A 70018-nucleotide genomic window follows, 5' to 3' on the forward strand; every position below is an offset into this window, starting at 1 on the left:
TTAGTCAAAAGCAAAGAGTAAGAAAATGAAAAGATTTCCAGAGAAAGTGGCAGGAGATAGGCAAAAGTCAAATCTTCATATAATGGGAAACCTCCAGAAGAAAACCAAAGCTATAAAACAAGATAATACTCAAAATTAAAGTTTCGAACATGTTTCCTGAAGCAAAAATACTTGAAACTGCGCCTCATGGGCACACCGTCCTCCCAGGACAGTCCACAGTTGAGATACACGCCACGGGAGCCGTCGAACTTTCAGGAAGCAAAATATCCCTGGACGTTGGTTACATAGTCCAAGCCACTTATAAAGGGAAACGTGTCAGGGACTTCCTGGCGGTGCAGTGGTGAGGAATCCACCTTCCAGTGCACGGGATGTGGGTTCAGTTCCCGGGTGGGGAGCTAAGATTCCCACATGCCGCACAGCAACTGATTCACAACGAAGAGCCCAAGCAGAGCAAAGGAAACCCAGTGAGGCCAAAAAAGAGAAAGAAGAAAGTATCACATTGCAGTTAGACTTCCCAGCAGCCGTACCGTAGGCCAGAACGCAATGGAGCAGAATATTTGCTATGCAAGGAAGGAAAACAGGAGCCAAGCCAACCTGTAAGTGTCAAGACCATAGATAGATTACTGTAAACAGTCAAGAGTTCAGGAGGTTTGTATTCTCATGAGCTCTTACTAAGGATCAACCCAGGAGCAAGCTGCAAACAACACTGACTGAAAGGACTTGAGGGGGTCGGACAGCAAGCCTGGCGCCAAGACTAAGTGACAATAATAAGGGGCATCCCCGGGAAGGCAATGTGCCCTGACGTTATGGGTATAACACAGTACTCACAGACTGGGGAGGGAAAGAGTGGGAAAGGTACATAAAAAGCAGGACCAGCTTGCTAATTGCCTGATAGGAAGTGAACACGTCGGACTTCAAATTACACACTGCGGGAGACTCAGGGGAGCAAGAAGAATTCACCGGCTCATTTTAATATTGCTCCTCCAAGGAAAGTGACATAAAATAGGCAAACTATAGAGAACAGTATGGAAGGTCCTTAAAAAACTAAAAACAGAGTTGTCATATGATCCAGAAATCCCACTCCTGGGAATATATCTGGATAAAACTATCATTTAAAAAGATACACGCACCCTTCATTTAAAAGTGAACATTTAATTTCCAAATATATGGAATTTTTTTAAGTATCTTTGATATTAGCTTTAATTTTTCACTTTGATATTAATTTCTCATTTAAACGCTTTCTTCTCTGCAATCACTCTCTGTTTGTTTGTTTTTTTCCAGTCTTCCGGCTTTATTGCAGTTTTCATTGCCTAAGCTAAAGATGTCTCTAGGTAAATGTCACATTGCACTTGAAAATTTGTGGGTTATTTACAAATATCTTTTGATACTGCTATCTAACATAACACCACAATGATAAGAGAACAGACTGTATGATTTCAATACCTTCAGACCATGAAATTTTTGTACCTAGAGTTATGTCCCTGGGTATGTTCCAGTGTCTCCTAGTTTATAGTCTATGGGAACTCGAATAGAATTTGTACTCTACTATTGTGTGAAAACTGTGTAAATCTTAATTATATTGAATTGGTTCACAGTGCTTTTCAGGTCTACTGTATCCTTCTACTTCTCTGTATCCTCATTCTATTAAGTTTTGAGAGTTTGATATTGAAACTCCAACTAAAAATCTTAATTCATCTACTTAATAATAATTGCAATATATATAGTGGAACTATATGTAACTTTGATCTATATTTTCCAAGTCTCCTGTAAATTTGTTTCATTTTCATAATTCAAAAAATAAAAAACACCCAGGGATTGAACCCAGGTCTCCCACATTGCTGGTGGACTCTACCAGCTGAGCCACAACTGCTACTGCTAAGTCACTTCAGTCGTGTCCGACTCTGTGCAACCCCATAGACGGCAGCCCACCAGGCTCCCCCATCCATGAGTTTCTCCAGGCAAGAACACTGGAGTGGGTTACCATTTCCTTCTCCAATGCATGAAAGTGAAAAGTGAAAGGGAAGTCGCTCAGTCGTGTCCGACTCTTCTCGACCCTATGTACTGCAGCCTACCAGGCTCCTCCATCCATGGGATTTTCCAGGCAAGAGTACTGGAGTGGGGTGCCATTGCCTTCTCCAGCTGAGCCACTAGGGAAGCCAAAAAATATATATACACACCCTCCAATGTTCGTAACAGCACTGTTCACAGTAATGAATATATGGAAGCAACCTAAGGGCCCATCCAGTGATGAATGGATAAAGAAGGCATGGTGTATACATACAACAGATTACTCAGCCATAAAGAAAATAAAAGAATGAAATAATGCCATTTACAGCAGCATGAATGAACCAAGAGATTGCCATACTAAGTGAAGTAAGTCAGACAGAGAAATAGCATATACTATCACTTACATGCATCATAAACAGGTGGCTCAGTGGCAAAGAATCTGCCTGCCATTGTAGGAGATGCAAGTTTGATTCCTGGGTTGGGAAGATCCCCTGAAGGAAGAAATGGCAACCCACTCCAGTATTCTTGCCTGGAGAATCCCATGGACAGAGGAGCCTGGTGAGCTACATACCCAGCAAGGTAGAGTTCAGGCCAAAGAGTGCTGAGTGAAACAAAGCAGGACGCTGTATAATCCTGAAGTCTGCAGGGCGCAAGGAAGTTTTATTTATTTATTTATTCTTTTTTTGGAAGTTTTAACAGTAATACTGTGTATGCCTGCAGTGACTGAGCAACAAGTTTCACAAAGCAGAAACTATAAGAGATGATAAGAGAAATACATAGAAACGCGTTTTTTAAAAACCAAGACTATTTAGTACACCTATCTCAAACTGAGACAGATCAACTAAATAGAAGAGAGAGAGAGAAATAAGACTGCACGCAGAAAACTTGGGAGAGAAAAAAATCACTGAGGCGGATCTTATAGATAAATTGAGAGACAAAGTGGGTGCTGTGACGTGCCACCCATTGTCCCTCAGAAAAGAGAGGTTTCATCCCCACCCCCCACCTACTGCAAGTGCCACGAGGAGATGGCCCTCAGCTGTCAGCACTCATGCGGGTTCATCTCAGCAGAAGAAAACTGCCTGGTCCAAGGTCACACCTCCTCCCAGAGCAGCCCACATCCTACGACAGACGAACGTGGAGGATGAGCAGCCCTGCCAGTCATCCCCACTCAGAGCATCTCTGAAGGGCCTTCCCCGCTCCACGGCCCACTGCGGGCTCAGCCTATTCCGATGTCGAGACGACTCTACTTGTCCTTCTGCCCAATCTTGCTCCCTCCCCAAGTGATCGTCCAAAGACTGTTCTTTAAAAAATGCCTTGTGGGCTAGTCAGTCTCAGAGTCTGCCCTCAGGGAATTCAACTTGTGACAGGAAGGTACAATTTAAAAATACACTGAGGTACAATTTGTTAAGCTATCAAATTGGGCACAAGGCCAAACATGTGACTCCATGCTCTGTTGGCAATATAAGGGAAAGAAGCACTCCTACATTGCTGGTGGGAAATTTAGTATTATCTTACAAAATTACATATGCACTGACCTTTGGACCCAGCAAATCTGGGAATTTATCCCAAAGATATATTACATTAGCAGATATATGAAAAAATACGTGCCCAAAGATTTATTGGAGCACAACTTTATCATAATAGCATAGGACTAGAAGACAACGGCAATCAGTAAGAGACTGGTTAGGTAAACTAAGTATTATCATATCTGCATGATGGAGTCCCACATAGCCATGAAAAGGAGTGAGGGATATTTCTACATACAAACACGGATGCTTTCCAGATGACAAGCGAAAAAGCAAGGAAGAGAAAAACACGCCAAGAATGTTTTCATTCATTTTATTTAAAAAAAGGAACCAGATAGATACATACAGATGAACAGACATTTGCTTATTAAAAAAAATATGGAAGTATGCACAAAAATACCTTAATGGTAGCAAAAGAGGAAAAGGGAGACAGGATAGAGGGGATGAGGAGAGAAGCTAGACGTCTTTGAATGTACCTTGCTTTGTAAATTCAACCTCAGAATTAAATTTAAAAAGCAAGCCCTAAAAATGAAAGGGGGAATTATACAAATGAACCATAATTATGTAACATAACCACCAGTTGGTAATATAAACACCCAAGAAGGAATTATTCCCACTGACTTAAACACAGTAATTTGACTATATATCCCTAGTGGGTTACAGTCTAAGGACAAAAAGAACCTCAAAAATATCGCTGTTTCCTGTAATCATATTGTTATCGGTAGTATAGGTTCATATTGTTACCCAGAGACTGTTGTGTGTGTGCTGGTTGTGGCATAAAGCAAACGAGTAATTACACTGGTACCATTTAGAGTCAGGATTTTCAGTGTGAGAAAAAGATAAAGATGTAAGGTCAATGCAGTTCAATTAAAACTCTGCAGCTCTGAATTTGAATTAGTAACATCAGTATGAACACACTATACATTTTGTCTCTTAAAAGCAATACATGTTTCCTAGCTATGGCCACTGAAAGACCTAGAAAAAAACAACCGGGTTAGTAGCAATGAGCATCTCTGTTTGTAAATACGTTTTCCATTAAATAGAACCAGGATTCGTTAGAGAAATGGCTATTCCCAAGACCAGGACAGGAGTATACTAAGTAATTGGTTTGGAACATCTTGTCAAATTGTAAAACAAGGAAACAATCAAGACTACTAGGGTTATGTCAAAATAACCCAGGAACCAACCTGAAGAAGTTCCCACCGGCCAAAGATGGAAACATGTAAACATCAATAAGAATAATAGCTACAAAAGACTGAAGCTATTTTTGTGTCCATGAGTTTATAACGCCCCTAAAGGAAACCATTCATCCCTTTGGGGGCATGCCAAGGAGCCATATTTTGAAAAGACAGCAAAGAAAGAGAAAGAATCAAGTGTTGATAGAGCCTTTAATCTGTGAACTGTAGCTCTGGGTAACCAAAGAGTTGCTGAGTGTGTCTCTAATAAAAGAAGTCCAGCTAATAAACGGAAAGGGAAGGTAAAATGAGAACATCACTGTTTTGCAACCTGTGATGAATGAATGGATGTAAGCATTGGTCATAAAACGCTCTAACATCACAAAATGAGAGGCAAACAGCTATTTATGTGCCTGCTGTTGGAATAACACACCACTAGTAGGGAAGAATCCTGTCAAAAACTTAAATGAGTCTGATAAAGGCTATAACTTAATTACCAACTTACAATAAGAAAATATAAATGATGGGAAAAAGTGTTGAGTGGCCAATCTGATTTGCTAAGGACTTCCAGATTTGAGCACAGGGCAAACTGGTTCGATGGGTCACCCTATGTTATTGGATCTCAAGGGCTAAATCAGCAAAATCAGCAAAATCCAGTTGTAGAAATTTCCAAAATATGAACAACCTAGATCCTTCAATCAAAACCAAAAAAGTGACGGAAAAATATGGAACATGATCCTGTAGATTAAAAGGGACTTAAGAACCCCATCAATTGCAATGTGCAGGCCTTATTTGGCTTCTGATTCAAATAATTTTCTTGCAAATGTGTATAAAAACTGAAGAAGTTCAACTACTAGCCAGACATTTATTATATCAAGAAATTTTTTATATTTTCAGTGTGGTAACGTGGTTATGATTGTTTCTCTTTAAGAGGCCTCATCTTTCAGAAAGGGTCTGAGCGACAGTAGAGAGGGGGAAAGTTGCTGGTTATCCAGGCAGATATTAGCCCAGACAAGGTCCACAGCCCAGTCTCCTTAGATGGGGACACCTCCAGGAGGAGTGGGTGAGAGGGGCCCAATCCTTCCCTGATCCCAGAGAAAGACCTCCAAGCACAGGCCGTCCATCAAGTGTCTAGTGTGTTCCCTTCATGCCCAAAGAGCAGCTGGGTTTTACGAGAGTGTGTTTCAGGGGTTGGCAGGGTCACGGGCTGGGCAGCCAGAGGGGTGGGGAGGCCAGGAGCCCCGTGTCCCAGACCTGCGCTTATTCCCTGTCTGAACTTGACAGGCTGTGTGTTCACCCAGGACCTCAGCTGATTGTTTCTGTCATGAATGGATGGAACCAATGCTCTCCAAAGAGTCCTCTGGCTCTGACCTGCTGGCCCCACGCAGCTCAACATTTTCAATCAGCCACTCAGCCTATGCCACTCAGCGACAAGTGACAGCCGCAAAAATGCGCAACGTGGGAACATCTACTTCTCCTTCCTATCCTCAGGGGCAAGGGATGCGGGACGAGAGACACCCAGGTCTGCCATGGCCTGCGGGGTCTCCTCTGCCAGGACACTTTCTCAGGCGGCCTCCCACTTCATTTCAGCTCCAATCTCAGCTCCACCGTCAAGGCATTTATAGTTGTGTTAGGAAGGCAAGACTAACACGCGTTTCTACTTTATTTTGCCAAGGGTGAAAAATGCTACCTTCTCCAGCACAGCAGCCAACACGGATCCCCAGAATCACCTGGCTTATATCAGGTCTGTTTCATAATTGTTAACCCTTCACATGGGCTTTTAAATTCTGCTTTAAATAGACTCACAGACATAGAAAACAAACTTGTGGTTACCAACAGGGAAAGTGGGGCAGAGGGGAGATAAAGTAAGAGTTTGGGATTAACAGATACACACTACTACATACAAAATACAATAAAGACTTACTGTAGAGCATAAGGAACTATAGTCAATATTTTATAATAATATAGAAAAGAATCTGAAAATGTGTATATATATATAGATAGATAGATATTGATATAAGTATACTTTGGCCACCTGATGCAAAGAGCCAACTCATTGCAAAAGACTCTGATGCTGGGAAAGGTTGAAGGCCAAAGGAGAAGAGGGCTACAGAGGATGAGATAGTTAGATCGCATTACCGACTCTGTAGACATGAATTTGAGCAAACTCCCAGAGATAGTGAAGGACAGGGAAGCCTGGCGTGCTGCAGTCCATGGGGACACAACTTAGAAACTGAACACTTTGCTATATACCTGAAACTAACATAGCATTGTAAGTCAACTAAACTTCAAATATTTTGAATTTACTCCCCCCCAAAAAAAGATTTACCAAAAAAATAGGACAAGAACAAGTCCATTGTTGATAGTTCATCCCTGGTACTCTTTTTTCCTCCTCTGGGCTTCCCTGGTGGCTCAGAAGGTAAAGAATCTGTAATGCAGGAGACCCAGGTTTGATCCCTGGGTCGGGAAGATCCCCTGGAGGAAAGCATGGCAACCCACTCCAGTATTCTTGCCTGGAGAATTCCATGGACAGAGGAGCCTAGAGGGCTACAGTCCAGGGGGTCACAAAGAGTCAGACACAACTGAGAGCCTAACACTTCTTCCTTCCTGATGGAGAAGCAGGTAGTTCTCTGGGCCATATAGGGTGTACCAGTTGCTCTAACTGGATTTCCTGCTCTGGTTAGTCCGTTCTGCTGGAACTGAATATTTGTGTCCCCAAAATTCATATATGGAAACCTAATCCCCAAGGTGATGGTATTAGGATGTGGGGGCTGTGGGAGGTGATTAGATCATGAGGGTGGGGCCTTTGTGAGTGGAGTTAGTGCCCTTGTGAAAGAGGCTCCAAGACCTCCTTCACATCTTCAGACGTGGGAGGACAGCCACCTATGAGCCAGGAGGCAGAACTCGACAGAAAGATCTGCCAAGGCCTTGATGTTGGACTTGTCTATCTCCACAGCTGTGAGAAGTAAATTTCTGTTGCTCACAGGCCACCCCGTCTGTGATGTTTTTCTTACAGCAGCCGGAACAGCTGAGACTCCTCTAGCCCCTGGCAGTCCTCGGGGGCTGTTGTTCCCACATCTCTTCCCCAGGTGCTCTCACAGAGCCTCCAGGGCTGCAATTCCAGTGACCCCACACACACACACACACACACCCATGCATGTGCCGTCATGCATCAGAGTGTGACTTTCAGGTGAACTGTCATCCTACTGGCCCCATCTGAGGAGCTGGCAGACAAATGGGACCCTGCCAGGCTCAGATTCCAGCTGTAGAGCCCTCCCCTATGTGGGACACTTTGTGTCTGGAAGATTCAGGAAATGATTGAGCATTGCTGTAACTACAGAAGCCCCCTTTCACGGTCTCCTTTAGAGTAAAGACAATGCACCATCTGCCCAGAACACTTCCACCCCGGCTGTCTTCACAGCAAAAAGTGAAAGTTCAGTCCTTTCAAGAGCCATCTGGAGCCACCATCTGGGCATGGGGGTGGCAGGTGAGGCCAGAATCTCAGGTAACCAGGTAGCACGTGAGTGGCTCTGAAAGCAGGTTGCTTCTAACTCGAGTTTACCTCGCTCCCAAGCTGTAATTCACACAGACCCCTGGTCCCACGGGAGAAAGGGACCTTGTGGGGAGAGAGGGTGGGGAGGACTTGGAACCAGAGACCCGACAGTCACGGGAGTCTCTGCTGCTGAAGAAGGGGTGAACACGCCCCACGAGTTACCAGCTGCACATGATCAGCACAGAGCCTGAGGAAGAATAAGGCGCAGATGCACCTGCCCACAAGTCAGGGGCCATCCTGAATCCAGGGAGGAAATCAGGAACTGAGAATGTGAACGGGCCACACTGTGGACAGGCTGAACGAGGGGACTAGTGGGGGGGCAACAGCCCTTTCTTGCTAGACAGCCAGCATCCCTATCTCCATCCGTGAAGACTCCACGGGGACTCCCGTCATGCGTCAGGGCTGAAAGGATGTGCCTGTGTTTGGGCAAAATGTCAGAGAGTGGGACTTCCCTGGTGGTGCAGTGGATAAGAATCTACCTGCTTATGCAGGGGACACGGGTTCAATCCCTGGTCCAGGAAAATTCCACATGCCGCAGGGCAACTAAATCCATGCACCACAACTACTGAGTCCATGCTCTAGAGCCTGTGCTCTGCAGCAAGAGAAGCCACTGCAATGAGGAGTTTGTGCACCGCAGCTAGGGAGCAGTCCCCACTCACCGAATCTAGAGAAAGCCCACAAGGAGCGCAAAAAATCCAGCACAGCCAAAAATAAAATAAATAATTTTCTAAAAATTAGGGGAGTGGGGAGTGGCTAAGACTCTGCACTCCCAATTCAGGGAGCACTCCTAACGCAAGAGGCCTGGGTTCAAACCCTGGTCATGCTGATCCCACATGCCACCCAGGGGAGCCAAAATAAATGATTTTTTGTTTTTAAAGTCGGCGAGTGGACAGGTCGTCATGGAGGAGAGTGTCTCCACCCCCATCAAAGAGGTGTCCCCCTCAACCCCAGCTCCACTTGAGCAGCGTACAGCTCTTACAACTAAGAGTCATCACGGCCCCTGCAGGCTGGCGGGTCACAGGAAGGTCACGGACAAGTCTCCACGGAGCGGCCAACCATGAGGCGCATCTTGGAGAGTGAGAAGGACTTAAGAAGGAATGAAAGAAGCTGTGTCGGGCACTCTCAAAGGGGAGCTCCATTATGTTCTTGTGCTTCTCCCACCAGTTTCCAAACTGAAATACGAGATCACTGAAGGGCCAGGTCTCATACAACCGCTGTTGTGATCACCACGGCGCCCAGCTTGCAGCAGGCTGGGGGTCAGGAAGCTGTGTTGCCCTTAACTCTCTAGCTTTTGGCCACTTTGGGCCTCATTCTCCTGCTCTGAAAATTAAGGGGGGTGCACTCTGTCTTCTAAGGAACTTTCTTGACTTTCTGCCAGTCTAGGGGATGCTCAAGAGAAATATTTTACTCGAAAACGATCCTGCTCTTGGTTGAGGTCAAGATAGGGGAACCCAGGGTGGGAAAAACCACTGCAGACAGTCGAGTTTGCTCTGCTTGGAGTCAGGTCAACAGGGCAGGACCCTCAGCAGTGCAACCCAGGCCCGGGATGGGCCTAAGCAGGGTCCGGAGCCAGGGAGACACCACCCGGCCACCCAGCGAGGACAGAGTCGGGGAGAGAAGTGCTGGTCCCATGGGCATCCGTTCCTTCCCCCTCATCCAGCACTTAGTCCGAGGAGCTGCCCCTCCACCGAGGTCAGTCACAGCTCTTCTGCACTTTATTCGTTTCCAAACCACAAATTTGACAGTTACCCAGAATATTCAATGTTGGTTTAAAAAATAAAAAACTAGCAGGAAGCCACGAAGACTCTGGCTTCAGCAAGCAGCCCTCTTCCTCAGGGCCGTGTCCGGTGTGAGGTGGATCTCTGATAAGCAGCGACTCCCACGGTTCCTTCCAGACCTGATCCTCCACCAAATGCCCGAGCTCTCACAAGCCTGGGCCTCCACAAGGAGGAAGCAAATTGGCTCGTGGAGTGAATTTCCTGAGACCTAGGCTGAATGGCCCAGCCCCAAACCAAGCATCAGCCCCAGTGGTCCAAAACAAGTATATCCCCCAAACCAAGAATCAGCTCCAAACCAAGCATTACCTCCGTGCCCTTCAGGATGCCTGCCTGGAGGGACAGTGACGGAAACCCCTGGATGGAGCCGAGCGGTCCTCAGACCTGCCCCTTCTGGCTCCTCGCCTCCCTCTCTGCTGTTTACTTTGCATTTTCCTCACCCCCTCTCTAATCGCCATCTCTGCCCCTGTTGTGTGCTCAGTCGTGTCCAACTCTTTGTGACCCCATGGACTGTAGCCCATCAGGCTCCTCTGTCCATGGGATTTTCCCAGCAAGCATACTGGAGTGGGTGGCCATTTCCTCCTCCAGGGGATCTTCCCAACCCAGGGATCGAACCTATACCTTGCATCTCCTGCACTGGCAGGCAGTTTCTTTTCCACTTTGACACTTGGGAAGCTCAGATCTCTGCCCCGGGTGCCTCATTAGCCATCACTAATTATTATTGCAGGAAAACTGCTTGCCAATCCAAAAAAAAAAAAAGAGGAAGGAAGAAAGGGAGGGAGGGGAAGTCTCTGGTGGTACAGTGGTTAGGACTCTGCACTTTCACTGCCCAGGGCCTGACTTCCACCCCTGGTTGGGGAAGTGAGATTCCACAAGACAGGCAGTGCAGACCAAAAAAAGAAAGGAGGAAGAGACAGGAAAGCCAGCTTTACCGGGCCCCCTCTCCCCACTAGGGCCATGGGCAGCTCATTCCGAGTCCATCAGATGCACATCTGGATCATGTCCCATAGCCTGTAAGGAGAAGGGTGGAGCCCCGGGCAAGGTCAGCTAAGAGCCAACCGGAGACTCTTAAATGGATCTGCCCAAGGCAGTGAGGGGAAGCCTGGGGGCGGCCAGGAAAGTGGGGGAAAGAAGAGGCAGAGAAGGGTCTTCAGGAAGCAGAAACTGACCAAGAGGGTCTTGGAAGGACTTGGAAAGGGGTCAGCCGGTGAGAAAGGCACCAACATGGAAACAGACAAAAATCCAGGAGTAGGATGTCTAAGGTCATCTTTCAGGTTGTTTTCTGGCATGAATGACTTCCCCAGCATTCACAATGACCCCCAAGATCTTCATTAATCATCCACCACAGGCAACACCTCGGGTTAGTTGTACTTCAGAGGACGGGGTCCATCTGGAGCCAGGGTGGTCTGGAAGAGAGGTGGCAGCAGGCACAGAAACTATCCCTTGCTAATGGGACAGGTGTCTGCAGAGACACAGGTCACAGGGGCATTAGCCCAGAACAGAAGCCTCACCCCAGCAGCATCTGCAGAGATCCAGGGAGGCACTGAGCATACCTTCCTCCTCCCAGGTTGGGGCTCCAGCCACTTCTCAGCTTCCTACCAGAAGGGACCCCCCTGGGGCTGGTGGACAGAGGGCAGCTGGGTCAAGACGCTCATCGCTGTTTAACCTCGTTCCCCCATGCTCCTCCCACCGGCCCCAAGAACAACACTTCTTTATGGCCACTCAGAGTCACAGGTAAAACCAAACCTCCCTGCGGAACAGTCACAGGTCCAGGGGCCTAAGGCAGACTGACATGAAATAAATCCCTCTACGCTCACTTTCCCATCTGTTAACAGTTTCCTTTCACCCAGGCCTCTTAAATTAAAAGACACTTGCTCCTTGGAACAGAAGCTATGACCAATCTAGACAGAATATAAAAAAGCAGAGACATTACTTTGCCGACAAAGGTCCATCTAGTCAAAGCTATGGTTTTTCCAGTGGTCATGTATGGATGTGAGAGTTGGACTGTGAAGAAAGCTGAGTGCTGAAGAACTGATGGTTTTGAACTGTGGTGTTGGAAAAGACTCTTGAGAGTCACTTGGACTGCAAGGAGATCCAACCAGCCCATCCTAAAGGAAATCAGTCCTGAAAATTCACTAGAAGGACTGATGCTAAAGCTGAAGCTCCAATACTTTGGCCACCTGATGGGAAAAACTGACTCATTGGAAAAGGCCCTGATGCTGGGAAAGACTGAAGGCAGGAGGAGAAGGGGATGACGGAAGATAAGATGGTTGGATGGAATCACTGACTCGATGGACGTGAGTTTGAGCAAGCTCCTGGAGTTGGTAACGAACAGGGAAGCCTGGTGTGCTGCAGTCTGTGGGGTTGCAAAAAGTTGGACCCGACTGAATGACTGAACTGAACTAACTGAAATGAGGCCTCTAAAGAAGCTTCCCAAGTGGCACTAGTGGTAAAGAACCCTCTGCCAATACAGAAGGCATAAGAGACGCAAGTTCGATTCCTGGGTCAGGACGATCCCCTACAGGAGGGAACGGGAACCCACTCTAGGATTCTTGCTTGTGGAATCCCATGGACAGAGGAGCCTGGCAGGCTACAGTCCATACAGTCACAAAGAGTCAGATATGACTAAAGCATGACACATGCAGGCCTCTTAAGACCATGAGATCAGACTCATTTGACCTTCCGAGTGTCCCTGGCCATCACAGTCCCTCTGGTTTCCCAGCTGTCATCACCTGGCAGCACAGAAAGAGGAAGCCAAGCCGTTACGTGCGGCTGCCCGGCTGCGGGAGCCTCTCCGAGATGTTTCCCTAATGACTGATTTTCTTGCCAGTGAGCATGTCAGCTTTTTGCTGCCAGACCTTATGCGATTGATAATTTTAAAGTAATGGTAGGACAGTTGAGCTAAATTCTTCTGTTTGGGTTTCAAAGTGCTGGCCCTTGTCGACTTCCAGCTCACTTGTAAGGTGTGATTATAAAATAATGAAGCTAATTAGTTAATAAATGCCTTGGAACTCATTTGTGGGTTTTTTTGTTTGAAAGACAAAAATTAGTTTTAAAAAAGCCTTGACTTACACTTTTAGGAAATAAAGTATCAAGAATCACTTTATTTTAAATTCTACCGCAATAAGATGGCCAAATTGAGTCTTTCTTTATAGAGTTTGATAATCATATACCCAGGCAGCTTAAAGAAACCTGTTACTATTCAATCTTTCACTGAATCTTCATTGAGTTTTACACCAACCACTCTTTTATGATATACAATTATCTGAAAACTGCTGCCAAATAGTCACTTTGAAAGGCTTTATGTTTCAAATTTGTTTCCAGGTTTTTGAGAACTTAAGATAGACTAGACTCACTGCTTGTGTGTTTTCCATGACCCTTGTCCTGGTGGGACCACCAGCACTCCTACTCAGAACCCGTGTGAGCAATGGAGGCCACCCTGAGCAGCCAGGATGAATGCCCTTCAGTTCCCACTGGACTGGCCACCACCTGGGGAACTGTGGGTACCACAGACCTGAAGATGGAGCGGAAGAGGCCAAGGGGGACTTACTCTCAGCCTTGACCATCAAAGGACAAATGAGCAGTCACAGAGGGTGGCGGGCAGGAGCCCTCCACACAGAAGCCAGCTGGGAAGTGGAGATGGAGCAAGACACGCTGGCAAAGTGCCTGCCACCTCCTTGGCCCCACGACAGAGGCCTCTGAGGAGACACACAGACCGCCAGTACTCCGCCAGTCCTTTCTCAGACGACAGACAGGAGAAAGATGGAGGTTTAAATCCACTGAGACATCTAGAGAGGGCCTCCTGGAGGAGGTGACGTCTGAGCTAGGACTTGACGTGGAAGGCTTTCTCTCCAGGCCAGGAAGGATGGAGTTTATTTCCAAGGAGAGGGAAAGATGGAAAGATGCAGGGAGAACTCGAGCACAGGGGACAGGATGGAATCTCACATGGCTGGGGCATCGGGCGTGTGGCAGCAGCAGGCAGAAGGGCAGGTGAGTCTGGAAAGGAAGACGAGAACCCTCAGTGCCAAGCTGACGAGGAGGGCTGCGTCCTGCGGACAAAGAAAAGGAAGCCGTCTGTCCCTTCAGGACCTGGGCATGCTCCAGCCATCTGCTCCCGTCGACATGGGCAGGTGGGCTGCGGGAAGGCCTCCTCGCCTGCCCTGTGGCAGAACAGAGCCTGGAAAAGTCAGGGCCTGTGCTTGGAACTACACCCAGGCTGGGGACCCAGCGTTTGAGAGGGTGATGAGCCTGCTGTGATGAGCAGAGGCGGGGCCTCCCCAAAACCCAGGGGAGCGGTGGCCATCGTGGGGTACCCAGCTGTGGCCCCAAGATGTCCATCAGGAGGGATTCCAGCCCTCCAGAGCACCAGACCATCCCTAATGGTAACTCAGACCAAGGACGAGCCCCGACGGCTGAGCGGAGCCAGCGGAGTGGGGCAGAAGATACAAACCACGTGGGCCTCTTGGGATCATCCCTGGGGTATGAGACCCCATGTCTGCTTTTGAGCCGAGGAGGCTCGGGGGTGCCAGTTACCCCAGAGTCCCTTCTTCAGCCCTGGCTGCCCAGGAAGTCACAGGCCCCCAAAGTCAAGCACACGGGCCCTTTGGAGAGTAAGCATTTTACTGCCAAAGTGTGAAAGTGAAAGTCACTCAGTCGTGTCCAAGTCTTTGCGACCTCATGGACTATACAGTCCCTGGAATTCTCCAGGCCAGAATATTGGAGTGGGTAGCCTTTCCCTTCGCCAGGGGATCTTCCCAACCGGGGGATCGAACCCAGGTCTCCCGCATTGCAGGCGGATTCTTTACCAGCTGAGTCACATTACTCCCTAAATCCAGAAATGCTCATTAAGTGAATAAATTATAGAGTGCTTGCTCTGGGGGAGCCACTGTGCATGTTGTTGGGGGACACAGAGGTGACGAGCCCCCGGACTTGGCAGTCTAGGGTACGGAGGGCAGGCTGGGGAAGGCAGAAAAGGCTCCCAGCCCCGGCAGGGGGCACACCCCCATGTGTCCAAGGGTCACCCGAGGACCGGCAGGAAGTCACTAAACAAAGGGCCGGGAGGCAAAAGGGGCAGAAGGCAAAAAAGCCTGCAGGGGGAAGAAAGTTCTAGAAATCTCAGACATGGGCAAAGTTCTGCCGGCGTTCGCGCTCCAGCTCCTCCCTCAGGAGCCCTGGACCCAGCAGCTTCCACCAGGCCCTGGGCCTCGGATTTCAGGCAGGCGGTGAGAATAAGGCTCACCACAAAGGATGGGCCCCCGGTAAGATACATGATTCTTATTTGAGACTGAAACGTGAGCTCCTGGGGTGGGACAGGGGCGGAGTCCCGGTAAAGACAGGGCGGGGCGAATTTGCACCTGGACTCAGCGCAGTGAGTCACGAGGCCGGGACACAGCCGGAGTGCTTCTCTCGGCTCCTGGCTCTTTAGGAGCAGAGTTGGGGGTCGGGGGAGGCAGCCCAGGCCTGGCCACAGTCACCCCTCCAGGTCCCGCCCCACCCCTCTGGTCCTCTTGGTTTGGGAGAACACTGAGCTCTGCACAACAGCCCCCAGCAGTGGGTGGCCAGTCCTGCAGGAGAGGAGGGGACTGCTCCCCGCCACCCTCCGCCACCGGAGTCCTGTGTCCCTGGGAGCCCAGGTGACAGGGGAGGCCAGGGAGCAGGTCTGGAGCAGCGAGCAGTTGCCACAGAGCTGGGCAGCACAAGCCTGAGGACAGGCATGGAGGAGAAGGTGGTGACCTGCAGGCCCAGGGTGAGGGCCCACAGCCCTGGGCAGAGGCCCACTTCAGCTCTGCCAGCCACTGGAGGACTTCCCCAGCCCTGCCTGCACAGCCCAAGGGTCTCTGCAAGGATCTCCGTCCCAGGGCAAAAAGCAGTATTTGCGTTCCTTCCCTCCTTCCCTCCCTCCCTCCCTCCTTCCTTCCTTCCTGCCTTCCTGCCTTCCCTCCTTCCTTCCTGCCTGCCTTCCTTTGGGAAGCACTGGGCATATCCCAGTGCCCGGCACTGTCGGGGCCCTGCAAAGACAAACAAGCCTCCCTGCCCCTCCTTCAACAGAGCTGATATTCATAGCTCATTGCCTTGGGCCAGCAGGGGACAGGATCCACTCCCTCAGCTGTGGGACCTGCCCCTGGGGGCCCAGGGGTGCACACTGGTTCCCACACCTCCCTCTTTCCTCTCTTCCTGAGCCCCCCAGTAACGAGATGCCCCTCAGGCTCACAGGCTACTGGCTTCTGAAGGTTCTTCCTCTCCTATCCAAAGCATTTTCACTGATGATTTCTATTTAAAAAAAAAAAAAAAAAAGATGAAGTTGGACCTTAAAGGAGTGGGCAATGCACAGTGGCAGAAAATAGCCTGCCATACCCCCAGCCAGCCCCCAGAATTGCCCCCTACACGACCTAACACACCTGAGAACCCGGCCAGGGACACAGCAGGACCCCCATGAGATGCAACCAGCCTAGAGTGGAGGTTAGGGTCCAGATGGTAAAGCGTCTGCCTATAATACGGGAGATGAGGGTTTGATCCCTGGGTCAGGAAGATCCCCTAGAGAAGGAAATGGCAACCCACTCCAATACTCTTGCCTGGAAAATGCCATGGACGGAGGAGCCTGGTGGGCTGCAGACCATGGTATCACAAAGAATCGGACACGACTGAGTGACTTCACTCACTTTAGGGTTAGGGTTAGGGTTCTTGGGCAGGGCCTGGTCAAGACTGAAGGCTACCCCACTGCTACCCCACTGCTCTAGGAAGCCTTCAGCCTTGGTCCTACCCAAGAACTTCACGCAGCCCAGCAGAGAGTTCTCAGAACACAGGCATAGCTTGGGTTTATGCACTACTGGGTTGGGTGGAGCCTGGCCTCCTGATTGTCAGGGAGAGTGCTACCTCCTGGCCGGGGGTGGGGAGGACAGAGCAGGCTGAGAATGGATAGTCTCTGTGCTGGGCTCCACGCTGAGCTGCGAAGTCCATTCACAGCGCCCTCGCCAGCCTCTCAGGTCCCGCCAAAGCCCAGATCTGAGCCCACACCCTGCAACTGGCCAGTGTTGGCGCCAGTATTGTGTCTGAAGGTCACCGCCACCCTCCTGTGCAACCTGGAGCTTCACAATGCCATCTGCCTGCAGCATGACCCCCGGCCAGTCACTGACCACCCCGAGATGACTGTCCTCACGTGGACTAGTGACACCTCCCTCTACAGGATGTTAGGGGTTCAATGACGCAGCTGGACAGATGGAGCTGTCGGGAGATGGAGCCACCGTGGCTGTCGTCCCCCGCCCAGCCTCTCAATCTCAGTGGCAGCTCCTGGCAGGGACCTGGAGCTGGTGTCTCAGCCACACTGGAAGCTCCTTCACCCGGAGTGGACCAAGCCCTGGGCACCCATGTGCTATCACTGAGGACAAGCACTTAGAGGTTCTCTGCTGGCCCCGCCCCCACCCTGGGCATAGACGTGTGCATTTGCACACACACACACACACACACACACATTCATCCCTGGAAGCGCATACATCAGGACTCCAGGCCAGGCAGTACCCTCCCTGGCTGCAGGCAGCTGACCAGGGGGCTGGCATGTGCCGAAGAGAAATAACCACCATTCAAACCTGATACAAAGCCCAGAGAGCACACGTGAAGTTCTCCTCTCCTCTGCTCCCCATGCCTACCAGCACGCAGTGCTGATGCACTGGGCTGGCCCCCGGCCTCACCCCGGGCTCCCCCAGCCTTTGCCCCCGTCCTTGGACAAAGTGCTGTGAATCGGGCTGAGCTCCCAGAAGAAAGTGCTCTAAGGACAGGGGTGATGGGAAGAAAGACGGAAGCAGGGACTCGGCCCAGCGCTTTGGCCCTTGCGGGCCAAGCAGAGTGAGCAGAGTGCACCTTTACTTCTCGCCGTCAGCCTCACAGCAGCCTCTGACCATGTCTGTGTCCTGCCCTGGGCTGAGATACTGATGGCACCCACTTGTGCCCAGAACCTGTGATCAAGGGCATCGCCCCGGCTAGAACCCCCACCCCGCACCCACACACATCAGTGCACCAGGGAGGCCTGCGTGTGAGCCATGAACAGATGCGTGCTCGTGTTCATGTGTAGACCCCTGAACACGTGTGCCGGATCCTGTCACACAAAGCCACCCTTTCTGCCTGGTCCCCCTCTGCGTCACCCCTCCCCACACCCCAGAGGTCTAACCCTTCTCCCCATCTCTCCGCCCCATGCCCATCTTCCGTGTCCCAAACCCCAGGGCACACTGAACTCACAGGGGCCCCTCGCTGGTCACATCCTCTGGAAGGGGAGCCTGGGCCCTGAGGCAGGGCCGCTGGGAACGTCTCTCCTACCCCATCTGGGCAAAGGGCACCCTCCAGGTTGTTCAGAGACCAGGGTCTTCTCCCAATAGCCTCCTGACCCCAGGCCTGAGAAATAATGCGTTTTCTTCAAAGCAAGGCTAACCAACCCAGCTCAAAGGGTCGGGGGTTGTAGAATTAAGTGGCCCTGGAGGCCTTGGGCAGCAATGATGCCCATCAGCTCCTCCTGCTGGCTGCAGCTGCCCTGACTCAGCCACTAAATGGCAGCTCCTCTGAGAGGCTGCGTGGTCCCACAAGACCAGCCGCACGCGCACGCACACACGAGCACAGGTGCACACGGCCTCCACCCTTCACTGACCCCAGGACATCTGACCTCTTCCTCCAGGGATGGGAATGAGCCACCCTGAAACTTCCAGCTCCTCTGGTCAAGGATCACTGGTGACCAAGGGGTGCAGGTGGTTGAGGCCCGTCTGCAGGCAGACATCAATGGGGCTCTGATAAGGGGCTGAGAAAACCAGCATGCCCTGAGTCGGTTCACTGTGGGAGCCCAATCGTACAGGATCCGCGTGAGGCTGAGTTAAAAGTTAGGATAAGGGCTTCCCAGGTGGTGCTTGTGGTAAAGAACCCACCTGCCAGTGCAGGAGACATGAGAGACTTGGGGTTAATCCATGGGTCAGGAAGATCCCCTGGAGGAGGAAATGACAACCTCCTCCAGTGCTCTTGCCTGGAGAATTCCATAGACAGAGGAGCCTGGCGGGCTACAGCCTATGAGATCGCAAAGAGTCAGACACGACTGAAGGAACTTGGCATGCATGCGAGGCCAAGTTGGGGATGTGGCCAAATATAACAGCATGGGCTGGGCTCAAGAGTTGTGTGTGGGGGAGAGCATGGTTGTATCAGCCGTCATCGTGGGGTCAGTTTCAGGGGCCAGTGTGCCAATCCGCTAGCCACCAAGGCTCTAAAGTGTGGGACCCCAGGCCCAGCATCTCATTAGGACAACCTCTATATTCATCTCAGTCCAGGTGGCTCTTTGCCATCCTGAATCCAGGACTGCAGGGAAGCAGGGCCCTCCGGAGGCAAGAAGCCCTGAAGGTGATGTGTGTCAGCCCCAAGGGAGCACCCCTCACTGCACCCACCCCACACCCAGATGTCGGAGCTGCCCCCGCAGGCCCGGCGCACACAGACAGACTGGCCCGGATTCCCTCGGACAGGCTCGTGCCCACAACGCTATGGCCACGAACACGGGATAGAGCAGGTAGCTATTACACTTCCCAGCACCACTGGAGTCTCCTCAGGATAATTATTTATTATTCATAGTCATCAGCATCTTCATTAATTATTCATATGATCCTTAATTATTATCCTTAACAATAAGAGCAGTAAATAGCAGAAAAGTCCTTGAGGTGCCTAAGGCCCAGGGCCGGGTGCCTCCGGGCAGTTAGACCAGCTACTGCCCCAGGGCAGTGGGGGGACCACAGACCCCCATCCACTGCCCGGCCCTGTCCCTGCCCCTGTGCCCCCACACACACACAGGGGCCCCTGGGGACCTCAGGAGGAGGTGGGCCCCCAAGGGCTGGGGGAGGGGCCGTGCCTTCCTATTCCTCTCCTGTCGACGGCCAGGGCCTCCCGGGCAGGGCCTCCACGGGGAGGGGCCCAGGCAGTGCGCTGAACCCTGGGTGAGCCATGTGTCCACACTGGGCAGCCCCACTAACTTCCTGGGTCTGAGCCGTGTCTGTGCAGGGGCTGGGAGGTTAGGGCCCCCAGCTGGCCCGGCAGGGAGAGGCGTCGAGCGGGTCCGTCCTGGGGCAGCTCCTCGCACGCCATGAACTGGGAAACCTGCGGAGAAAACAGAGTGTAGCGGGCCCGGAGTCGAGGAGCGGGAGAGGGTCAGAGGAGAGAGAGGGCCCGGGAACTCTGGGGCCAGAGAGGAGGGGGTTTTGAGGAGACAGGAGAAGGGCTGAGGGAGACAGAGCAGGCAGGACTCCAAATGCCAAGGGAGGGGGGCAAGACTGGACGTGGAGATGTATGCTCTGGGTGGACAAAAGCCAGGCCGGGCAGCTGGGGGCCCTGAGGCAGCATCTGTCTGATCCTGCAAGGAGCCCCAGGCCTCAGCCACTTCCCTCCCAGGGAACCTGGCCGCTGAATTCAACGCCAGCGTGGAATAAGGGGCCCTGAGCTGGCACCGAAGCAGACAGAAAAAGAGACAAGGTTCCTGCCTGCAGTCTCGAAAGGACTCCGGGACCTAGAAACAAGAGGCAGGCTGGCGGCCAGGCTTCGGAAGGCCAGGGAGAGTGCCAGGGCAGGCGGGAGGGGCTTTGTGGGTGCTGACGAGTCTGCTGTGAGATCTCTGCGGGGGAGGCTGTGAAGGGAGACTGGCACATTTGCTGACGTGGGCCCTGGTGTCTGCAAACAGGAGCAGGCAGCATATGGGAGGGGAGCAGACGCCGGGGGTGGGGGGCAGGGGGCGGCGGAGCCCAGGCCACCTCAGGCTGCCTGAAGGACCCCCAGCTTGAGACCCAGACACCGCTGTCCTGTCAGGAGGCCAGGAACACACAGGTCCACTCAGGAGCGGACAAAAGATGACAGAGGACCACCTCTAGCAGCGGGGGAGAGAAGCCAACCGGAAGGGCCACCCTGGGGCTTAGCCAAAGCCTCCGGGACAACCCTGCAAAGTGCCGAGCATGAAAGTCATGGGTCGAGTGGAGAGTCAGACCCGGGGGTGTCAGCAACAGCAGGGCCGTGGGACTCTGTCCCAGGGGCGCACTGGCACCCAGCACCCACCACCAGCCCCCCCAGGGCACAACAGTCTCCTCCACATGCAGCCACAGACACAGGCACCCCAAGTAGACCCCGCCCTTCAGGTGACCCCAGGGGAACGCAGGCCACTCGGCCTGCAGCCTGCCTTGGCCCAGCTGTCTGCGTGCTTTGTGCTCCATGCTCACAGCTCCTCCTCCTCCAAGAATATCGCCTGGGAGGAGGGCAGGGATGGGGAGGGGGAGGAGGCTGGGGCCCAAGGCCACAGAAGGGGCAGCAAAGCAGGCCTGGGGTGGAATCGGCGCTGAAAAGGCAAGGCGGGGGTGCTGGGAACTCACCTGAGAAAGCGAGTCCAGGGTGAGGGTGGGGATGGGGCCTGCGGGCAGCAGGGGGGAAGTGGAGGCGGGGCCGGGCCCTGGGGTGGTCACAGCACTGTAGGCTGGCGGGACCAGCGTCATCTGTCTCTGCAGCAGCTGCAGGACGGTGGCCATGTCGGCGCTCAGCCGGGTCTCCAGCCTGGGCGAGAAGGAGGAGGATGCTCTGGGTCTCAGAGAAGTGGAGACACCAGCAACCGTGACTTCAGGACTGCCCTGTGGACAGCCAGCTGGTAACCCCCAGGCCCACTCTCCATCCTAGGTGTGGCAGCCCCAGCTTGGCTCCGAACGGAAGGAGAGAGCCAAGCCGCTGGGACACATGGACAGGTCTAGATGGAGCAAACGACCCCCACCCCCCGGCACACAACAACACTGCCCGAAACCCACAGATCACACTGCTGCACCACCCCATCCAGCAACTCCTAGCCTGTCCCCCTGGACACTCACCTATTGAGCTGCCTCTGGAGAGCGTCCAGCCTGGTCTCCACGTCTCCCCGCGGCCGTCGGCCAGGGCTGGAAAGGGGGATGTTGAGGAGGCTGGGAGCGGGGGCAGGACAGCGAGGCAGCTCCTGGTACTGGCGGCCACGGCTGTCCCCCCAGAAGCTGAAGATGTTGGACACTCCTGAGAAGGCGCCTGCAGCCAGAGAGCAGGGTTGAGGCTGGAAGAGAGGTCCATGCCCCACCCGCCAGGCAGAGGTGGGGTGTGGGGGGCTCACCCTACCTGACAGTGGGTTACAAGTGTCACTGCTCTTCTCGCCATCCTCGGTCAGGGGGTCCCCACCCGGCGGCTCTCCGGGGGGCCTGGGGCTGGAGAAGGGCACCAGGCGGAGGGGGCTGGAGCTGCGGCCTGGGCCCTCATCCTCACTGCTCTCGGGGCTGGAGGGGCCGCTGGACAGGCTCTCCCCCCACGGCCCCCCCTGCCGGCCCCGGCCACTCGGCCCTGCCCCCGCCCGGCTCGGCCCCAAGGCCGACACCTCCCCTGGCTGCTCCGGGTCTGTGGGAGACAGAGAACGGGCCTCAGAGACGGCAGGAGGAGGCACAGAGAGGAGGGGAGGGCCGGAAGGGGAGGAGAGGGGACCGGGGGCAGGACACACTGGGTTGTCCCCAGTCCTGCTTGTGCTCTCTCACCCACGTCCAAGAGGACTAAGAACTCCGGGGGCGGGACCAGATTAGCTGTGACCGCTGGCTGCCCGAGCGGGGTCAGTAGCACTGCTAGGCGGGTCTCTCTGGGACCCCAGGCCCTAGCCCTCCCCTGCCATGCTAGCCACCTCTCCCTCCTTTGCCCTGTCTTTCCTCCCCTCATTGGTTCAAAGCAGCGCCCATCAAGACGCCAGCCCTGTGAGGACCCAATAAACTTAGACGCGCCCCTGCCCTGGAGGGTGGAAGAGGGGAGGAGGTGACATTTCAAGTGGGCCTGAAAGGATGGGGTGAGAAGGGAACTCTGACGGTAGGGACGGAAGGTCTGAGGGGCCTGGGAGGAGCAGACCCGCCGGCCCCGCCCTCTGCTCCGCCCCCTATAGGCCCTGCCCCTGCCCGCCCCCCGGCTCACCTGGGCCCCGCCCCCTCCCCGGCCCCCCCCCCCCCCCTCCCCCGCCTCACCCCTGTCCGTGCGCCGGCGGAAGGACAGCTTGCGTTTGCGTTGCCGGTTGAAGCCACCCTCCAACTCCGCGCTACCCGGAGAGCCGGGGATCATGTTGGTCTGAAACCCAAAATCGGTGTCAGGGCCCTTCCTCGCCCACCTGCCCTGCCCGGTCCCGGGGAAGGCCCTCTCATGACCACTGGAGGTGGGACGGGGCATGCCCGCTCCGTGGGGTGTGAGCTCCGCCGCAGAACCAGGGCTGAGACTGGCACTTTTCACAACCTAGTCTGCCCCAGATACCATTAAACAAGCCCAGAGAGAAGGTCCCGTGGCGAAGGGACAGCCACCCAGCAGGCGGCTCACATCCCGCAGGCCCACTCACATCCCGCAGGTTGAAGGTGATCTCCAGGCTGGACCAGAAGTGGTCAGAGAACTCGGGGTACATGTCCAGCACCTCCAGCAGGTCGTCTCGGTGGATCTTGTGCAGGTCGCAGTAGGTGAGGGCCCGCACGTCCCCGTTGGACTTCCCAGGGCGTGCGTACAGGTTCAGAGGCTCTCCGAAGATGTCGTTCTTCCCTGGAGGCCACCGAGAGGGGGGCTCAGCCCCGGGGGGTGGCAGCGGAGGCAGCAGGCACCTGTCTTCCAGGCACTGTCTCCCTGGCCAGGCACCTCCCCTCAGTCTGCTCATGTGCTGCCCAGCCCCAGCCTCCAGGGCCAGGGGGGCACCAGCCGGCCCATCTCCCCCCAGCTCCCAAAGGACAGTGTGGTGCCCTGGAGGAGAAGGGCCAGGAACCCATGCCTCCCACCTACTGTAGGGCCAGCCAGCAGCTCCAGCCTGGATGCCCAGCTCTGCCCAAAACCCTGGCTTCCGCCTTAGGTTCTAACTCCTCTGGTACCACCCACCTGCCACCAAAGCCCATTCCCAAACACCCCCTGGCTAAGCACTGCACCCCCATGAACAATGTTCTTCAAGCTACAGATCATAGCACAGTAGTGAGTCAAGACCAGCATTTCGTTTACTGAGAGAAAACAGGATAGCATAGGTGAGCACAGGCACAGGATGCAAAACACCGGGATGCAGTCAAGGCAACTGCAGTTTAGCAAAACTTTGGTTCCAGTGGTGTTTGGGGGTGCTTGCGGCATGAGCATTAAGCCCCACTGTGACACATCAGCCCTGAGGTGGCCAGGGCCAAGGGGAGGACAGGCAGAGGGCAGGAAGTCCCCAACGCCCAGGCACACCTGTCCACGTGCACAGGTAGGGGAGAGAAGAAGGGATACGAGGGGAAGAGGGGCAGACTCCTTCTGCTCTGGAGGTGAGGGCTTGGCTGTACCACAGGAACTGTGTGGCCCTAAGTGGAAATCAGTCTCACAACCTCCCCCACTGCCTCCCTTGGAGCACTTGGATTTGATCCCATTTTAAGAAACAAGAGTGTCGCAGCCCATGAGGAAACCCCCAAAGAGGAACAGAATTTGAAAACCTCCGGAGTTCAGCAGCACCCACCCCACACCCGACCTGGTAGGGCTCCTCTCCCTGGCCCCCTGGGAGGGCTCCTCTCCCTGGCCCCCTGGGAGGGCCTGAGCTCGGGTGAATTAAAGGAGCCCAAGGCCCCTGTGGGCAGTCACAGGGCCACAGCCCCCAGGGCTGTGTCCTTCGAGGGCTGGGCCTCTGCAGCCGCAGCAGGGACTCCGGGCCCAGCTCCCGGTCCCTGCCGTACCCAGGATGGCCACGACCACGTCACCCCGCAGGATCTCGATGGAGCCCCGGGAGATGAAGTAGAGGGCTGTGAGCAGGTCCCCGGCGTGCACCAGCGTGTCTCCGGGTGGCGCGTGCGTCGTCTTGAACTTCATGGCCAGGGCCCGCAGGCAGCCCTTGGTGGCCCCTCGGAAGGGCTTGCAGTGCTGCAGCAGCGAGCGGTTCAGGTGCAGACAGATGTCGGCCTGCAGGCACTCGGGGAAGCCCTTCAGCACCTGGGGGCAGGGGGCGGCTCAGGACGCCCTCTCCTGGGACCCCACTCCCACCCCTCACCTGGAGAGCCAGCGGGGAGCACCAGGGCATCCAGGATCTATCGAGGGGAAGGACCTGGGTGTCCACACCAGCTCCACCCCTCCTCCCTGCAGACTGTGCACCCTTGGGACAACGCCTCACTGCTTTCACTTCCACCTTCTAATGTGTGAGGCATGGAGACCATCTCCTGCCCAGGGCTGTCCTATGGATCAACCACGGATCACCCAGAGCCTTCCTCAAAGTGAGAACTTGCCCAGGAAATGAACTCCACGGGCAGAGGGAGGGTAATGACCTCTCAAGGTCCTTCCAGTACTACCTGGGCCCACCTGGGCTGGGGTCGGGGGCGGTGGGGGGTAGTGTGACTCTGGTGAACCCAGAGGAGTCCCCACAGGTGCCCTGCCCCCCGGCCCAGCCCGGGCCCTCACCGCATTCATATCGATGCCGTTGGTGTAGGACCAGGCATGCTGGAAGTACTCCTCAAGGCGCTGGCGCAGCGGGTTGGGGATCTGGTGGAAGCGGATGAACTCCCGAACGCGGAGCATCTGCGTGTGGTAGCGCGCCGTGCCCGAGTATAGCCGCTGGATGATGGCCGACACGTTGCCGAAGATACTGGCATACATGAGGGCTGGGGGCGGGGTGAGTGGGGCCGTCAGCCTCCAAGGGACCCGGTCCACCCCAGCACCAGGTCAGTGCCAACACACACTCCCACCTCAGCGTGAGCACACACGCGAGATGCACACACAGAAGCCCGGGCACACATGCTCCTCAGCCCCTGCCTTGTGCCTCTGCCCTGCTGTCCCCAGCACCATGATGGGGGCCCCTGGGTGGTGGGGGGCACCCACTCCGGCCCCTCTAACGCCTTCCCTCTCCTGTGTGGCTTGTGCCCATGCCCACCCCCAGGGGCACACTCACAGCCGATGAGCATGACACAGATGGAAAAGATCTTCTCCGAGTTGGTGTTGGGGGACACGTTGCCGAAGCCCACGCTGGTGAGGCTGCTGAAGGTGAAGTAGAGGGCGGTGACGTACTTGTCCTTGATGGAGGGGCCACCCAGGCCGCTGCTGTTGTAGGGCTTGCCGATCTGATCGCCCAGGTTGTGCAGCCAGCCGATGCGGGAGTCCATGTGCGGCTGCTCCATGTTGCCTATGGCATACCAGATGCAGGCCAGCCAGTGCGCGATGAGCGCGAAGGTGCACATGAGCAGGAAGAGCACGGCCGCCCCGTACTCTGAGTAGCGGTCCAGCTTCCGGGCCACGCGCACCAGCCGCAGCAACCGCGCCGTCTTCAGCAGCCCGATCAACTATGGGGAGCAGCAGACACTCAGTGGGGGGAGTAGGGGGGTGATGGACAAAGCATGGGGGGCACTGCAGCCCTCAGTGCGGAGGCAGCGGAGGTAAGATCCCCAAAGACTCTCCCCAGAACCTCCTCCTAGTATCAGTAGGAGCACCTCCCACCCGCTGCACCCAGCAGAGTCCCACTGCCCTTCTGTGCCAGCTCCCTGGTGGCTCAGACAGTCAAGAATCCACCTGTAGTGTAAGAGTCCCAGGTTCAATCCCTGGGTTGGGAAGAGCCCCTGGCGAAGGGAATGACAACCCACTCCAGTGTTCTTGCCTGGAGAATCCCACAGACAGAGGAAGCCTGGCAGGCTACAGTCCGTGAGGTCACAAAGAGTCAGACATGACTGAGCGACTAACACTTTCACTTCACAGTGACAAAGGGCTCACAGTTCCCCACAACCAGGACGAAACAACTGGGGCTCAGAAAGGTGCACCCACCCTGAGGTGCCTAGCCAGAGCTCCCGCCAGCTTCAGGGTGTTTTCACGTGAATCAGAAGGCAGTGGCCACTCTGGACAGACACACTGGCAAAAGGCGGGCCCCCTGGACCTTTACAACCAGGAAGCGGCTTGCACGGAAAGGGGTGCAGGCACGGGTGAGCTGGGGGGCCTGTGCGTCTGCCACCCCCTCGCCCCACCCCCTGGTGCCCTCCCCCCTGCCCTGATGCCTCCTGGCCAGCCCACCTCCTCGGAGCCAGAGCCAAAGATGAGCAGGTCAAAGGGGATGGCGGCCACCATGTCAATGAGGAACCAGCCCTTGAAGTAGTGGACGGCGATGCGGCCGGGGTGGCTGACCACCTCCTCGTTGGCGTTGACGTAGGTGGTGCGGAAGTTGATGAGGATGTCCACGATGAACATGATGTCAACGATGAGGTCCACCACGGCCAGCGGCTGGCAGGCGTAGCCACAGTCGGGGGCCAGGGGCGCCTCCTCGGTCTCCTTCAGCAGGAAGGCGGCTGAGTAGGGGGTGAAGACCGCCGTGTAGATGACCAGGAGCAGGATGAGCCAGTCCCACACGGCCTTGAAGGGGCTGTAGTGCAGGATGGTCCAGCGGTGGATGCGCGGCGCCTGCAGCTTGTACTCCGGCAGCACGTCGGCCCCCAGGGACAGGACCTGGGCAGGCAGGGAAGGTGGCACTGAAGGGTGGGGCGGGGGAGGGCAGGCCACCGGCCCTGTGACGCCTGGGCTGGGCCCTCAGAGAAGGGGCCAGGCAGAGTAAGAGGAGGGGGTGTAAGAGGGGATGTAAGAGGGGGTCTGTAGGAGGGGGGTATAGGGGGGAGGCCCACCCACCCCACCCTCAGCCGCGTGCACACGGCTGCTGACCACTGTTCCCCATGTGGCCTCCTGGCTGACTCTTGAGTCCAGGGCACCTCACAGTAATGCCCACAAGCACGACTCCCCACCAGCGATACAGACCCACAGCTATGGATATAACTTCCACCTTGCTCACACCCATGACAAGCACACACACACACGTCCCATATACACCACCGTCTCTGCCAGCAAATGCTCCAAGGACTACAGCTTCCAGCCCCGGCAACGTAAACAGTGGTAGTCACTGTGGTTCCCTGCGAGTCCCGTTGCTGGTGGCCCAGGGACTGAGGACCTAAGTGTCCCTTCCTGCCACTGACCCAAGGATACCAGCCACCCAGACTCAGGTCCCTAGGCACCCAGGAGAGAGAGGAGACACCATGACACTCACTCCCCTCTCCCTACTCACCCTGGCCTGGGGCCACCATTCAGACATGACCCCCGAGCCCACCCAGGCTTGTCTCACATCCTGTCCCTCATCACTCAGGCAGAGGCAGCACGCCACCCAGATCTGCAGACAGCAGCCACCACACCTACCCCCACGCCCAAGCCAAACTAGGAAGAGCTAAGACCATCCTGGGGGCCTTGGCCTGTCCCTTTGGGGCCTCCCCCTGCCCCCACGCAATCCCCAAACTCTCCCAGCCTGGCTCTGCCATCCTGGGCAGCCAGGTGCAAGGCCTCACCCACCCTCCCCCTTGAGAGCCAAGTCTGCCAGCCCTGCAGGAACAGCACAGAATGCCAGGGCCCACACCTCAGGCCTTGTGCTGGGGAGGGGATGGAGCCCCAAGGACTCCGATTCACATCCACGCTGGGGACCCCCCTGGAGCCACCCTCACAAACAGATGGACGGTTTGGAAGGCACCTCCTTAGAAGAAGTAACTGGAAGTTAAGACCGGCTGCGGCTGGGGGTCTGGCCACCCCAGGGGTGACCACAAGGGCTCTCCAGAGGCACGCGATGGGGCCTGGGGCAGGGGAAGGAGTCTGCGGTTTCGAGGCCCCCACCTCTGCCCGGACTTCAGCCCCAGCCACTCACTACTTAAGGCAGAGAACATGGGGCAGTGACCTTCCGGGGATCAAGAGGGGGTTGAAAAAACGGAACTGACCAGGGCCCCGGCAGACAGGAGGCAGAAGAAGGCTCCTGCAGGGGGCTCCTCACCCCACCTGAGTGGCCAGGCCCCCTGGGCTGTGCTGGACCACACCTGATAAATGTGATCCTGCCCCCCACCACCACCACCCCGCATCTGCCCACAGCAGGGCCAGCACCACCCCAGGCACAAGCACACACTGGGGGCAAGCCCAGGGCAGCAGCCTGGAACCCACAGACCCCATCTTACAGGGCCCAGCCCAGCTCAGGTCTGCAGCCAACAGCTCAGCACACGGCCTTGGACTTGGGTGGGCGCGTAACCTTCCCTGACCCACAGTCACACAGAATGCTAAAGCTCTTTTAAGCCCAACCCAAGGTCCTCACCTGTAGCTGGGAGAATCTACCCCCTCCCATACCTGTCCCTGCACTGGGAGGAGCGCAAGAGCCAAGGCAGAGGGTTCAGGTGCTGGCGACAGAGGTGAGGGTGTTCAGACCCCGCCCTGAGCCGCCTCCAGCTCCCCCTGCCATCCTGAGCTGGCCCCTGGCTCTGTGACAGAGCCTCTCACCCCACCCCGCTGCCCCTGGGTGCGGGGGAAGTGGAGAGGTGGCTCCCCAGAGGTGCCTACCAAGCTGTCGGCCTGGGGGGACCACCAGCTCTTCAGGTTGGACCAGGTGCCTGGTTCAGACGCCCCTCTCCATTCATCCAGTGACCTCTGACCCCCAGCCCCCAAACCCGGACCCCTGAAGCAGCCCATGCCTCCCTCACCCCCCAGAGTCCACCCCCAAGGCACAGAGTGCTGGCGGGGTGGAGCCCCAGGCCTGGGCGCCAGGCCCAGCTACTGCCCGCTCACTGGGGGAGGTGGGGTGGAAGCCGGAGTGGCTCCTCTCCTCCCCCTCACGCCACCCCCAGCTCCCCGTCGAGCTCTCTGGGGCACCCACTTTCCTGTTCTCCCCTCTCCTCCATCCATGCATCCAGCTAGAAGGCCAGGCCAGGAAGGCCAAGGAGGAAGGAAGCCCTGGCAAGACAGACACTGTCCACCTAGGCCCGGCGGCACTGGAGAAGAGCAAGCTGGAGCCAAGAGTGGGACAGGCTGGGCCACAGCTCCTGGGGATTCCCCCCCCCACCGCCTCAAAACCATCCTGCACCTCGGAAGCCCTCTCCTGACCTGGAGCCAGAGCCCTCTGAGCCACATTGGACCGGCACGAGGGTGGGGGGCGGGGGAGGAGGGGAGCTGGGGGAACACCTACCTCCTGGGCCACCAGGCTGGAGATGCGCACGGCCCGTCTCACCCGGCCTTTCTGGGCCCTGGGCTGCAGGGCCCCTGTCCTGCTCGCCTTCCCCGACGGGGCTGCCATGGAGGACTTGGCTCCCCCCAGCCTGCCTGCCCTGGGGCCCCGAGGCCCCACGCCAGCACCTCACCTGCACCCCAGAGGCTGGCGGCCTGGCTCCCAGGGCAGCCTCTGGCCTGGCGGCCAGGGTCGCCGGGGCTGGGCCTCGGGGCTGGGGTCACCCTGGCAGGGAGTGTGGCCGGCAGCCCACCTGGCTGGGGCAGCCCATGGTTCCCCCCACCAACCCCGGTGCGGCCCCACGGCCCGGAGCTGCGCTCTGCCCGCTGCGCCCGCTGCCAGCCCAGCAGCCGGCGCCCGGCGCTCTCGCTCTCGGAACCTCCAGCTCCTCCAGCCGGCCCCTCCTTCTCTCGGGTCCCCACCCCCACCCCCACCCCGCCCCGGCCGGCCCGAGGCCCCCTCCCCCGCGGCCCCCGCCTGGGGCTCCTGCTGCAGCCGCTCCGCAGCCCGCGCCCCTCCCCCGGCCCCCGGCAGCCGGGCCTGTCACTGCAGATTAATGGGCCCTTCAACACCCCCGCCCCGCCGGCCAGAGTCAGACAGACACCCAGAGACGGAGAGACTGCCTGCCCGGTGACCAGAGAGCCCAGGAACACACCCGCACGCTGGCACACACAGACGCGTGCGTGTGTGCACACACACACACAGAGCCCACAACACAACAAACAGCACACCCCGTGGGCACGCGGGAGAAGGGTGGCAGGCAGGGCTCCAAGGGGGCCAGGGGAGAGGGCGGGGAGGGGGAGGAGTGGGGGTCGGCTGCCAGATAAGGGGCCCAGCGTGTGGGGGGAAGGTTCTGGAGTCAAGGCCAAGGGGCTGGAGACCTGGCAGAGACCCAGAGAGCCAGAGGCAGCAGCGGGAGCAGGGCCAGGAGGAGGGCTGAGGAGGCCCCGGTGGATGGACAGCTCCCTCACTCAGGTCACTGCAGCCAAAGGGGCCAGAGAGGGCAACAGGGTCGCTGGCTGTTGCTGGCTCCTAAGTCCTGACCCTCCCCTACCCCCCAGGCCAGGATGGGAAGGGACTGGGATGGACTGGGCAGTGGCTGGGGGCAGAGGGAGTCGTGCAGCTAGATGATCTTGCTGCCAAGGCGGGCAGGACAGCAGGCTAGTTCTGGCACTGGGCAGCGTTCAGCAGCTTCCCCCCAGGACTGGCAGGCTTCAAGGACCTGACCCCCTCTCTATGTGTCCCCCAACCTCCATCGAGTCCCCTCCCAACCTGGGAAGGAAACTCTCCTCTTCTGTGGCTTGGAAACAAGGTGTGCACCTCTGGTTCATCCTGGCACTGGGCCCTGGCACTGGATCCCCAACCCCAGTCTGGCTCGTCACATTAGCCTAAAAGAATCAGGACCCCCCAACCTTGACCTCTGGGTGTGTGAGTCACTCAGTCCCGTCCAATTCTTTGCAACCCTATGGACTGTAGTCCACCAGGCTCCTCTGTCCATGGGATTCTCCAGGCAAGAATACGGGAGTGGGTTCCCATTCCCTTCTCCAGGGGATCTTCTGAAACCCAGGGATCGAACCCAGGTCACCCGTGGTGCAGGCAGGTTCTTTACCGTCTGAGCCACCAGGGAAGCCACCCTGACCTCTGTGGCCCCTTGTGATGTGAAGCCTGTAGGCTTACCCCCAGTGTCCTCCTCACCACACCCTGTGCACAGACCCCCTTATGCCCCATGGCTGCCTCTTCCCACCCACCCTGACCCTGCCAGGTGCCCAGCCTCAACTGCCCTGTCCTCCCCAAGCCCCATCCACCTGTCCCCTGTACCTGCCCCCTCCCAGGGCCTCCCCGCTCCAGGCTCCCTTTCTCCAGGAGCTCTCAGACTCTTCTCTCATCCCAGCGCTGAAACACCACCCCCACCCCCAGCCACCACCTTCAGGAAGCCCTCACTGACTGCACCTCTCCACCCCCTCCAAGCTCCTCCCAGGTGAGTGGGGGGCCAGGCACGCCTACCTGGGTGACCTTCTCGGTGACGTTGTGGGTCCGCTCCTTTATCTTAGGGGCTATGATCTCCCTGTCGCTGGTGGGCGAAGCCAGGAAGGGGTCACCCTTGAGATCCACGAAGTTGAGGGTGATCTGGGGGATCTTGCTGATGGTGCGGTAGCGCACGAGGTCTGAATCAGAGGTGGAGTTGAGCAGGCCGCTGCGCAGGGGGTGCATGGCCCCTGGGGTGGAGGGGAGAGGCAGTCAGGGAGGCAGGCAAGCAGGGGCAAAGGCTGTCAGGTCGACGACTCGGAGCTGGGGTGGAGACCGGCCGGGCAGGAGCCAGGCCATGGGGTCCAGTGAGACAGGCCAGCTCAGGAGACGGGGGGAGCAGTGTCCCTGAGAAACAAGTGAGGCCAGGACCCCTCCCCACTTTATGGAAGCAGGCCCCTGAGGCGCTAGAAGAGGAGGAAGGAGCAAAAGCCTTCACTGGGGTCTGTTCAACAGGCACTGGGAGCCTGCCCCAGGCCCAGGTGGTGTGGCAGGGCCCCTGAGGCCTCCCCAGCCCTTCCGACTCCCCTGTGGGCATCCCGGCTGCAGGCAGGCCTGGGAGTGCCAGCTCCCAGCCCACACCGGCTCCCAGAGTGGAAGAATGCAACAGGGATGAATGCACGGTTTAATGGAGTAAAAGGCTACTTAATGGGATTAAATAAGTGCTTAATAGGATTTCCATCTCCCAGGCACACAGGACAGGGCAGAGAGGGAGGAAGCTGAGGTCCTGCGGGTGGGGACCCGGCGGTGGGACAGTTCCTACAGGGGGTGGGGTAGGGGGGCGACCCTCACCGGTGCTGGCATGGCGCGGCGGTGGCGGGGGCAGCGCACCGGTGCGCATGGCCTCGATGTCGTCGGCCGAGGAGGCCCGGCGCACGCTGGCGCAGCTCTCTCGGGAGCGCGTCCGGGCCAGGCTGCAGCTGGAGCCTGAGGCATCAGGGTTGAGGCTGTGCGCCCGGGGCGACGGGTGCTGGCCTGGCGCGCAGGCGGGCAGAGGCGGCGGCGGCGGCGGCGGCGGCGGCGAGCCCGAGCCGGGACCCACCAGTGCACGCCGCTCCTCCGCCGCCCTCCCCGCCACGTGGTTGTCCATGGCCGTCACCTCGTCCAGGGCCAGGGACTCGCTGCTGGGGGCCGCGGGCGTCAAGTCCACGTCCACCACCACGGCCCCCGGGGCGCCCGCACCGCCGGCGCTACCCGGCCGCACCGACGAATCCCGGGCAGTCAAGGCCAGCAGCGCCGGCAGCTTCAATCGGAAGGTCTTGGCGCGGCCTATGGGTGGGAGGCAGAGGTTCCAGCAGACCGGGAGGGGTCAAGGCCCAGGAGCTGGAGCCCCAGTCACCAAGGGGATGGAGGAAGAGGGAAAGTGGAGGCCCGGAGAGCCGGAGGGCACCCCTCCACCCCCACCCCTGCTACACAGGACTCAAGTCTCCAAAGAAGTCTAGAAGAGGGGCCCCCAACCTTGGAATCTAATGCCTGAGGCCCGGAGGTGGAGCTGATGTAACAATATCACTAATCAAGTACAGAAGAAATGTAATGGGCTTGAATTATCTGGAAACCATCTCCCCCCTCCAACCCTTGGTCGGTGGAAACCCGTCCCTCATGCCACAAAGGTTGGAGACCACTGGCCTAGAACACAATCTTATCTAAGACTCCAATAATAATAAACCACTGTCTTTTGAGCCTCACATCCCCCATGAGGGGGGTCTCCAGCAAACCACCTGTGACGCTCCCAACTGCGCCCAATGGGTGTCAGTATCTTCACTTTTTAAACTGGAAGAAATTCAGGCAACAGTGAGTCATGTCATTTGTGGGAGGTCACACAGGAGCTTTTGATGCTTTTTGATGCTTTTGAACTGTGGTGTTGGAGAAGACTCTTGAGAATCCCTTGGACTGCAAGGAGATCCAACCAGTCCATCCTAAAGGAGATCAGTCCTGAATATTCATTGGGAGGACTGATGCTGCAGCTGAAACTCTAGTCCTTTGGCCACCTGATGGGAAGAACTGACTCACTGGAAAAGACCCTGACGCTGGGAAAGATTGAAAGCTGGAGGAGAAGGGGACGACAGAGGATGAGATGGTTGGATGGCATCACTGACTCAATGGACATGAGTTTGAGTAAACTCCGGGAGTTGGTGATGGACGGGGAGGCCTGACATGCTGCAGTCCATGGGGTTGTAAAGAGTCGGACGTGACTGAGCGACTGAACTGAACTGAACACAGGAGCTGGCAGGGCCTGCATCTGAGAGAAGGAGTGATGCTACAGGCTCCCGCTGTGCCCCGCCACCTTGCGGGTGGTGCCCACAGGACAGGTCAGGCCAGCTTTACTGAGGCTGCTGTTTTAGAGCTTGAGAAACCAGAAGCAGTTTCTTTTGCCATGACTCTGAGGGAATATTTAAAATTCAAAGAGGCCACAGAAGGGAATGGGGGGTGGGGGGCGGTGTCTGAGCCTTTGAGTCACAGGAGGATGAGGTGAGGCCTCCCTGTCTCCAGCCCCAGGAAGCAGTCCCTTCACGTTCTCAAGTATCCGGGAAGCGGCCAGTCCAGAACTAGGACCAGTGGCAGAAACACCCCAGAGCTAAGTCCATGAGGTAGATGGGGCCTTCTCATGAGCAGCGGGAGCTCCCCTGGAGTGACCAGGGCCAGCCAGGAAGGGGGACCACCCCCCATCCCTGGAGCTGGAGAGAGGACCACTCCCAGGGGGCTGCTGGAGGAGGAACCCAAGCCAGTAAGGCTGTGAAGCCAGTCGTGATCCTGCCCCCCAAGGAAAGGGGAGTCTGGACTCGGTCACTCCACACCATCTGTCCACGCTGAGCCACATGGGACTGGCCATATCCTTTGTGTTCATTCCCCATCTCTGAAAGGTGTCCCCCTGAACCCGCCTCCGAATCCCTGCCTGCAGGGCCTTGGCCTTGGGTAGCCTCATGACCTGAGGAGAGGGAAACCATATATTCCCGCACCAGCCAGACAGCACCGCTGCACTTACCGGGGGTCAGCCAGCTGGTGGGAGGGGCGCGGTGGTTGGTGTCCCGGGCCGGCGACCCCACCAGGTCCTTCTCCATCACCACCTCAAAGTTGAGAATGAACATGATGACGGCCCCATCCTCGTTCTTCACGGGCACCACGTCCACCAGGCACAGGAAGCAGCTCCCTGCAAAGTGAGGACACGGGCCCTGTGCTCCGGGCGGGCCGGACACGCCCCCACCCCACCCCACCCGACTCTGGAACCTGAAGGGGCCTGTCCACTGCTGACGCCCCCACGGCTCCCGAGCCCAGTGTTGCCCCCTCGTCTCGCCAGCGGCTCCTGCCCCACCCCGCCTACTCCCGCCACGTGGCAGCCAGAGCCACCTCCCTGATGGACCACGCTAGCTTTCCCCTTCCAGAGCTCTCCCCTCCTCTCTCTCCTCCAGCCATGCCGCTCCTGGCCTCTCTCCCCGTGTGCCTTCTCCTGGCACTGCCTTCTGCTCCTTATTTTCTTCCTGCATTGCTTCCCCTCTCCTCTCACGCTGTATCTCTGCTCTTCCTCAGGCAAGACGGTGCAGCCCAGAAGGGACGCCCAGACTTTAAGCCCAGGATCTCAGGGTCCAGATCCCAGCTCTGCTGCCTAGTCACAGATGCCTTTTCTTCCATGTTTACCCCATTTGTACCTCATTTTCCTCATCTCGAAAATGGGAACGACGACCATTCTCTCCTCATGAGTTGTGACCAGTAAGTCAACACATGCCAGGCGCTTAGTGTAGTCCCTGGCGTGCACTGAACACTACAGGCACCAGGAAACAGCTGACACCCTGGCCCCTTGTTCTGTTTTTGCTCCTCTTTCTCAGTCCCCAGATGGTGTGTTGCCCACAAGAAGTTCAGAAGTTGAGAGCTAGAGTTTCAAAAGCTTTACAGCAATTTGACATTGCCACAATAGCCAAGCATATGGTTTTTGCATTTCACACCAGTACTGGTCTGTAAAGAAGTCTGAGTGCCGAAGAATTGATGCTGTGGTGTTGGAGGACTCAAGAGTCCCTTGGACTGCAACAAGATCAAACCAGTCCATCCTAAAGGATATCAGTCCTGAATACTCATTGGAAGGACTGATGCTGAAGCCAGTGCTCCAATCCTTTGGCCACCTGATGCGAAGATCTGGCTCACTGGAAAAGACCCTGATGCTGGGAAAGATTGAAGGTGGGAGGAGAAGGGGACAACAGAGGATGAGATGGTTGGATGATATCACTGACTCAATGGACATGAGTTTGAGCAAACTCTGGGAGACGGTGAAGGACAGGGAAGCCTGGTGTGCCACAGTCCATGGGGTCGCAAAGAGTGGGACGCAGATGAGTGACTGAACAACAAGAACTGGTCTGTAACACAGTAGAAATTCCAGAGTCGAGGAGCACTGTTTCTAGGCTTTCATCTCTGACTCTGGTGAGGGACATCTGTCTTTTTCTCTCTTCTTGACTTTTTTTTTTCCCCCTCCCAACCTCTCTCTGGCCACCAGGGCCCCTATTCCAGGTGATGTCAGTTCACTAGGCCAAATGTACCCAATATGCCTGTGCCCTGACCAGCACCCAGCCCACTCATCCCCCTCTCTACTTAGTTCTGAAAGAGACCCTGTGGGTTTTCAGGCTCTGCCTAAGGCCCAGCTCAGAATCGCCCCCTGTAGGAAGCCCTTGCTGTTGCAACAAGAAGGTGCATTAACATCCCATTCCTTCTCCAGGGACCCAATGGGGACCAAGCATACTCTTCCAGGGCAGAGACTTCTTTCCTGGTGCTCATCTGTGTCCTATGAACTGCAGGCGCCTAACTTGCCAATGTCTGTGTCCCCTCTGACAGGTCTAGCAGCCAGAACAATGCACCAGGGAGCAGGTGCTGGCCAGAGGGCTTAGTGATGGGGCGGTGCTGATGGTAGGGGAGGGGTCAAGGATGGGGACTGGACTCTGGAGGGGCCATGGCTGGGGTGAACTGAGTCAAGGCCAACAACCTGGAGGGGCTGGTGGCTAAAAAGGCCTGGGGGGGGGCTAGCCCTGGGGAGTACTGCCGAAGCTTCACCAAGAACCCGACAAGTCCCAGCACAAACGGAGAGGCTGGCCGAGCTCAAGGAAGATCTGCTGGGGACAGGGCTAAGAGAGGCAGCAGAGCAGCGATTCTAACAGCTATGGGATTAATCTCGGACGGAGATCCTCTGAAACCAAGGGAAACGGGAAAGCACTGAGATGAGGGGGGCTGGGCCAGGGGAGGGGCTGGCCAGGAATTCTCCGCCCCACCCCACAGCCCTTCCACTCACCCAGGCCCTCATGGCTCAGCGCGCAAGACCTGACCTGGGAGGCTCTGTCCGGGTCTCCCCTCCAGTAGCCGCTCCTGTCCTCTGACCTCCGGCCTCTGACATGGCCCGGCTGAAGCTCGGCCGTGGTGTTGGGAGCTGCAGGAGGCTGGGCCCAGCTGGAGACCGTTTGGCACCCAGACAGCCCGCCTGGAGTTTATGCCCTAATATGGTGATGGCCAGCAGCGGCCTGAGCAGGGACTGGCCCTCACAAGGACTAAGGAGAGGCCAGAGACCAGGAAACCCTTAGCCCTGGAGACCCCCCTGCAACACCCACGCCTTGGGAGTTCAGTGGTCCAGGCCCTGGATCCTCATTCTACCCTGGGAAACTTACCTAAGATAAGTCCAGAGTCTGGACCCTGGATGAACCCAACCTTCTGGGTGGCCTGGGGAATCCTGCCCCCAGGACACCAGCTCAGGATTCTGAACCTGAGGCCTCAACTCCCCGTGCCCACTTCAGTTGCGGATTCTCAGCCAGAGAGGCCAGAACTGCACTGCGCAGCCCAGACAGCCCAGGACCCAGACATCCCCAGACCCTGAGAGTCCAAGGACGTCAGAAAGTCCAGACATAAGCCCCCCTTACAACACAGGCCGACCCCCGGCTCCTGGACACACAGACACACTCAGAGCCCCCTTGGTCCTCTCCTTTGTCGATATTCAAGGAATTTTTCCCTTCCAAATAACCCTATAAAAGCCCTGTTATTCCAAAAATGTGAACTGGAACCCTGCCTGATGGCCTGTAGGGGGGAGACGAGGTAGAGGGGCAGCATGGAGAGGCTCTAGCCGCTGTCTGTGACGGGACATAATGGAAGGAAGGAAAGCAGGTGGCCCAGGTGGGCCAGGGCTTCGAGAGGCTCTGCCTCCCACCACCCTGCCTGGCTGGCTGGGCCTTCTGTGGGCTGCCATGTCACACACACACATACCCGGCTCTTGAACCAGAACTGCCAGAGGACCCCCATCCCATCACTGGCTGAAATGATGGTGGGTGGGGGATCCATGCGGGCAGCTGAAAGTCAGCAGGCGAGGGGTGGGACACAGGGACCGCCATAACTGGGCATCGGCGGAGAGGGCAAATCGCCGCCTGCGGGGCGGTGGGGCCGTGACCTTCACACAGCTCAGCAGAGAAGAGACACGGAGATTCGGCGTCCCGCTCGCCCCCAGGGAGCCCTGCGCTGGCGCACCGCCCTACGGAGCCGCGCCTTGCCCTCCGCAAGCCCCGCTCCCCGGTACTCCAGACCCTGCTCATCACTCTGCGCCCCTCCTCCCTCCGCCTCGCCCCGGCCCCGCCGAGCAGCTCCGGGGAGGGAGCCGAGGCGGATTTCGGCCCAGAGCCGGGTGAGGCTGCACTTCCGCCGGGGGCCGCTGTGTGGCAGGCGCGGCCCGCGCTCCCGAGGCCGCGGGGGCCCGGAGCGCCGGCGCAGGACAGAATAGGTGGGAGAGGATGGAGAGGTTCCTGCCCGGCCCACCGAACGGCTGTGGGGCTCCCGGACGCAAAGGTCAGGGCTGGGGGGCACACGGTACGGAGTTCATCGGCCTTTGCTCACTGCACTAGAAGGACTCCGGGCAAGTCCCCTGCCCACCCCAGCCCCCAGCCCAAAGAGCTCTTCTGCAACACGGGGCAAGGACCATGCCCCATCGCCCCATGTCACGGTCTGGAGGGATGGATGACGGGGCACTGTGAAGCAGAGCCCAAGAAGGTCCTGTTTGTCTGTCTGTCTGTTTTGGACCACCGGGTGCAGCATGGGAGAATCTTAGCTCCCCGACCAAGGACAGAATCCTCGACCACTCCCCCACCCCCCATCCCCCCACAACCCCTCTGCCGGGGAAGTGTGGAGTCTTAACCAAGGGATAGAACCCTTGCCCCCTGTAGAGAAGTGCTGAAAACCGGCAGGGAAGTCCCCAGGGAGGTCTGTATAAATGGAGAAGGAGGAGAGGGAGAGGGCCAACCTGGCTCACGTGGCTGATGCCAAAGAACGCCTGACTCACGCCCCCGGAACCCCCAGCCCAAGCTGTGGCACCCAGCTGTGATGACCAGGAAAGGAGAGGCAGTCAGGACTGACGCCACGAAAGGACAGGCTCCTCTGAGCCTTGGATCATAAGGGCTCAGAGGTCACACGGCTCACTGCAGGCCACTGAGGGTGGGAGAAGGGAGGGGAGCAGCGGGAGGGCCCCGGGGGACCAGGCCTCTCCCCCTTCCAGGTGCAGCCGGTACAGCTCCTCCTGCCCCTGGGGAAGGGCACTGTCTTCATCAGAACGCAATGCTGGCTTGCTTCCACCTGGTGTCCGCCCGTGCCCAACAGTGTACCTGGGCATCATCACTGCCCTGCCTCCCAGCCCATCCAGGGGCCCCACTCACAGTCCCAAACCCAACTGCCCACCTCTACGCACTGCCAACTGGGCCCCAGGCAGGAGCTGCCCTTGGCTTTTACAGGGACAGGCCTTATCTCTCAGGGCAGCAGCCGCTGGGGGGCAAGGGGAGGAGGGGGAAGGGGAGGGCAGCAGGTGACCTGAGTGTCTTTGGACAGGCTCCCCAGAAGCTTGTGGCTCATCTGCAAACTAGGTATCATCACAGCTCCTTCATCCCCCTGAAAGGTGGCTTTTCATCCCCCTAAAATATTCACACGCACATGAACAAGGCAGGCCGGGCCCCCACCCTCCCTGGGTCGAGGAGTCAACGGAACTCCCGGTTCAGGGTCCAGGATGAGTTGACAGAGAGAGGAGTCCTAGGGAGCTGAGCCGAGCTGATCTGCCCCCATCCTCAGGGTACCAGACCATTGCTGTGTGACTGTGGCCAGGTCAGCCACCTCTCTGAGCTTCAGATTTCCTCTGGGTACCGCAGGGACAAGTGACTCCGGCCCCAGGTGCCGGAAGAGATGACAGATGGCCTGTGGAAGCATCCGGAGCGGCAACGAGGCTGGGGGCCGGGTCCTCGCGGGGAGGGAGGCCTTGGGGAGGCAGCCGTCCTCGCCCAGTCACCAGCCTAACTCGCTGGGGCGGGAGGAGTTGGGCCCAAAGTCACGCCGAGGGCAGGAGGCTGGGGCTGCAGTCAGCCTGCCCGCCCCCAGCAGAGGCTGTCTCCGACGGCGGCCCAGGGCTGCACAGTGTCAGGTTATATTTAGCCTGGTGGCGGCGACAGGAAGATGCCGTGGGGAGCCGCTCCTGGCCGGGGGCCACCGTGTCGCCAACATCCCTCTCTTGGGCAGTGGGGGCCCAGGGAAGGCCAGGCACACTGCAGGCCCAGGGGACAGAGCGGGGTAGCCTGAGAGGCCAGCCAGTGAATGAGTGTGTGCGTGCGTGCGTGTGTCAGTGTGTGAGGGAGAGAGGCGGGTAGCCAATCCCCTGATTCCAGGAGCTGAGTGGAACAGACCCCCCCCCACCACCACCACCAGGGAAACTCGCTGCAGAGGCCAGGCGTGGGGAGCACGGTCCAGACCTCAGCTCACATGCAAGGAGCATCTCCAAACAGATGCTCCACTAAGCCCGCCGGCCTAACACCTTCCCAGGGATCTTCAGGGCCTGATGCAGGGCCTCGGGAGGCCTCTACCTGGCATCCCCAAACCCACTGCATGTGGCCTGTCTGTGCTACTGTTCCCCAGGGCGGCTGTGATGGCCTCACGAGGAGAGCTCTTTCTAGAAAAGCCCTGGGGACGTGTCTGTAAACTGGGAGTCACAGCCCTGCCCTGTGCCGCAGCAAGGCCCGGGAAGGTGAAACCAGGCCATGTTTATCCGGGAAAGCTTCACTTTACAGGCGCATCCCATGCCCCTCCTCCCTGAAGCCTCTGCACTTAACCTCCCTCCTCCGGCTTCCTGGAGCCTGGCCCTCCTCAGCCCTTCAGAATCCCCTGTCCCCAACCGGGTTGCACCCTCAGCTGCACTCCCAGCTGGGCCTCCCATCCCCAGACACCGAGACTGGCCGAGTTCCCGGCCGGCTGGCCTCAGAGCCCCCTCCAGTGGACCCCAGCTTCACAGACCCTCCCACTCTTCACAGCCACACCTTGCCTCCCTCTCTCTAGGTGCCCAGAGGACGCCCTCTACCAGAGCTTTCTTGACGGCTCCATCCGGTCCACAGGGATGTTTCTCACTGAAAGCTCATCTAAAATGATTGAGTTCAGCTCAGTCCCTCAGTCGTGTCCGACTCTTTGTGACCCCATGGACTGCAGCTCGCCAGGCTTCGCTGTCCATCACCAACTCCTGGAGCTTACTCAAACTCATGTCCATCGAGTCTGTGATGCCATCCAACCATTTCATCCTCTGTCATCCCCTTCTCCTCCAGCTTTCAGTCTTTCCCAGCATCAGGGTCTTTTCCAATGAGTCAGTTCTTCCCATCAGGTGGCCAAAGTATTGGAGTTTCAGCTTCAGCATCAGTCCTTCCAATGAATTTTCAGGACTGATTTCCTTTAAGATAGACTAGTTAGATCTCCTTGCAGTCCAAGGGACTCTCAAGAGTCTTCTCCAACACCACAGTTCAAAAGCATCAATTCTTCGATGCTCAGCTTTCTTTATGGTCCAACTCTCACATCCATACATGACTACTGGAAAAACCACAGCTTTGACTAGACAGACCTTTGTTAGCAAAGTAATGTCTCCGCTTTTTAATATGCTGTCTAGGTTTGTCTAAAACTATTGGGCTGGCCAAAAAGTTCATTCTTTTCCATCTGGCCAACTCAATACATCTCTAATGTAGGAGGTAACTGTACCCTGGCTTCTTGGGGAGCGGAGCTTTCTCCCTCTGCCAGAGCCACGGCCCTGAAGCCAGGGCTGGATTAGCTACAAGGGAAGTACTGGGTAAGCAGATGTCCAGTTGATCCTGGGCTCAGGGCAGGGACCCACACTGACAGCAGGTGGGGACAGGGCTGTCTCCCTCACCCTTTCAGCTCCCTTTCAGATCCAGGGGCACTGACTGTCCTTTCCAACAGGATCTGCTCGTTTCAAACCCACCCTGAGTCTGGACAGCAGTCAGAATCCCCTAGGAATCATTTTCCCCCCTAGGGATTCTGATAGGAAGAACTGACTCATTGGAAAAGACCCTGATGCTGGGAAAGATTGAAGGCAGGAGGAGAAGGGGATGACAGAGGATGAGATGCTTGGATGGCATCACTGACTCGATGGACATGAGTTCGAGCAAACTCCAGGAGATGACTAAAAGACAGGGAAGCCTGGCATGCTGCAGTCCATGGGGTCACAAAGAGCTGGACATAACTGAGTGACTGAACAACAACAGGGATTTAGGTGGCATCTTCTGCTGAAGTGCAGGGCTTCCCTGGTGGCTCAAAGGATAAAGAATCTGCATAAAATGCGAGAGACCTGGGTTCAACTAACACTTTAAACAGTTTCTGCTGAAGTGCTGTTCTATTCAGTCTGGTGAACAGTGAGCACAGAACACGGAGGCTGACAGCCCAGAAATCTGGGCACGGGGGTCGGGGTATCTCTGAGCCTCAGACCCCCACCAGTCCAGCGGGCCACAGGAAGCAAGAGCACACAGAATCAAGGCCCACTAGGACAGCTGGGGTTTCTGCCCCCATCCAAGGCTCAGCAAGCTTCTAGAACAGCTCTCCCACCTAGGCTCCTGACATACCCTAGAGGGCCTGTCCCAAAGGTCACCCAATCAGGGAAGGGCTGGCTTCTCAGTCATTAAATGGAGACTTGCACCCCTTCCCTGACTCGCCCACCTCCCAGGACTGCAACAGACAAATACATGTGCATGTGAAAGCGTGCTGAAAAGGCAGCTGGAACATCCCCGCATCGACACATATGGCAATGACCCAGACATAAACAGAGAGAAGCAGCGTTATTCAGATAGGATCATCTCCCTAGAGGACCAATAAAATCAACAGATAAGCAATTAGAACTAATAAGAGAGCTCATCCAGGGAGGCTGCCAAATACAAGATCAGTCCATGGAACATACAGCATTTCTCTCCACCAGCATAAAGCTATCAGAACATGTGTGTGCTAAGGTGCTTCAGTCGTGTCCGACTCCATGTGGCCCTATAGACTAGAGCCTGCAAAGCTCCTCTGGCCATGGGATTCTCCAGGCAAGAATACTGGAGTGGGTTGCCGTGTCCTCCACCAGGGGAATCTTCCCGATCCAGGCATCAGACCTGCGTCTCTTATGTCTCCTGCATTGGCAGGCAGGTTCTTACCACTAGCGCCACCTGGGAAGCCCGTTAGAATAAGTAGTCAAAGATAAGATCTCTTTTATAATAGCAACAAAATCTGAAGTGTCTAGGAAGTGACCAAGAACACACAAGATCTCTACAGAGAAGAAAAAAAAAAAGCTTTAAACTAATAAAGGATGCAGAAATAATCTGATAAATGGAGTCACTCCGGACTCTCAGAAGGGACAGATATTCTAAAGATGTCAAGTCTCCCCCAAATTAACCTATAAAACCAATCTAATTCCAATCAAGATTCTAGTGGCATTTTTCTTCCCAGGAACTTGATAAACTTTCTCTAGAGTTTGTAAAGGAGAAGATAGGTCCTCAAATATGTGTGTCAACCTTTCAAAAGAACAAGGAGGGGACTTCCCTGGTGGTCCAGTGGCAAAGCATCCGCCTGCCAATGCAGGGGACATGAGTTCAATCCCTGGTCTGGGAAGATTCTACATGCTGCGGGGCAACTAAGCCTGTGTGCTACAACGACTGTGCCCTGCACCAAGAGAAGCCACTGCAATGAGAAGCTTGTGCTCCTCAACTAGAGAAAGCCAACACACAGCAACAAAGACCCAGTGCAGCCAAAACTAAATAAGTAACATTTTCTAAGAAAGAAGAACAAGGAGGGAAGATTTGCCTTTCCAGATACCAAGACATACTAACTGCCATACTTTTAATGGGGTTTTGATGCATGAACAAACAAATACTTGAAACAAAACAGGAGAGCTCAAAGACAGACCCATAGATATATGGGGAATTAACTAGTGATAACAGTGGCCCCACAAATCAACAGAAAAGAATAGGCTGTTTACTGATGTGTTGGGAAAATTGGCTCAGCACACGGAAAAAAAATACAACTTGATCCCTATTTGACACCACAGACAGAGGTAGGCTCAGGATGGATTAAAGACTCGACCGAGTCTTTAAGTGAAGAGAAGAAGATGTAGATCTTTGCAGCCTCAGGACGGTGAAGGGTTTGTTAAACAAAACTTCAAAAGCATAAAGAAAGCTAAAAAGATCTGTGAATTTGCTTGCATCAAACTTAAGTATCTTTGTGGGATAAAGCTGACAGATGACTGAATGAGAGCAGATATTTGCAATATCTTGAGTCAACGGGGATTAACATACAGAATACACATTGAATATTTAACTGTATGCATTTGTATTTCCAGAATCCATAAGCAACTCTCACAAATCAACAAGAACAAAAGAGAGCAGTTTCATGGAAACATGAGCCCAGGATATGAGCAGGCAATTCACGGGAAAGAAAGCAGAACAGTCACTTACAAGATGCTCGGGATTCGGGACTCACACGAAATCAAAGAAATGCAAATTAAAGCGGTAAGATATCACTTTCACCTATTACCCTTATAGAAATTAGCAAGGTGGCTAATGCCAAGTGTATCAGAGATGCAGGGGAATTCTATGCTCTGTTGAGGAGGGTGGTGTTAGCTGTAGCCCTGCTCACACACAGCCTGACAGTGCTGGGTTGAATTAAGTGTCCACATATCCTGTGATCCAGCAACGCCACTCACTCTTGGGGATAAATCCCAAAGATGTCCTCACATGAGTCCAAAAGGGGCCACGCGTGAGGACTTGGGGACAGGTAAAAGGAGCGGGGAGCACACCAGAGAACACGGAGCCCTAGACTCAGTGTCAAGCAGCAAGCTGGCTGGACTCAGAGGCGGACTCCCGGGCAGCAAAAGTGAACACCGGAATACAATACACAGCACATATCATTTACATAAATTAAACCTATAGGCAGCCAGACAAAACACACACTCTGCAAGAACATATGCGAGCAACACATTCACAGGAAGTACATTTGAATGGCTGCCTAAGGGAGCGGTAATGGGGCTGGGGACTGAGAAAAGCGGAAAAGAGGAAAACGCCACGAGAAGAAAGAGAGAAGGACTTCCCTGGCGGTCCAGCGGTTACGAATCCACCTCCCAATGCAGGGGGACACAGGTTTGATCCCTGGTCGGGAATCTGCATTTTTTTCTATTAACCCAAATTTCCAGGGGCTCTGGGCCTATTGTGGCCCCAAATGGCCGTCTGGAAGTGAGGTGGGAGTGGACTCTGGTCAGAAGCAGGGGATGGAGGGGTGCAGTCAGTGAGGGCTTCCTGAAGGTGGCGGCTGGGGATGTGTGTGGTGTCTCAGCGCTGGGAAGAGAGAAGAGTCTGAGAGATAGATCCTGGAGCAGGGAGGCCCTGGGAGGGGGCAGGTACAGGGACAGGTGGATGGGGCTCAGGGAGGACAGGGCAGCCGAGGCTGGGTGCCTGGCAGGGTCAGGGTGGGCGGGAGGAGGCAGCCATGGGGCACAAGAGGGTCTGTGCACAGGGTGTGGTGAGGAGCATACTGGGGGCAAACCAACAGCCTTCACATCAGAAGGGGCCACAGAGGTTAAGCTTAGGGGTCCTGATTCTCCTAGGCCAAGACTGGGGCGGGGACCCAGTGCCAGGGCCTGGATGGCCCAGAGTGGGCGGTGGGGTTCTGTGCAGGGCAGGACTCGAGTGGAAAGAAGAAAATGGCTGGAGTTCCCACTCAGGCCCCTGCCAGCTGCTTGATTCCCCTTAGCCTTTCTGAGTGAGTCTGGCACCTGGGGAGGACCCCGCTAAGGACCACCTGCAAGCAGCCTGCGTCCCAGCTTGCAAACAGCAAGTGCAGTCACAATGGCGAGGGCGCCCGTGACACTGCCCCCTGCCCCAGCTCAGCTCCCCCACCCAGGCCTCCTGGGTCCATCTCTGGGGAGACTGAGAATCCCCAGATGCCATCCCTGTTCCCCCACAATGGCCCCCCCTCCCCCGCATGGCAGGACTGGGGGACTCGCTGCTCTCAGTGGCCACCTCGGGCCACGTCTCCCTAGCCCACCTTCCTCTGGCTCTGATAGCCGCCCCATGCTCTCAAAAGATCCCTCCCAGCCTCAGCATTCTGTTACTCTAAGGCTCTTCACAGAGGGAGCCACCGCAGCCCAGAGATGGGAAGTGATTTGTCCAAGGTCACCCAGCTCGCCTACAACTCAGCCAGAGTCATTCGATCAGTCATTTGTTCAGCGAGCAGGAACTCAGCTCCCCCTGTGCAGCAGACACACAGTCACAACGGAGCACAGAAGAGGCCACGTCTGCCCTCCCGGAGCTTACAGTCTAGAGTCGGGGAGTCGGACACGGCAGCCTCACTGAGAACTGTGAGCCGGGGAGATGGGGGTTAAGGAGAAGATGACACCGCCTGGCCCTCAAGGTGCTTCTAGTTCAGTACCCACATGACCAAATTCGGAGAGGAGCCTGATTGAGGCCAACCACGGGTCACAGCATGGAGCTCTTTATGGGCCCTGGGCTAGGGACAGGAAGGGGCTTTAGGGGGACAATGAAAGTGAAGTCGCTCAGTCATGTCCGACTCTTTGCGATTCGTGGACTGTAGCCCACCAAGCTCCTCCGTCCATGGGATTCTCCAGGCAAGAATACTGGAGTGGGTTGCCATTTCCTTCTCCAGGGGATCTTCCCGAGCCAGGGATCAAACCCAGGTCTCCAACATTGCAGGCAGATGCTTTAACCTCTGCACCACCAAGGAAGCCCTTAAATACAAGAATACAGTCTTAGGGGGACAGTGGTTCACCCCAAGCCTCCCCCATACTCATCACTCATGCTGGGTATCTCTCTGCATCCCCTCTTCCGGCCCTGACCCCATGGGCGCCTCCCCCCACATCAGGGGGAAAGTGTCAGTGAAAGTCTTTCACACTGAAGGTAAGCCGAGTCCACACTCCTCCCCGCTTACAGGGCAGGGGTGACGCGAGAGAACGTCTTTATAAAGAGAAAGGCTTGCTCTCCACCCAGGCGAGTGGATCTCAGAGGGAGGCCTTCCAAGCCCCCTCAGGAGGATGTTTAACTGTGAAAGGACCATCTCAGGCTCTTTGAAGCCCTACCTCCCTGGAAGCCACCTCCAGGTAAAGAAGAGAAAGAGGCTCACCCTGTCTCACGCCCCCCGGCTGGCCCTCCTGCTGCCCACGGCTCCCCCTCCCCAGAGCCCAAGGCCACCGTCAAACTCTGCTCCCATCCCAGACTGCGCTCTGCACAAATATTTACATAGCTCCTCTCGGGGGCTCCAGCAGACACAACACGGAGGAGCCGCCCTCCCAACACTCTCCAGACCCCAGAAGAGGCCAGGAGTGGCCCACATCCTCGGTGGAGGCAGGCCCGCCTGGCCCCCAGGGTGGGGTTGGGACACGAAGCCCCCCCACGCAGGCCAGGGCACCCTGCTCCGGCTCCAGAATGATCCCTATCTGGAGCCATGGAGGGAAAGCGCTGCTGGGCTCTGATGCAGCCAACCCTGCCACGTACCCAGCTCCCAGCCACCACCGTGCGAGGGCCTCGCCTGCCCAACTCCAGCCTGACCCAGGCCCTGATCAGAACGCCCAAGGTGGAGGGGGGCCCCCAGTGGCTTCCCCAGCCCCCCAAGAAGAGGGCTGTCTGTCTAAGCTCACTCCTCTTGGGTTCAGCCTGGTCTGCTCCATCTCAAGGACACAGAACACACACCTGGGCACCAGCCTCCATCTGACCTGCCTGCCAGACTCAGCCTAACGAGGGCTCCCTCACCAACTACCCTGAGTGAGGGGGGTCTGGGGACCTGAGGATCACAGCTTGGAGAGGACGGGGTGGCAGGGAGCGGGTGTCTGAGCTCAGGGCCATGATGGAGAAGGAGGTGTGTCAAGTGAGGAGTCGGCCGGCCTTCAGGGACCAGGGAGGAGATGGTGAAATAGCCCGGAATACGGCTTCCCAGGTGGCTCAGGGATAAAGAATCCACCTGCAGTGCAAGAGACATGGGTTCGATCCCTGGATCAGGAAGATCCCCTGGAGGAGGGCTTGGCAACCCACTCCAGTGTTCTTGCCTAGGAGAATCCCATGGACAGAGGAGCCTGTCAGGCTACAGTCCACGGGGTCGCAGCAGTTGGACATGACGTAGCGACTAAACCACCACCACGTGGCCAGTCACAGGAGGCCCCAAAGAAGTGTCACTGGAGCTAGGAATGCCTGCACAAGTACCTGAGGAGCTGAAGTGTGAGTCTGGGGACCGCAGACCAGTAGGCATGGGGCCAACTCTGGGGTTCTGGCTCGCCACAGGCTCTGGGGACCCTGGGGAGCATGCTGGCCTTCTGATCCCCACCCCTCCCCCAGCCCACAGCTCAGCTGTTGCAGTGGGGGCCCTCTGACCCTGTTACCATGACAACCAGCCTGCAGCTGGAGTGAAGAAGCCGACAGACTCTTCTCTAGAGACACCCCCATCCCCACCCACGCACAGGCTCCCGGGGACACGGGGACACGGAGACCAGGCCAGGACGGACAGAGAACTTGGAGCGCCGAGAGGCGGAGGCCACCAGGGCAGAGGGACACAGGCAAGGAGGGAGGCTCCGGGGTGCCGAAGGGAGGAGAGAAAGAGAAACAGCTGCGGGGAGAAGGAGATGAAGACCACGGGGACAGGGCCGGCAGGCGGCAGAGACGGAGAGGCAGAAACAAAGAGCTCAGGGGACAGAGGAGGGGCTGTGCTGGAAGGGGCCGCCGCCCTCCAGGGTGGCCTGGAAAGCAGGTATGCCCCAGCATCGCTCCCTGCCCAGGTAGCACCCCGAGCCTGGGGTGTGGATGCCGGCCACCTGCCTGCCCCACGCTGCTGGGCCCTGCCCCAGTTCCACCTCAATCCCCAGCCTGCCGTGAAGGGGCATGGACACAGAGCCAGAACACCCCCGGCACCCCGTGTTGCTCCCCCACCCTAGTCGGGCCTCCCCACCTCCCAGCAGTCCCAGCAGCTAAATAATGGGGCTGTCTGGCTCAGGGCCTTGATGCTACACAGAGCTGGGCTCGAGGCACCGACACAGCACAGCTGTCCACAGGGGCGCCTGCCAGCAGGAGGCCCTGCCCCCCTTTCCAGCTACCCACCCCACTTCCCAGCCACCCACCTCCCTGGGGCTGGAGCCCAGGGACCCACTCTGCCCTGGACGGCCTGGGCAGAGACCCTGAGAAAGGCCTGAACAGAAACGAGAGGCAGCACTGGCCTCTCCTCCTCTGCCCATGCACCAGGCTGTGAGCTCACGAACAACACACACACGCGGCCCAGCTCAGGCACAGAGATCTGCCCAAGGGGCTGAGCAAAGGGACAGGGAGGGGCGGCAGAGGCGACCTGTCTGCACCCTGGGCCCCAAGTGCCAGGACAGGCAGGGGCCCACGTGACCGGAGGGCCCAGGCCAGACTGTTGGCCACCAGGAGACACCTGATCCCCATGGAAACTAATGAGAGCAGAGAAGGGGGCAGGCAGGCAGGGAGCGCTGGCATAAAACCTTCTGGGTCACAGCCCCAGTTGGAGTAGGGAAATAACTGAGGTGGGGAACTAACTTGAACTTGGGTGGGAGGCCTGTTCCAGGCCCACTGTCTCCTTTGACTCTCGGGTAACTTGACCTCTGCTTCTACAGTTTTTCCATCTGTAACTTGAGTGGGCTGGATTAAGTGATCCGCAAGTTCACCCAGATTCCATGATAGCACCTCAGCAGAAGGGGTCCCCAGGGCCATCCTCTCCCAATGGAGCCAGCCTGGGGCAGGAGGGACGGAGGGCCAGCTCCTCACACACTACGGCGAAGACAGAGGCACTCGGGGTGCCACCGAGGGGCCCAGCAGGCAAGCAGTCCCAGAAGTAGAAACAGGCCCGAGGCAATAACCAGCTTGGTCCATATCGCAGAATTTCTGGTGTGAGTCCTGAACCCAGGACTTAGATATTCACATTCTTTACATGACACTAGTGGCTTGCACACTTTCCAAATAAAAGAGTGCATGCCATAACAGGCAGTATATATCAATACCCCTGTAACTACTGTGTATCCTTTTCAACATACGACAGCAGAGCAGAGTGGACAGGGCTCTGACAGGCCAGACAGGTTCCACTCCCAGCTCTGCATGCTCTAGGCAAGTTTCTTGGTGGTGGTGGTTTAGTCGCTCAGTCGTGTCCCACTCTTCTGACCCCATGGACTGGAGCCCGCCAGGCTCCTCTGTCCATGGGATTCTCCAGGCAAGAAAACTGGAGTGGATTGCCATTTGCTTCTCCAGGGTCTCTTCCCCATCCAGTACTCAAACTTGGGTCTCCTGCATTGCAATCAGATTCTTTGTTTAAGGGAAGTCTCCTAATTTCCCTAAACTTCAGTTTCCTTATCCCACAAAGTGGAGAAAAACTAGCATCTACTTCCCAGCCTTGTGACGATTCCACAAGAGAGGGCAAGTGAAACAGTCAGCCCAGGGCCGGGTGCATAGAGAGCATCCATTGACATTAGCTAGTACTAGATCACCAGGCAGATAGATATAAAAGCAGATCTGCTCACCTGCTCTGATTAAGGTTCTGGGGAGATTTGAGTGAAGAGTCGGAAGGAAGGCCCTACCTTCAGAGTTTGCATCTAATCTTCCCAGCTCTTGCCTCCCAGCCAGCATGCCCATTGTGCTGTGAGCAAACCCTCTTCCACGGGTCCCCATGACCATATGCCGCTCTGATTCTGTCCAGGGATCTCACAGCTAGGCACGCTTGTGAAAGCAAGACCATCTGGGGATCTAAGCCTGTGCAGGGCAGTCTTAGTGAACCCTGAGCAAAGGCCAGGGGCTACTGACTGCCCCCGGGGGCGGGGCGACAGAGAGTGCTGTCCACAGCGGGTAAGCAGGCTGTGGGTAGGAACCTCTGGTCTGGTACCTTGCCCCATCTCCAGACCTTGCTTCATCCGGCTCCCAGGGGTTCAGTAAGCGCTGGTCACATACACACAGGGCAGCAGCACTGTGGGCCGCCCAGTGGCACCATCTGGAGCCCCTCCCCAGCCCCCTGCTACCTGCAGTCCCCCAAAGCCTTGCTGCACTGGCCTCCCTGAACAGGGCTGCACCCGGCCAGGGCAGGAGCGGGTGTGGGAGCAGTCCGGCCCAGGGCTCTGTTTATCCGCTCTCCGGAAACCCAGAGCAGCTGGGCGGGGAGGCGGTGGCTGAGCAGAGACACCTGGCGCAGGAAGGGGTGCAGGGCGGGGCGCTCAAAAGATGAGACAAAGGGAACTGAGGTTGTGGGGAGAGGCACACACCTCCCGCCCAGGTGAAGCGGGGAAGAGACGGGGACAGGAAAGGGGCGGCTGAGAGCCAACCAGAGTCCTGCAGCCCTTCCCTGCCTCGCCTCGAGGACAACGCCCAGACCAGTCACCTGGCAGGGACTAGGGTGGCTGGAAGCCTGTGGCCGGAGGTCAACACCCACCCACCAGCCTGGACTTTCATTACCTCCGTCCGGGCACGCATATTGCCATCCCAGGGCCGCGCTGTCAAACTCCAACCCACCCAGCTCAACGCGCCCACATCTGCCCAGGGAGGAAGGAACCAGAGGCGCCAGACCACAGCCAAGCAGCACCCTGGCCACCCCATAAAACAATCCCAACATAGTGCTTGAGGCCAAGAGATCCAGACCGCCCTGCAGCCAGCGCCTCCCACCTGGCGCACCGCACAGGACCCGGCTGGGGTCACGCCCACCCCCAGGCCCCGGGCTGGGGTCAACGGCCGGGACTCCGGCCAATCTCTGGCCGCCCCTCACCCGCGGCCCCGCCCCCACGGCCTTCCAGCCCCGCCCCCGCCGTGGCCCCGCCCCGCCGCGCGGCCCCGCCCCGCCCCAGGCCGCACCTACCATCTTTCCGGTAGAAGGCGATCTCCACTTTGCGCTCCTCGGCGCCCAGCAGGGCCTGCGCTATCTGCGCGGCGGCCCGGCGCTGCGTGCGCGGCCCGTGCAGGAAGTCGCAGGTGCACGGCCGCTGCATCACCTCGGCCCGCGAGTAGCCGCACAGCTCGCAGAAGCCGTCGTTGCAGTAGATGACAGCGCAGTTCTCCACCCGAGCGTTGGCGATGATGAACTTGCGGCCTGGGAGGGGGGCGGGGATAAGCGGGCACGTGAGCAGGGACCCCTGCCCCCCGGGGTCCCCAGCCCTTGCCCGCGTTCTCTTGCCACACACAGTTGCCAGCCCCGAGACTCCCCGCCCCAGGAAGCACAGCGGGGCCTGGGGTCCCCAACAGGGGACGAACGCAGCTGTGCCCCGACACAGGTGCCTCGGCCGGCCCCGTCCCGGCGGCGCGCCCCCTTCCCCCAGCCGCCTGGCCCGCGGGCTGGCTGCGTGGCTTCCCCGGGCAGACTGCCAGCAGCCCGCCGCCCCCTCCGCGCGCCCGGGGCCGAGGCCAGTCTGGGCGGGTGTCGGCAACGCGTGTCAGCAGCCGCGGCGCAGGGATAAACACTGAGCCTGGAGACGGAGCCTGGGAAGGGCCAGAGATGGCGGCCAGCCTTCCCTTTTGCACTGGTTCTGGCTTCTCTTCCTGACCCCGGCTCTCTAGAGTGGGGGGGTGGCACTCCCTAGGCACTCCCTATCCCAGGGATCCCTAGGAAATCACTTCTCCGAGTATCAGCGGCCCCTGCCAGGTCAGCACTTCCCGGGACTTCTGCACCCACTCCAAGGGCAGTCAGGGACTGGGGAGTGGGCGCACGGAAAAAGATGACGAAGAGGAGGGAGGTAGTACCACGTGAGCACCTCAGATCCCTTCTCTCATTTAATACTCTTGACAACCCCATCATTATCCTCGTCTTGTAGGTGAAGAAACAGAGACTCCAAAGAAGTTCATGCCCTCATCTTGCAGCCTGTAAAAGCTAGGGCCAGCTTTTGAACCTAGCTCTGGCAGAAGGTGAAGAATCAGCGGAGGGTCATGGGCAGAGGCCCAAGGTCACAGGGAGCAAGGAAAGGGACCTGCAGCTCCAAACCCTGAAAACACCCAGAGCCCAGGTTCGGCCAGCATGTAAGCAGACAGACCCCGGAAAGGGGCTTTCCCACCAGGGATGCGAGGCTTTCCTCACTTTGGTCCCATCAAGGTGACTGCCCCAGTGGACCCGTTGCCGCTAGACTGGGCTCATTTCCTCCACACCTGCCCCAAGAGCCAGGCTGGTGGGTGAGCAGCAGGCAGGCAGCGGCCCCAGCTTGTGCCAGGAAAGATGCTCTGAGGATAAGAGCTTTTTATAAACACAGAAGTTTCCGGCCAGTTTAGCCTTTAATGCTGGGGCTTTCAGTAGCAGTGGGAACCCTGCCCCCTCCCTTGCCAGTGGGCACAGCCCTCAGGCTGCAGCCCTGGGCGACCCCATGGGCAAGGCTCCGCTGCTGCATCAAGAGCTGGCCTCGGCCTGCCTTCTTCCCCTCCCTTGCCCTCAGACGTCCAGGAAGTTACTTTTTGAAGTCGGGTCATCTTTAGGTCAGTTCCCCAGGCCCCCCCCCCAAAAAATTCCCAGGCAGTCCTCAACCCTAGAAGGCAGGGCGCCCTCTCACAGGAAATGACCCCTGAGCCTCCATCTCCACCTAAGCCCAAGGCAGTCCTGGGTACCAGCCCCACATGCACCAGCTTCGGAGACGGAAAACCACCTGGCCCCCACTCCCAGGCCTGGAGAGAAGAGCCAGTTTCTTCGAAGGCAGTCCCTACCCCCCCCCCTTCACTGAGCTCCTAGAACCATTGAGACAGAAAGGCCCCGAAAGGCCCCTTTGGCAGACCCCCCCTACTTCCCAGATGTGGAAGAGAATAGCTCAAGGTCACATAGCAGTCAGTGGCAGAGGTAGGACCGGAAGGCAGGCCCCCAGCTCCCAGCCCAGCTGCTTCCCAAGCACCCCGAGCCTGTGGGAAGGGAAGACCTGGACTCAGGGCCCTCCACCACGGCAGTCTCCTCCCCCTAAGGATCATCTTGTTCCTCTGCTTCAGACAATGCTGCCCATCGAACTGACCCCTCCCTTCCCCCACCTCGGTTACAAGCACACGTCGTCCTGTGCTCACAGGGTCATAGGCAAGGAATGTCACCCGCTCCCAGGGCCCTTGGCAGTCACACCCACCATGGCACATGCAGCCTTGGGGACAGACACACACATGCCAGGAGGGTGCAAACACCCACACGCAGAACGTTCACCTAGACTGGGACACTTCTGAAAACCTCTCCTACCAGCCGGTATTAGGGCTGCTGTAGTCCCCACCAAGGGGCTCAGGACAGAAAAAAACAGCAACACGGGGTCGTTGCAACACAGAGCCTACTTAGACCTGCAAAAACCTAGCCTGGGCCCTGGCTCCCTGTCACCTCCAAGGCCCAGAGCTCACAGCCTGTCAGACACCTCCCCATTGCCCATGCAGGGTCGAACTCATGGGTCACACACACACACACACACACACACTCCCAAGACCACATAAGGCGCTGACCCTATATGCTTGGCTTCCAATCTCCAGAAACCATCAGGACCTGCACGAGCACAGTGATCTTAGGGTCCCACAGTTCCGGCCAGGTACATTCTCATGTTCTCAGTCCACACAGCCCCATTCACACCCAGGCCCCCGGAGTTAGATACCTGCACACTCCCATCCTATCTCCCTTCCCTGCACACTCAGGGTGTCACACTCACACTCCCCCCATCGATGGATCGCAGTCTAACCTGAGCCTCCTGCTGCGCGCCCCAACCCCAGGCCCCTTGGCCCCAAGCCCACGGCCCCCCAGCACCAAGCCCGGCCCCTGCGACCCCCGGTCAGGGCCTTGAGGTCACCAGCCACCACAGACTCACTTGCCGGCCGCACACGGCCCGGGCACGCCCCCCCCATTGACTCTCCGGAAATCTCGGCCCGCCCCCAGAGCCCCCTCCCCGCCGGCCCCCTCCCCCACTCACTCTGGCCCTCAAACTTGCGGATGATGGTGTCCAGAAAGGTGTTCTGCGGCGCGACGTGGCCCCTCCGCACCGGCATCCTGAGCCCATGGGCGGGCCGGGCGGGCCCCCACCCACCCCGGCCCGGCCCGGCCCAACACAGGCTTCGGGTGGCCCGGCCCGGCCGTGGTCCCCGCACCCCGCGGCCAGGCAGAGCACGGGCGCGGCCCGGACTGGGTTGCGGGCGCGGGGTCCCTCCGCTCGGAGCCGGCTCTGGACCGCGGGCCCGGCCTGAGCTCCGGCCGCCCGCACACCTGTCTGCCGGCCCCAGCCGGAGCCGCGGGCCCCGCTCTGCCGCGTCCCCGCGCTGCGCTCCGCCCGCCCGAGCGCGCCGGGCTCCCAGCTCCCGCCCGCCGCGCCAACAGCCGCTCCGGCGCCCGCGGCTCGGGCTGCGCCTGCGGCTCGGCCCGGCCGCGGAAGGGTTAACGCGGCGCGCGCCCCTCGGGCTCCGGCCCCCGCCTCCCGGCCCCCCTCCCGCCCGCCGCGCGCCCGCAGCGCCGCCCTCTCCCCCCACACACCCCGCGCGCCCGCCCTTCCCATTGGCTGAACTGGGCCGAGGGCTCCCCCCCACCCCAGCCCCTCGCTCAGCCCCGGAGCCCCCGAGACTCGCGCGCCCCAAGAGGGGGAAGGGACCCTTAGGCAGGGGAACCCTGAGGACAGGTGCGAGGGCCGGCCTTGAGGGCGCCAGGGAGGAGACGGGGGCGGGGAGGGGGGGTTCCGCCCGCGCCCTGCTCTCTCCTGGAGGGACTGAGGGACCTGACCTCTCCTCTAAGGGAGAGGACCGGCCCGGACGCCCGGGTCCCCCACCTCGCCGAGCACCGGCTCCTATACACATGGCGTGAGCCCAACGCCCGTGTCGGCGACACGGGCGAGGCCTGGGCCCTGGGGGGACGAGGCCAGGGTCAAAGGAGACTCGAGAAACGTGAAGGGCCAGACAACCTGGAGAACTCCCGGCCACCGAGAACTGAGATAAGGGTGAATGAGATTGGGGGGGCACGCACCCAGGGTGTGGATGCTCCCCAACACACACACACAGGCCTTTCTGGGGGTGATTTCAGGCTCTCCTGCCCAAAGAGGGGCATGGTGACAGCGGTTTCGGCCTCCACGCTGCGGAATCAAAGAGAGGCCCCCGAACGCGAGGTTCCAGCCTTGGGGATCCCCTTGTGCGAAGGGCCCGCCCTCCCGCTGCAGCGCGGGGCCGGCGGTGCAGGCCCAATCGGCAGGCTCGGGGCCCTGTGGCGCGGCGGCGGCCCAGCCCCTCGGAAAACCCTGGCCCAGCCGCAGGCCCCTCCCCGCGGCCAGCTGGCTCCCTCCAGTTGCAGCTCCCTTATTTAGGCAAGGAGGCCCGGGGATGCTCAAGGGCAAGGCAGGGTGGCCGCCGCCGCCTGCCCACCGCCCGCCTGGGTCTGCCTGAGGGTCTCCGGGGCGCAATGTCCCCGGCCGGAGCGGCCAGGCAGGGCCTCAGAACGGCCGGGGCCGGCAGGCGAGTGTTGACAGCTGGGCTGGCCGGCGGGGAGGAGTCCGCGAGGGAGCCGCCGCCGTCCGCGGGTCCCCTCCCCTGCAGCCCGGATCACAGACCGGGCGAGACGGATGGGGCCATGTGGGGGGCCCCTGAGGCCTTGCAGCTGCCTCTGTCCTTGGAGCAAGGGGGTGGGTCTTGTCACCGGGGAGAACCATCATGGCATGTGGGGGGAGGGGAGGAACAAAGGGCAGAGGAAGAAGCGGAGGCTGGAAAGAGACAGGCCCAGGGGAACAAGGTCTTGCGGAGGCCACCCTACCTAGGCTTTCACCTTCCACCCGGGAGCAGAAAGAGGCAAACCCTGGGGGCCGGATGGGGCCACTGGCCAGCAGATGACACCCCTTTTTAATTTGCTGGTGGGTGGGCAGTGACTCAGGGAGGCAGCCAGTGGGAGAGAAGGAGGTGGCTCCACCAGCTGATGCTAAAAAAGACCAGAGACTCTTGTCTGTACAGTCATCCCCTGGGCCCTCACCACCTCCGGCAGCTTCCTCACTCGCCCTTCAAGGTGCCCAAGGCCCTCGGTGGCACAGGCGCCCTGTCTTCGGTGAGCCGGCACAAGGCACATCCACCCCTCAGGGTGCTGGGAGGAACCCAGTCGATGACCGACTACCCGCTAGATGCTGCTTTGCCAGCCCTAAGGCTAGGGTGACCCACCTCCAACTGGGGTGTCTTCCCCTCCAGGTCAAGGGGCTGAGCGAGTGAGAACTGGCCTGCAGTGAGACTGGGCATAGGGAAAGAAGTGGAAGGGGCATCTCCTCTGACCTGGCCAGCTGTCCACCCTGAGGCTCCCATGTTCCCAGGAGGATGAAGGAATCAGAGAGACCAGTGATCCTCCCAACAGAGAGGACACCAGGCACAGGGTAGCCCTCGTCCTGTGCTTAGAGGCAGGCAGGCAAGGAGAGAGATGTGGCCTCAGGCTAAGGAGAGGCCAGTCTCTGTCTCTCTCTTTCACACACACACACACCCCTCACTCAGAAGTCATAGCCAAATGCAGGTTACTGACTTCCTGGAGGTTGAGGAGGAGAGAACCTGAAGGCAGCCCAGTGGAACCATCCCCGCAGCCCAGGACACAGACCAGGAACAGACTGTGAGATATGGAGGAGCTCACGGCATAGACATCCTTCCTGCGGCCACAGGTGCCAGGCCCCCAGGAGGTCAGGGGCAGCAGAGGAGGCGATAGAGAAGCCGCCCTCACCCACCCACCCACCTCCCCACCTCCACCTTTCCGCAGAGAGAGGAAAGTGCTCAGCCTTAATACCTAAGCCGCCAGAATCCGCCCCACCCCCACCCACTGGGGCTCACAAAGCCATTTTCAGGGATGAGTTCTAGGAAGTGTCTTCCCCCACCCGGCCTGAGACCACGCAGCGGGAGAGGAAACAGGCTGCACACGGACAGTGAACCACAGAGGCCCTTCCCAGCTCCTAGAAAGAGACAGCGCAGGAAGAAAAGTCTTTGGACAACATCCTGCCCACCTCACTCTCTGCTTCTGCTCAGTCTGAGGGCACCTGTCCCTGGAGACAAAGAGGAACTGAAGCCTGCTCCAGCTGGTGAACCCCTAAGGGACAGGCCAGGCGAGTTGCAGCCGGCATGGGGCCCAGGAAAGCCAGTGACAACCACCAGGACCAGTTCCGGGCAGGTGGGCACAGGAGAGAGAACTCAGAGAAGGGGGCTCCTCAGAAACCCCGGGGGAAGAAGCAGAATGCAGAGCCGGCCTTTGCAGTGCTGCAGCGGGGCAGGGCGGGGCGGGGGGAGGGGGCAGGCGTGGATAGCACTTGGGGCCTGGGTTTCTGTGTGACTGGGGCCTGGGTTTCTGTGTGACTGGGTCCTGAGAAGGAAGGTATTCTCAGAAATGAACAGGGGTTGGAGGAGAGGAAGATCAGAGAAACAGCACATTTTCCCTCCAGAAATGGGTGCTCAGGGCTTGCTGAGAACAAGAAGGGAGAGAGGGAGGGACCCACCACAAAGCCCTGGCCAGGAGCCAGAGCTCCGTCCCCTCCCAGCCATCTGCAGCTTCATGCACAACGATCCTGTTGCCCCCAGCCATAACCAAGGTCTTCTCCCACCCACCTGATAACCCTCCACAGCTGGGACTTTCCCCTGCCATGGTGCTATCCTGAGAAGCAAGGCACTGGAGACTAAGGTTCAGGACACCTGACTTTCCATTCTGGTTCTGCTACTAGTCACGTCAACAGATGTTTGCTGGGGCCTCCTAGGTGCTGGGCCCTCTGCCAGGTGCTGTGAGGGACAGAAGGGACAAGCCAGGTTTCCTCCTCCAGGGATTCACAGTCTGCTGCAGCTTGAAGAGGCAGTGTGCACACAGAAACTGTGCAGTCTGCAGTAGGTGCCATGGGATTCCAGGGAGGTAGCGATCACCTCCAGCTGGAGGAGTCCAGCAGGGCCTGGTGAAGGGGCGAGATTCCAGAACAGGTCCTTGAAGACCGAGGAGGTGGGGCAGGTGGAAGGGACAACATGAACGAAGGCAGAGAGTGGAGAGTGAATTCAGGTCCAGGGACGAAATATTTCAGTGTGGTATCAGTGGAGCGGTAGGCTGGAACCGTGAGCAGAGGGCTGAGGAGTATGGGTTTTATTGTGTGTCCAGAGGAACAGTGGTGGCACCTGAAATGTATTGTCCTTGAGTGTAGAAATCATGTCTGTTTTCATACATCTCCTAGCATATGATTGGCATCTAATACAGATCCGCTGAATTAATGAAATGTGTATCATAGTTTGGAGAAACAGAGGCAGACATAGGGTGTTTCAATCATCCCATACCTCAGTAACTTAAGTCAATAACAGCATTTATTTTGTTCATGGGTCTGCCATTTGGACCGGTTCCACCAGGACCACTTGTGCCTGCTCCACTCAACCCAGGACTGAAAGGCTCATTCACTCACATTTGGTGGTTGTTGCCGGCTGTCAGCTGGGATCTCAGGACCGGGGCCAGATTGCCTACATGAAGCCTTTCCTCGTGGCTGCCTGGCTTCCTCACAGCGTGGTGGCTGGGTTCCAAGGACAAGTGTCCCCAGAGAGGTCCAGGCAGCAGCTGCACCACCTTCAATGGCTTAACCTAGAAAGTCACACGACATAACTTCTGCCATAATGATGGCCCATCAGATTCAAAGACAGGAACAAAGACCCCCTCTTCTCAATGGAGGAGCGCCACTGACATAAGACAAGCACATGCAATGGATCTGTTGGCATGAGTGCCTTGGAAAAGTTCTGCCTGCCACATGAAGCATGCAGCAGTCCAAGGAGAGATGTGGAACACTGGAACCAGGTCAGAGGTGATGGAAAGGGGCCTGCTGACGGTGTAACTATAGGAGGATCGCTAAATCTCACTTTCCTTACCTGTAAAATGAGAAGACCAAACAAGCTGATCTCTGAGATCCCTTCCAGCCCCAAGAGTGAGTGATTCTTTCCTTCTACACAACCACATTCCCTACCCACCAATCACTCTCCATTTGCCCTCCTTACCCATCTCCACCTCTGCTGCCACCTCCTGCCTTTGCTCTCTGATCTTAGGTGTCCTTGAGATCATTGGTTACTCCACAGCTAGGACCTTGGCCCATTCTACATGTTTATTTCAGACTAAAAGTAAGCGGAGTGGGAGATATCTTAAGAGCAGGTGAGAAGATCCTTAAACCCATCCATCTCTCAGTCCACCTTGCTGTGTATTCCTCACCGTGGGGTCTTTTAAAAACAGACAGATGTATGATATGGACCCCTACCTGCAAGGGGTTCATAATCTAACTGGGGAGGGAGAACCAATGAACCTGAAATGAAAATGATCTGGTGTGATGCTGTTCTACTGACATGTGTGAGGGAGTCCAGAGGAGAGAGGGCTCTGAGGGCGCCGGGGGAACCAGGAGGGCTTCCTGGGAGAGCTGAGCTCCTCTGGATTGGAAGGGTTCTCTCAGGCACAGAGGAAGGGAGTGAACATCTTCATAAGGCAAGATCCCCATAGGCGTCAGGTGTGAGTTTTCACACTGATCTACTTACTCCCAGATGAAAAAGAGGAGGGACCAAGTTAAGTTTATTCTGCCTGAGAACTTAACAGCCATATGTTTCTTTGATTAAAGAATGGGGCTTGGCCTTCTCAAACACAAGAAGGGACTTAAGTGAGGCTCTGAAGCTCGACAAGTAGCGGAAACTCCAGAATTATTATATAGGAGGTGCTAATGAGGAGGGGGAATCCTGATTATGGGGAGAGGTGGCTAGAACACGTGTCTGGAGGCTGGGTTTTCATATGTTCTTTTAAAGTAAGTGTTTACTAAGCACCTACTATTAATAAGTACCTGAAACTGTTGTGGGATATAGTTGTGGGGGTAGTTGTTGTGAAACCATGCTATCAGAATTTGCAGAATGAGTGCACCGTTTTGACATATATTAGAGGTTTATTTTAGAGTGTCTTTGAGAGACTGAAAAATATTAAGGAGCAAACCGGCTTTGGTGCCACTCTGCCAGAGAAGCCGGCCTGGCAGGCGATCCCAAGCTCTCTTGGCTGCCCAGGAGCTCTGTCTCTGTCCAGGGTGCTGAAAGCCCTTCATGCCAGGCTCAGCAAGAAACCAGCAAGGGCAACTCAGGTGACCAAGACCGGGGCTCTCCTCCAGAAGGAAGGGAGTTAAACAGTCCCCTAAAGCCATGGAAATGTTTCCGGAACTGGTCAGTAGCTCCAGGAGGCAGCACATGATGAATCGAGAGCTGGCTTTGCCAATCAGTGCTTGGAAGCCTCATCTCATTTCCATATGACTAGAATGGCCCTTTCACTCTCACCCCTACACAAGCCATCAAGGAAAGGATACGAATCCTCCTTTGAGCTTTACCCCTGCAACTCTTTCCCCTGAAGGTTTCTGGTGCTTTATGAAATATTAGAGCCAGAAAGAAATAATGTTCATGTTTCGGATGAGAAAACAGATTCAGAGCAGTACAGACCCTTCCTCAAGGTTACGCTACAAGTGAGAAACAGAACCAGGTCCTGTAGATCTCAGTCAAGGGATTTCCTCATGGCATATACCAGGTCGGGTATACAATCATACACCACATACAGCAAGGATCATACACCACATATAGCAAGAGCTACAAGAAATTGGGGGGCTCCCCTGGTGACTCACTGGTAAAGAACCTGCCTGCCAATGCAGGAGACACAGGTTTGATCCCCGGTCCAGGAGGATGCCGCATGCCAAAAAGCAACTAAGCCCATTCACCACAACTATTGAGCCTGTGCTCTAGACCCTGGAAGCCCAACTACTAAAGCCCTTGCATCCTCAGGCCCATGCTGCATATCAAGAGAAGCCACCATAATGAGAAGCCTGCGCCTGCATCTAGAGAGTAGTCCCCACCCCCCAGAACTAGAGAAAAGTCCAGGCAGCAAAGATGAGGCACAGCCAAAAGTAAATGAATGAATGAAGTTATTTTTTAAAAAAAGAAATTGAGAATTCAAGGTGTGTGTGAGAGAGAAAGAGAGAAGATACAAGACCCAGAGAACTCCAGATACAGATGCGACTGCGTCAGCTCTCCAAAACTATCCCCTGTTCATTCGGTTAAATTCATCAGGCAGAATTTACAGCCTCGGGACTTCCCTGGTGGTCCAGTGGCTAAGACTCTGAGCTCTCAATACAGGGGGTAGAGGTTCGATCCCTGGTCAGAGAATTAGATCCAACATGCTGCAACTAAGACCCGGTGCACTCAAATAAACAAAATAAATATTTTAGAAAAAAGAAGAAGAAGAAGAATTCACAGCCTACCCCAGCTAGGTGGTAGGGATGAGCTTTGGAATGCTAACCCATCACTAGCTCCATATCCTGAAGGGTGTCCATCCCACCCCATGAATCACCAGGTGACATGAAGGACCAGAGAAAAGAACTCAGGTTCAACCAAGTCCCCCATTCCAACATCTCCCCAATCTACTCACAAACAATTATCCATTACTTTCTATGCATCCCATGATGTGAAGAATCCAGCCCCTGGGCCTGAAAAAGTTTGTAATTAGTTAGGAAGAAAAGATGCTCACACAGAAATAGACAATATTACAGGAGCCAACTACAAATAATGGCAGCCAGTTAAGGTAAGTCACATGGTCCAAGATCGCAAGTAGCAGGTAGTGGTGCAGACCAAGAAAGCTGTGACTTCAGAACAGGGAGAGATCACTTTAGGGCTGGAAAGGAAAAGGAAGTCTTCACAAAGGAGCAAGGCTTAAGGGGAATTTGGCTGAGCTGAGAACGGCAGTCAGGACACCTCATCTCTGTCCCTCTAGAGAACATCAGTCCAGCGTGGGCCCTTCTGGTAGGAAGACAAAGCTGGCGAGGCTGCGAAAGTGACAGCAGATGCCGATCACGGGGGGCAGGGGCCCAGAACGTCCAGGAAGACAGGGTTCTTATCTTTCTTCCCTGGAAATAAAAAAGCAGTGGCTTGGAGGGCTCCCCCTTCTGGATCCACAAAGCAAAGCACGATATAAATCAGGCTCCTCTAAAGCTTGGGCTTCCCAGGTGGCCCTGGTGGTAAGAACCCGCCCGCCAGTGCAGGAGACATCAGAGACGAGAGTTCGATCCCTGGGTCAGGAAGATCCCCTGGAGGAGGGCATGGCAGCCCACTCCAACACTCTTGCCTGGAGAGTCCCATAGACAGAGGAGCCTGGCAAGCTTCAGTCCATGGGGTCGCCAAGGGTTGGACACAACTGAAGTGACTGAGCAGGCATGCACACAGAGCAGGGGTGGACCAGTTCCTACAGCCACCTAGACTAGAACTAAGGAGGCCAGACAACAGAACGAGGACCCGGGAAAGGCCCAGGTCACAGCGACAGCAAGTATAACAAGAATGGCTCGTTTGCTGGTAACTGGAAGTCAATCCAGTCAGTTCAGTCGCTCAGTCATGTCTGATTCTTTGCGACCCCATGGACCACAGTATGCCAGGCCACCCTGTCCATCACCAACTCCCTGAGTTTACCTAAACTCGTGTCCAGATGGTGACTGCAGCCATGAAATTAAAAAAGTCTTACTCCTTGGAAGGAAAGTTATGACCAACCTAGACAGCATATTAAAAAGCAGAGACATTACTTTGCCAACAAAGGTCTGTTTAGTTAAGGCTATGGTTTTTCCAGTGGTCATGTATGGATGTGAGAGTTGGACTGTGAAGAAAGCTGAGCGCCGAAGAAGTGATGCTTTTGAACTGTGGCATTGGAAGACACTTGAGAGTCCCTTGGACTGCAAGGAGATCCAGCCAGTCCATCCTAAAGGAGATCAGTCCTGGTTCATTGGAAGGACTGATGCTGAAGCTGAAACTCCAATCCTTTGGCCACCTCATGCGAAGAGCTGACTCATTTGAAAAGACCCTGATGCTGGGAAAGACTGAAGGCAGGAGGAGAAGGGGACGACAGAGGATGAGATGAAAGTCAAGGGGCTTGTGATCTGGTTGGGAGGACAGGAGAAAGAAAAACGGCTGAAGGTGTACCAGGGCTTGGGATCAGGGTCTCTCCATCTCACAGATCAGAAGCAAGGATATAAAGACTTCTCTTCCACTCTGGTTTGGAGACAGAGTCCGTCTCCGGCCCAGGGGCACCTGAGAGGCAATGGGAAGAGATGCTGCCCTGTCAGTCCCCAGCGATTGTTGCTATGGAATTTCCATGCTGGGCACACTAGATGCTCAAAGTCGTCGTTCCCTAGAGACCCAGAACCACACCAGCAACCACACCAGGAAACTGGGCAGCCAGAGGGATTGAAGGAGAGAGGAAGTGGGTAGGGCCTGCTAGGCTGATCCCCGACAACCACCTATGTAGGGCCCCCCATGGCCTGACATAGGGGCCTCCATGGTCGTCCATCAGGAAACCTCAGCCTGACCCTAAAAACACCTCATTTTCACTCAGGATCTCAGAAACAAAGGGCATTTTCTAGTCCCCAGGGATGTGAAAACATTCATTTCCACCCTGATGTTCTTGGTCCACGTTAGCTTTGGAAGGGGCAGGGAGCAGAAGAGGAGGCCGGGAAAGGAGTGAGCCCCAGGTCACACTGCCTAAGGGCATGTGCACATGCAGACACACATACACATGTGCACACCCACACACATCATATACACACGTTCACACACAACCACACATCCTCCTACTTGCATACACACACACACACACACACACACACACAGAGGCAGAGAATCAACTGTGGCTGCGAAGGAAGAGTCTAAACTTCAAGGAGAATCAAAGAGTCGCCAGGTTTCCCTCAGGAAGTTAGTACCATCTCCCCAGGAGCTCCAAGGCGGGGGGTGGGGGGTGGGGGGCGGGGAGGGAGAGTGGGTGGTGGGGGTGGGCTTTCTAAGAGGAGGACCTCTGCTCGTCTAGGGGTGGACTGGTCACAGAGTCATCATCAGGGGCTTCAGGTTTATGCAGACGAACCACTCCAGGGCCCCAGGGAGCTAGTGTGGACCCACCACCCCAGCCAGGCACACGCCACAGTCCCCAGCGCAGCCTGGGTCTCCCTGAGGGTCTAAGAACCTTGCTCAGGCCTTTGCAGCAGCCTCTTCTCTCCAGCTCTCTGCTGCCTCCATGTGGCGTCCTCAGGAAGGGCTCGCTAGATGGCTGCCCTGGTGCCCGCCAGGAGCACCTTGTGCACAGCCAGCATCTTCCAGGGCCTGAGCCCTGAACACCCCACACCCTGCCATAGCCCCCACCACCACCCCCAAAGACCCAGGTTTCTGCTTTGCAGTCGGGAAGCTCAGCCAACCTCTCCACTCCCAACCCCAATGTGAGTTACAGTCTGAGGGTCAAACCCCACTCCACCCCCACCCCCCACAGCCTCAGGGAAGGGGGGCCCCAGAGGGCTGCCTGCTCCCCGCTAACCCGCTTCCAGCCTCCCTCCCCTCCTTTCCCCTCAGCTCCCCACCCAGGTTTGCCAGCAGGCGGGAAGGAAGCTGCTCATAGCGGGGAGGGTGGAGCACTTCTACCTCACACTGAACAACCCCGGGTTGGGCTATAAAGAGCCAGGGCCTTCCGCTCAGCCCCCCTGCCAATGCCACCAGCCTCCACAGTCCCACAGCCCGGACACACGCCCCCACCCCAGCCAGGGCCTTCCCTTCCCCAAGGTCAGGGCATCCCGCCCCCAGCCCTGCAGGGCTTCCTGCTCTGAGGAGGAAGGCAGGAGTAAGGTGGGTTGCCTTCTGAGGGAGCAGGGGGCACCAAGGACCTGGCTTAATCACCCACCGAAGGGTCTCTCACCCTCATGGATCAGGAATGATGGGGGCTGGGGGCTGGGGGCTGGCCTCCCCAGGGGCAGAAAACACAGCCACTGTCGGGGCTGGGGATCCCAAACTGATCCTCTCCAAAGTCCATTCCTGCTCAAAATCCCAAGTAAGTTAAGAGAGCCAGTGGGAATTTGCTGTATGACTCAAGGAACTCAAGCAGGGGCTCTGTAACAACCTAGAGGGGTGGGATGGGGAGGGAGATGGGAGGGAGGTTCAAGAGGGAGGAGACAAAGCTGATTCATGCTGATATTTGGCTTCCTCCTTGGAAGGCAAGCTATGATCAACCTAGACAGCATATTAAAAAGCAGAGACATTACTTTGCCAACAACGGTCCGTCTAGTCAAAGCTATGGTGTTTCCAGTCGTCATGTATGAAGGTGAGAGTTGGACTATAAAGAAAGCTGAGCACCGAAGAATTGATGCTTTTGAACTGTGGTGTTAGAGAATACTGTTGGAGTCCCTTGGACTGCAAGGAGATCCAACTAGTCTATCCTAAAGGAGATCAGTCCTGGGTGTTCACTGGAAAGACTGATGTTGAAGCTGAAACTCCAATACTTTGGCCACCTGATGGGAAGAACTGACTCATTTGAAAAGACCCTGATACTGGGACAGATTGAAGGTGGGAGGAGAAGGGACAACAGAGGATGAGATGCTTGGATGGTATCACCGACTTGATGGACATGAGTTTGAGTAAACTCCAGGAGTTGGTGATGGACAGGGAGGCCTGGCATGCTGCAGTCCATGGGATCGCAAAGAGTCTGACACGACTGAGCAACTGAACTGAATTGAACTGGTGGCTGATTCATGTTGATATTTGGCAGAAAACAACAAAATTCTGTAAAGCAATTATCCTTCCATTAAAAATTTTTTTTGAAAAATGAAAATTCTTGGAAATTCCCTGGCAGTCCGGTGGTTAGGACTCCCTGCCTCCACTGCAGGGGGACCAGGTTCAATCCCTGGTTGGGGAACTAAGATTCTGAAAGCCATGCATTGCAGCAAGAAAAAATAAATTAAAATACTCTCCCATCAATGGAAATTTCAACTCTGCGGATTTTGACATTTTTGTTTTTTCAGCAATTGCTCTTTTTGGGGAGGGGGGGCATGCAACATGTGGGATTTTGGTTTCCTGGACCAGGGATTGAATCCACGACCGCTACAGTGGAAGGGCAAAATCTTAACCACTTGACTGCAAAGCAGCCCAGCAATTACTCTTTAAAACGCAATTGCTAACCTAGACGGTGGAATTGGGGGAGGACAAGGCGGAGGGGATATGTGTATGGTGGTGGTTTAGTCACTGAATCACGCGACTCTTGCAACCCTGTCGACTGTATCCCAGCAAATTCCTCTGTCCGTGGAATTCTCCAGGCAAGAATACTGGAGTGGGTTGCCATTTCCTTCTCCGGGGGATCTTCCTGATCCAGGGCATTGGCAGGAGGTCTCCTTTGCAGGCAGATTCTTTACCAACTGAGTCACACGGGAAGCCGGACATGTGTATACATATAGCTTATTCACTTCACTGTGTGGCAGAAACTAAAACAACATTGTAAAGCAATTCTACCCCAACTTCAAAAAAAAAAAAATGCAGTTGCTAAGAAGGGTAATTAGTCACTTAAACTCATAAGACTTAATGCCCACTGGGGATGGCTAGTAAAGATCAAGGCAGGGTCTGCGGAGAAATGAGAATGACCCCAGCCCAGAGGTAGGAGGGTCAAAGGATCAAGCACGCCAGGGTCTCTGGATGGGAGCTACGACACGTGGGCCAGTGCTGGCCAAAACTCCAGGAAATGCAGCCAAACAGAAGCTCCCCTGCGGTAAAGCCTCACCTCTGGCTTTCACTAGCTCTACTTTTTCTGTCTCCCTTCCTAACACCCCTGCCAGGCTCCCTCTGCCCAGACCAGTTCAGGGTCCCTGGTCCCCACTGTCCATGCAGCGGCACTCCACTGTCCCCAGCCTCCCCGTCCAGAGAAGGTCCCCTCTTGACACCATGACCTTGCCCAGTCCAACCTGCTCCTTCTGCCCACTGAGACCCATGAGCCTCAGCCAGTCTCCTGCTCAGCGGCCCCTCTCCAACTGCCTCGAGAACATAGCTGCCTGCCCCAGACGGCTGCAGGCATCTGCAGCTGCACAAGCCAATATCCACAAAGCACCAGCTTGGTGCAGAAGATGCAGGCCTGGTCGGACCCCAGAGGAGCAGCAATTGCCCTGTCCTTCCAGAGCAGCTCAAGTTCATTTGGAAGAGAAGTCTGCCCGGGAACCGCCCCTGGGAGGAACCAGGGCAAGAGATATTCCCAAGGCATGGGGAGCCTGGAGAAGCGGGCTGGTGGAAGCGAGGAAACACAGCAGGGCCGTGCGTCCTCCAGGAAGCACACCCAGAAGGAATTGGAAGCAAAGGGATTCATGCCTGTGAAAGATAACGGGAAGGCGTGGAACGGGACACAGGTCTGACATCTGTGGGAGGAGAGGGGAGGGAGGACTGGATGGGATTGGCCTCGAACCACAGAGAGGCCTGAGATGGTCTCAGCAGGCTGACAGGAGCACCGCAGGAAGACGGCCTGGAGACACCCCCCCACCCCCCTGCCGTGGGCGGCAGTGCTGAACCCGCGAACCTCGGGCCCAGGGGCCGTCTGAAGCCCTACAGGAGCAGGTGGTCTTGGTTGGGTGCTGGGCAGCCTCAGGACGTCACACCTGCACCTCCTGTCGCAGGTACTCCCCGGGAAGGATGCCTCCGGGGCAGCCATGGCTGGGCCACGAGGAAGGAAAAGAAAGATCCTCCTTAGTCGGAGGGCTAAGGGAGAGGGCATGAGGGTGGCATAAGCAAGGGCCCGGGGGCAGGAACTCACAAGGACTGTGTGGAAGCCCGTTTGTCTAGAACAGAGGGCTATGAGTGGCACAGGACGGGAATCGAGGCCCCGGGGCCAGTGTGTCGACCTTGGGTTGAAGGTTTCAGGAAGGGTCAAAGCATGAGGTCAGCCCTGACTTTGAGATGGATCTGGCGGCAGTGTGGAGCGCAGATGGGAGGGGAGACCTCGAGGTCAAGAGTCCACAGGGAAGGGCTGTGGTCAGGGCTGCAGGCGAGAGGTCGTAATGACTTCAGCATCTGTGGCTCGTTGCCGCTTTGTCCCTGGGGAGGCCAGTCACAGCTGTTAGCTGGAATCTGGAAAAAGGAACCATTCTCAGTCATGTGCATTGTAGGTGGTGGCTACATGGGAGCCAGAAATGGGGTCCATCTGCTTCCGCCCTGGTGGGGAGAATGTCTGAGAGGTAGGGGCCTGACCCCCGTCTGTCTCCTGCCTCTGGAGGCGAGTTGGGTGGGGCCTCGGGTTCCAGGGCCAGTGGAAGGGTGGGCGGGGGGGACAGGCCGAGATGAACACAGGCCTCATACTTCTGAATTCACCTGCCCCCTGGCCGAGAGAGGGGCAGCAAAGTTTCTGGGAGCCCAGGAGGTCAGGGTTGTCTGGGCACACAAGGCCCCCCTCACCCTCTTCCCTGCAGACCGGCAGACCCCACCTTCTTGGTGTGACCCCAGAGCTCGCAGCACGGCCCGTTCCTTCCGGTTGGTCCGCCTGCTCGCCCCCCACCCAGGCCCGCACCCATCATATCTTCCACTGCTTTTCGAAGGAGCTCAGCCAACACAAATCTACATGTTTGTTTGTCTGCCTGTCTGCCTCTCCCGGTCTCTGCCCATCCCAGTCGCTCAACCTCTGTTTCTTTGTCGCAGTTTCTCTTGGTCTGCGTGGTCTCAGATCCACAAGGCTGGAACCCCTGTAGATGCTGAAGCCCCAGCTTACGGCCCTTCTCCAGCCCCTAGATGGCTTAGAACTACAAACCCCAGCATGCACTATGGCTCATGGTGTCTGAGGAGTGCCTGAGTACACCACCTGCATCCTGGGAATCGTAGTTTCCCTCACCCCGCACGCTTGCCAGGGCTCCACGATCTCCCCAGTGGGCAGTCCCTGCCTCAGCCCTGACCGCTGGGTCTGTCTGCTGACCTACCCCCCACCCCCACCCCCTG

General features: G+C 56.9%; 1 protein-coding gene across 6 annotated transcripts; it reads right to left on the reverse strand.

Annotated features, from left to right (window-relative positions):
• Positions 1 to 19596: 19596 nt before the first annotated feature.
• On the reverse strand, positions 19597 to 56430 carry KCNH2 (potassium voltage-gated channel subfamily H member 2). 6 transcript variants are annotated; one of them, XM_042249257.2, is made up of 15 exons: positions 56265 to 56430; positions 52188 to 52418; positions 35047 to 35211; positions 32856 to 33332; positions 32043 to 32254; positions 27041 to 27469; positions 25935 to 26322; positions 25448 to 25647; positions 24733 to 24985; positions 23400 to 23593; positions 23038 to 23137; positions 22160 to 22432; positions 21886 to 22072; positions 21403 to 21580; positions 19597 to 20146 (listed from the first exon to the last, which is right to left on the reverse strand). In XM_042249257.2, the coding sequence occupies exons 2-15, from the start codon at positions 52315 to 52317 to the stop codon at positions 20018 to 20020; spliced, it is 3315 nt and encodes a 1104-aa protein (XP_042105191.1). In that variant the 5' UTR covers positions 52318 to 52418; positions 56265 to 56430; the 3' UTR covers positions 19597 to 20017. The 6 variants fall into 6 exon arrangements, with proteins under 6 accessions (XP_042105191.1, XP_027824801.1, XP_042105193.1 ...); XM_027969000.3 differs by lacking the exon at positions 56265 to 56430 and adding an exon at positions 55228 to 55687; XM_042249259.2 differs by lacking the exons at positions 52188 to 52418; positions 56265 to 56430 and adding exons at positions 35708 to 36214; positions 37330 to 37459.
• Positions 56431 to 70018: the final 13588 nt, after the last annotated feature.

Source organism: Ovis aries, chromosome 4 (genome assembly GCF_016772045.2).
Source record: "Ovis aries strain OAR_USU_Benz2616 breed Rambouillet chromosome 4, ARS-UI_Ramb_v3.0, whole genome shotgun sequence".
NCBI lineage: Eukaryota > Metazoa > Chordata > Mammalia > Artiodactyla > Bovidae > Ovis > Ovis aries.

Excerpts from the sequence above, each read along its gene's own strand:
- KCNH2 (XM_027969000.3), bottom strand. The coding sequence starts at position 55,303 with ATGCCGGTGCGGAGGGGCCACGTCGCGCCGCAGAACACCTTTCTGGAC. Across the intron at positions 27,470-32,042 it reads TCACCGAGAAGGTCACCCAG|GTCCTGTCCCTGGGGGCCGA; the intron begins GTAGGCGTGCCT and ends CTGCCTGCCCAG. Across the intron at positions 21,581-21,885 it reads CTCCAGAGGCAGCTCAATAG|GCTGGAGACCCGGCTGAGCG; the intron begins GTGAGTGTCCAG and ends CTTCTCGCCCAG.